Source organism: Artibeus jamaicensis, unplaced genomic scaffold (genome assembly GCF_021234435.1).
Source record: "Artibeus jamaicensis isolate MK-2021 breed Jamaican fruit bat unplaced genomic scaffold, CSHL_Jam_final scaffold_1019, whole genome shotgun sequence".
NCBI lineage: Eukaryota > Metazoa > Chordata > Mammalia > Chiroptera > Phyllostomidae > Artibeus > Artibeus jamaicensis.
In genome coordinates, this window is record NW_026522025.1 from 31,890,148 (window position 1) to 31,962,236 (window position 72,089).

Below are 72,089 nucleotides of genomic sequence, written 5' to 3' on the forward strand. Positions count from 1 at the left end.
GGCTAAAAACTTCCCTAACTTGGAGAAGGAAACACACATTCAGTCCCAAGAAGCCCAAAGTGTTCCAAAATGAAGACCCCAGAGAGTCCCACACCAAGACACATTGCAATCAAAATATCTAAAAGTAAAGACAAGGAGAAAATCCAAATAACAGCAAGAGAAATAGAACTTGTTATAAGAAAACCCCAGGAAATCCAGGAAGCTCAGAGAGTCCCAAAGAAGTTGGACCCAAGAAGCAACACACCAAGGCACATCATCATTACATTAGCCAAGATTAAAATGAAGGAGAGAATCCTAGAAGCAGCAAAAGCTAAGGGGACAGTCACCTACCAAGGAGTTCCTATCAGACTGTCAGCAGATTTCTCAAAAGAGACCTTACAGGCAAGAAGGGGCTGGAAAGAGGTATTCCAAGTCATGAAATCCAAAGACCTACAACCAAGATTGCTCTATCCAGCAAAGTTTTCATTTAGAATGGAAGTGCAGATAAAGTGCTTCTCAGATAAGATCAAATTCAAGAAGTTCATCATCACCAAGCCCTTATTATATGAAATGTTAAAAGGACTTATCTGCCCTGGCTGGTGTAGCTCAGTGGATTGAGCGTGGGCCCTCGAACCAGAGTATCATGGTTCGATTCCCAGTTAGGGCACATGCCTGGGTTGCAGGCCAGTTCCCAGCAGGGGACGCATGAGAAGCAACCATACATTGATATTTCTCACCCTCTCTCCTTCCCTTCCCCTCTAAAGATAAATAAATAAAAATCTTAAAAAAAATACAAACAGTGAAACGACAGCAAACTCACAGTTATTAACAACCACACCTAAAACAAAAGCAAACTAAGTGGACAGCTAGATCAGAAGCAGAACCATAGAAATGAAGATCATATGGATGGTTAGCAACAGGGGAGTCGGAGAAGGAGAAGCGGGGAGAAGGTACAGAAAATAAGTAGCATAGACGGTAGGCAGAAAATAGACGGGGGGAGGGTAAGAGTAGTGTGGGAAATAAAGAATCTAAAGAACTTGTGACATGTGGACATAAATGAAAGGGGGGATGGTGGGGGAGGGGTATGCAGGGTGGAGGGGAATGAAGGGGGGAATGGGACAACTGTAATGGCATAATCAATAAAATATATTTTTAAAAAAGAAAACCCCAATGAGCCTATTAACAAATTCTTAAGCAGAAAATTTGTAGGCCAGAAGGGATTGGCATTATATATTCAAACTTCTGGGAAATATAAACCTCCAACTAAGTATACTATACCTGTAAAAGCTGCCATTCAGAATTGAAAAAGAGATAAATCGCTTTCCACACAAACAATTAAAGGAGTTCATCAACACTAAACCAGCCTTATTTGAAATGTTAAAAAGACTTCTTTAAGGTAGAAAGAAAGGGTACTAATTAGTAACAGGAGAACATATGGAAGAAAAAATCTGATTGAAAAGCAAATGTACAATAAAGGTAGTGAACTACTCTCTTATATGGCTAATATAAAGGTTAAAAAAACAAAGGTAGTAAGAATAACTGTAACTACAACAATTAACAGCTAAAAGATACACAAGATAAATAGCTGTAAAATGTCACATCAAAAACATTAAAAGGGGCGAGGGTTGATGTAAAGCTTTAGAATGCAATCAAACTTAAGTTGTTATAAACTTTAAATAGACTGTTATAAACATTCATTATTGGATATAAACCTCATAATAACCATAAAGCAAAATCCTATAGCAGACACACAAAAGATAAAGTGGGAGGAATCCAAGCAGGCAACTAAAAGAAATCATCAAACCACAAAAAGAGCAAAAGAAGAAACACAGGGAAACTAAAAAACAGCCAGACAACAATTACTAAAATGTCAATAAACACATATCTATTAATAATTACTTTAAATGTAAATGCACTGAATTCTCCAATAAAAAGAGTAGCTGAATGGATCTTAAAAAACAAGACCCTTCAATCTGCTGCCTGCAAGAGACTCTGTATGTCAGCTGTAGAGACACACAAAACTGAAAATAAAGGGATGGAAAGTGATATTCCAAGCATACAAATGGAAACCAAAAATGTTGGAATAGCTATACTACCCCAACATTAGACTAAATAAACTTTAAAACAAACACTATAATGAGAGACAAAGAAGAGCATTACATAATGATAAAGGAATCATTCCAACAAGATATAATATCTGTAAATATTTATGCACCAATATAGTGGTACCTAAATATATAAAGCAAATATTAATATATGTAAATGGATAAATAGACAGCAATAAAGTAATAGTAGGGGACTTTAATACCCTACTTAAATAAATGGATAGATCATCCAGACAGATAATCAGTAAGAAAGCATCAACTCTAAATGATACATTAAACAATACAAACTTAATATATACATACAGAACATTCTTTCTTCTTATTATTTTTTAAATCCTTACCCAATTATATGTTTATCCATTTAAGAGAGAGAGAGAGAAACATCAATGTGAGAGTGAAACATAGATTGGTTGCCTCCTGTACACAGGCTGCCCAGCGATCAAACCCACAATCTAGGTGTGTGTCCTGACCAGGAATTAAACCTACCACCTTTTGGTGTACGGGACAATGCTGCAACCAACTAAGGCACTTGGCCAGGGCAATATATACAGAGCATTCTATCTAAAAGGAACAGAATATACTTTCTTCTCAAATGTAACTGGAATATTCTCAAGTACAGATAGTATATTAGGCTGCAAAATAAGTCTTCATAAATTTAAAAGGGCTGAAATCATATGAAGCATTTTTCCAACCACAATGGTATAACACTAGATACCAAGTACAAGAAGAAAACTAGAAAATTCACAAATGTTTGGAGATCAAACATGCTACTGAACAACCAATGGATCAAAGAAGAAATAAAAGGAGAAATTTTTTAAACACCTTGGGGCAAATAAAATGGAACTACAACACACCAAATTTATGGGATGCAGCAAAAGTTTTTATAAGAAGAAAGTTCATAGCAATAAATGCCTACCTCAAGAAGCAAAAAAGTTTGAGATAAACATTTAAGTTTACTCCTCCACAAACTAGGAGAAAAACCCACAAAGAAAGCCCAACTTAGTACAAGAAAAGAAATAACAAAGACCAAAGCAAAAATAAGTAAAAAAAGACCAAAAAGAAAACAGTAATGAAACTAAGTTCTGGGTCTTTGAAAAGATAAACAAAAAATGACAAACCAGTAGTTATTTATACTCACTAAGAAAAAAGAAAGGACTCAAAAAATAAAATCAGAAATGTAAAACAAATGTTAAACCTGATACCACAGAGATACAAAGGATCAAAACAGACTACTATGAATAATTACACAACAACAAATTGGACAACCTGGAAGAAATGAATAAATTCCTAGAGTCATACAAACTACCAAGGCTGAATCATAAGGAAGTAGAAAATCTGAACACATAGGTTACTAGTGAGGAGACTGAATCAGTAATCAAAAATTTCCCAACAAGGCAAACAAAGGAAAAAAATAAACAAATGGGATGATATCAAACTAAAAAGCTTTTGCACAGCAAAAAAAAACCATCAACCAAATGAAAAGGGAACCCACTGAAAGGGCAAACATATTTGCCAATGATACATCTGATAAGGGGTTAATTTCCAAAATACATAAAGAATGTATACAACTCAACATCAAGAAGACAAACAACCCAATTAAAAAATGGGCAAAGGTTAGCTGGTGTGGCTCAGTGGATTGAGTGCCAGCCTGTGAACCAAAGGGTTGCCAGTTCGATTCCTAATCAGGGCACATGCCTGGGTTGCAGGCCAGGTCCCCAGTAGGGGGCCCATGAGAGGCAACCATATACTGATGTTTTTCTCCCTCTCTTTCTCCCTTCTTTCCCCTCTCTATAAAAGTAAATAAATAAAATCTTTTTTTAATTTAAAAAGATTTTTTTAATGGACAAAGGACTTGAACTGACACTTCTCCATAGAGGACACACTGGTAGACAATAGACATATTAAAAAAATGCTCAACATCACTAATGATCAGAGAGATGCAAATTAAAACCGCAATGAGATATTACCATCTCATGCCTGTCAGAAATAACTCAAAATCTATCATCAATAAATCAAAAACAAGTGCTGGTGAGGATGTGAGAAAGGAGAACCCTCATGTGCTGTTGGTGGGAATGCAGATCAGTGCAGCCACCGTGGAAGGCAGTTTCTTCAAAAAATTAAAAATGGATCTGCCTTTTTACCCAGCAGTCCCACATCTGGGGATATATCTGAAGAAGTGCAAAATGTTAATTCAAAATAATATATGCACCCCTGTGTTTGTTGCAACATTATTCACAACAGCCAAAATCTGGAAACAGCCCAAGTACCCATCAGCCAATACGTGGATGAAAAGCTGTAGTACATTTACACAACGGAATGCTACTCAGCCATAAAAAAGAGGGAAATTTTACCTTTCCTGATAGCATGGATGGACCTGGAGCCTATTATGCTAAGTGAAATAAGAAATGCAGAGGAATATAAATACCACACGATCTCATATGGGAAATCTAATGAACAAAACAAACTGACAAGCAAAATAGAAACAGAGGCATGGTACATGGAACAGATGACATTGGTTAGAGGGGTGGGGTTGAAAGGATGGATGAAATAAAATGAAGGGATTAAGCAAAAAAGCACACATATATATAAACATGTAACACATATGCATATAAACTTATAGACACAGACAACAGTGTGGTGATAGCCAGAGGAAAAGGGGGGTGGGTAGGTGGAGGTGGGCAAAGGGGGGGTGAATTAGGATGGATAGAGACTTTGACTTGGGCCATGGAGACAGTGTGAAAATGATGTTCTGTTGACTTGTACACTTGAAACCTGTATGGTTTTATGAACCAATGTCATCCCAGTAAATTAAATTTAAAAAAAGTTTTCCAACAAACAAAGTTCAGGACCAGATAGCTTCATTGGTGAATTTCACTGAACACTTGAAAAATAATTAATACCAATCCTTCTCAAACTCCTCCACATATACACAAAAAAAATAGAAGAGGAAATACTTTCAAACTTATTTTATATGGCCAGCATTACCCTAATACCAAAATCAGGGAAGGATGTAATAAGAAAAGAAAATTACAGACCTATATCCCTAATTAACATAGATACAAAGATCCCCAACAGAATATTAGCAAACTCAATTCAACAACACATTAAAAGGATAATAGACCATGAGCAAGTGAGATTTATTGCAGAGATGAAAGAATGTTTCAACATCCACAGATCAATCAACAGGATATATTGTGTTAATAAAATAAAATATAAAAACCATATGATCCACTCAATATATGCAGGAAAAGCATTTGACAAAACTCAACACCCATTTATTGATAATAACTCTCACAGAGTGGGTATCACGGAAATGTACCTCAATATAATAAAAGCCATATACAACAAGCCCGGAAAGGACATCATATTCAACAGCAAAAATCTGTAAGATTTTCTTCTAAGATCAAGAACAAGGCAAGAATGTTCACTCTTGCCACTTTTATTTAATATGATATTGAAAGTCCTAGCCACATAAATTAAGCAAGAAAAATACATTTAAAAAATCCAAATTGGAAAGGAAAAAATAAAACTGTCACTTTTCGAATAATATAATATATATAAAATACTTTAAAGACACCACCAAAAAGAATGTTAGAACTAAGTTCAAAATTAAGTAGTTTCAAGATACAAAATTAATATAAGAAATCTATTGCATTTCTATACTCTGATAACAAACTATTTGAAAGAGGAATTAAGAAACCAATCCCATTTAAAATTACACCAAAATGAATAAAATACCTAGGAATAAATGTAACCAAGGAGGAGAAATATTGTATAATGAAAACTATAAAACACGAATGAAAGAAACTAAACTAGACACAAATAAATATAAAGACATTCCATGCTCATGGATTAAAAGAATCAGTATTGTTAAAATGCCCATACTATCTAAAGCAATACACAGATGCAATGTAATCCCTATTAAAATTCCAATGGCCTTTTTCATAGAAATAGAACAACTCTAAAATTTGTATGAAGCCCCACAAGACCCCAAATAACCAAAACAATCTTAAAAAGGAAGAACAAAGCCAGAGGCATCACATACTCTGATTTTTAAACTATATTGAAAAGCTATATTAATGTAGTATGGCTTAGGAATACAAACAGATACAAAAATCAATGGAACAGAATTGAGAGTCCAGAAAAAAATCCATGTATATATGGTCAATTGACTTATGACAAAGAAGCCAAGAATATACAATGGGTTAAGAACAGTTTCTCCAAAAAATGGTGTTGGGATCATTGGACAGCCACATGCTAATGAATGAATCTAGACCACTATTTTATACATAAACAACATTAACTCAAAATGAATTAAGGGCTTGAATGAAAGACCTCAAACCATAAAACTCTATGAAGTTTTACCACATAGGTGGCAAATGCTATATAAATCTTGGCAATGATTTTTTAAAATCTGACACCAAAAATAAAAGCAACAAAAGCAGAAATTAACAAGTGGAACTATATCAAACTAAAAAGTTTCTGCAGCACAAAGTAAACCATCAACAAAATGAAAAGTTAACCTACTAAATGTGAGAACATATTTACAAGTCATAATTCTGATAAGAGATAAATATATACCAGGAGGTACCCCAAAAAACGGAAACTTATAAAAAATGTGTATTTATTCTTACATGTTTAAACTTCAGTCACCTTCAAAGTACTCTCCAGTGATGCAATACACCTATTGAGATGTTTTCTTCACAGCTCAAACCAGTTTTTGAACTTGTCGGTTTTGATGTCTTCTAGTGCTTCTGCTATTTTTTGTTTCACCTCTGCCACCTCAGCAAAACATTTTCCTCTGAGGAATTTTGTCATCTGGGGAAACAAAAAAGGTCACTTGGGGTGAGATTGGGAAAATAGGGAGGGTAAGGTAGACAGGACCTGCCATTTTTTGTCAAAAACTGCTGATCACTCATTGCAGTATAGGCAGATGCACTTCTAAGTCACCCATCATGGAATGGGCAAATGTGTTGAGTCTTCAAAAAATATATATTGAACCCAAAATCAACCTCTCACAACAACACCAGCTAGTACACTGATACAGATGGGTTCCTAGAACACTTACCTAGAAGGGGAAGCCTGTACTACAAGGGGCATGTTCTCCAGAAGATAATTTTGGCTTTCTTTTTTGGGTCCCTCCTTATATCTATAACTCATACAACTCAACAGCAAAAATAAAAAATCCAACTTCTAAAAATGAGCAGAAATCTTAATACATATTTTTCCCCAGAACAGATAGATAGCCAACAAGGACCTTGAAAGCATTATCCTTAGTGAAATAAGTCATCAGAGAAAGACAAACACTGTATGATGTCATTTATATGTGTAATCTAAAAACAAAACGAAAAAGCAAACCATATAGATACAGAGAAGTGATGGGTGGTGCCAGAGGTGCAAGTGGGATGTAGGATACAAGGAATGGGTGAAGGGGGTCATAAGTACAAATGTCCATTTATTTTTAAAAAGTCAGGAGAATATAATATATAGCATTGTGACTACAGTAAATAACATTATATTGTATATTTGAAAGTTTCTAAGATAGTAAATCTTAAAAGTTCTCATCACAAGAAAAAGTAACTTTTGTAACTATATAAGGTGACAGATGTTAACTAGGTTTGCTATTATGGTGTTAATTTGATAATGTATACAAATAGCAACTCATTGTGTTGTACACTTGAAACTACTATAATGGCATATATCAATTATACCTCAGTTTAAAAGAAAAAAAAAAGAAGATAAAGAGTTCAGAGAAAAAAACTCCCAGGACTTGGGAAATAAGAGGAAATCATCAAAGAGAACTCAGATTTATAGCTTAGGTGGCTTGGTATATATAATTCAATTTACCAGTATAGAAAACTAAAAGAGAAAAGCAACTTTCAGTAAAATAAACCACAATAGGCTCCACACTGTTAATATTGAATCTATAACTGGAAACTTAGGTTGGGGAGGAGGGGTTACAAAGAACAGTATACATCTTGATTTGGAAGATATATCTTATTCATTTAAAAATATATATTTCAGAATCCTCTAAAGTTGCTAGGAATGTAGACCATTACGTTTATAAAAATGAACAATAAATGACCACTGCCCTTGAGGGACTACCGGTAATCCAGTAGAGAAACGGAATCTATCTGTAAGCAAAGATTAGAGATTGGTGGAGCAAATTCTCAGAGGAAGATGGGTTCATTCTCAAGCTTGGCCACACATTTAGCATCACGTGGGGGAACTTCTAACGCTCAGGCCACACTCTGGGGGTGGAGTCTAAGCATCAGTGGTTGCCTAAAATCTCCAGGTGCTGACAATGTGCAGCCAAAATTAAAAGAGCAGTATCCTGATTCAGAAGAGAACACCTGGGATACCTCTTCCTTTGAAAGATTTGGCAATAATGTGGAGAACAGTGTCGAGAAAGACAAGAGGTGGAAATAAAGGTGTATGGTTGAAGGAGCTCCTGCCTCATAGCTTGGTGATTTATCATTCCTCTACAAAGAAAAATACTAATGGCTAAGAATAATGTAGGCATGTTAAGGAAAGTGACAAAGTTTTGCAGAAGGCTCTGCAAAGAGTGTGAAAAGGAGTTGATTAGAAGAAGTAAAAGCATTTCCAGGGCGTTGTAGAGTTTCAGTGTGAACAAGCAATTGTGCATTAGTAGCTCCCATTCACAAGGTTGTGCAATTTTCCCTGACAACGGTGGGAGTTTGAGAGCAGACAAAGAAAATATTTGTTTGGGAATGTAGATTGATGACTCAGAAGGATGGAAGCAGTTGAGAGTGCTGATTGGAGAATTTTTTAAAAGGGGGAGAGTTAAAATGAGGCATGAAATTACAGGCCTTAACGATAATGAAAACAAACTAAAAGAGGAAAGAGAGATCCATTGAGGGAATTTTGGTCAAAATGAGAATTCCAATTTTAAGAGAGCAAAGTACAGAGTGAGTTATGGCAGCAGACTCCTATCAGTTTTCCTACCTGTCTTTGACCCCCTCCAGTCCACCACCCTGACCAAAGAGTGATCTTTCTACCCTCTGATCATATCTTCCCACCCTCAAACTTCAGTTTGACAGATGGATTCAATCAGAAGCCAGCTCAAAAAGTCTTAACTATCACCTCCTCTATCCTGAGAGTTAATACCCTACTCCTCTACATTCTTACTCTCATCCAGTTTTATAGAAGCTTTTACAGTTACAGTTCTCATGCTGAGTTTTACTTTACAAACTGTTTCCCATATGACAATCTAAGTTCCTTTAAATCTGGAACCAAGTTTCAATCATCTTTAAATCCACATTTCAACAGTCTTCCTGATAAATCTAACAAGTAGAAGTATCAGCTCTGGCATTTCTTGTCTTCTTATACTTGTATTATTGCCTTGAATAATGGTTTATTTGGTGAAAACTCCCTAAGCTGATTTTCTGTCAAGATGGCGGAATTGGTATGATCACTTCTTTGCACAATTACATCAAAATTACAACTAAAATATAGAACAACCATCACTCAGAATCATCAGAAATCGAGTTGAATGGATATCTGATAACTAAGGAATTAAAGAAACCACATTCATCCAGACTGGTAGAAAGGGCACAGATGTGAAATGGGCTAGTCCCACCCCCCTGTGTGGTGGATAAAAATTCAGAGGGATATCTCAGGAGCACAGAATCCAAGTCCCACACCAAGCTCCCCAGCCCAGGGTTTCAGTGCCAAGAAGATAAATCTCCACAACTTCTGGCTGCAAAAACCAGAAGGGATTGGGTTGACGGAAGAAAATTCTGGAGCCTCAAACAGTTCCTCTTAAAGAACCCACACACAATCTCACCTACTGAGACTCACTTCACTGGAGCTCCAGCACTGGGGTAGGAGCTTGAAAGGACTGGTGGTATACAGGGAACAAATGGTGTCTGGCATCAAGGAGAGCAGAGGCCATTGTCCCTTTGCTAAACTCACCACCCACAGAGTCGGTAGGCTGGTGCCATATCTGAGACTCCATCGACCTGGCTAACACTGCATGAGGCACTTTGGAGATTTACAAAGGTTCTGCCTCACCCAATTTACAGGACCAACCAAGCTGCTTTTCCATAAAGAATGGCTGATCTTGGCTCCTAAATCCAATCAAACAAGCAACAGCTGGCTTCCCTGAGCCCTGGTGGCAGCCAGATTAGAGTCACAGCTTGGCTTCATCTGGGAATCTCTAAGCCCAGCACAAGCAGCAACCATCTCATATTGCTTTACAGCTCAGGCAGGGTGCCCTGGGCAACCCAGACGTAGGGGCTGACCTTGGCCTGCACCATCCAGGAAAACCCAGGGCCAGCACACCCAGTGGACAGCTACAGACCACGTCAGAGCACCACCTTGCTGCCCCTGCACAGCTGATCCTCCATGGAGGATGGAGATTGGTACTCAGTGGTCACAGCCAATGGTTGCAGCTGCCTGGCCTGGGTAAATTCCTCCCATTGATTTTCCAACAGCAATCAATGCTCAGCTATAAGAGGAGGCTGTACTCAGCCTACACAATGGATGTACCTAAAGTACTCAGCTGGGTAATAGGGGAGTCTGTGCCACTGGACCCTACAGGACACTTACTGCATTAGGCCACACTACCAAGACATGGAGGCAAAGCAGCCCTACCTAATACATAGAAACAATTGCAGGGAAGCTGCCAAAAACAAGAAGACAAAGAAACATGGTCCAAATAAAAGAATAGATCAAAACTCCAGAAAAAAAAGCTAAATGAAATGGAGATAAGCAATCTAATAGATGCAGAGTTCAAACCATTGGTTATAAGGATGCTCAAGTGTAGGGGAAATGGAGTCAGTCAGTCTCCCTCACCCAGCCAATAAACAGTATTCGCATAACCTTGAGAATGGACCTGATAAGTAGTATTCCCATAGGTTTAAGAATGGGCCCACATACACAGAATCCTGCTTTGTTATATAATGTCTTGGCATTCCGTCTGCTTTGTGTGCATTTAGCATATAAGGGAGTTGGGACTTCCCACAGCATGATAACAGCTTGTGGCGTACGTGCATCGCCCCACCCATGAATAAAGGCATGGCAGGTATTCCCACAGCTCAGTGAGTTTTCTTCCATCTGCCTGAATCCCGAGTGAACCTGACCAGCCTTGAAAGGCTGCAACATAATTGGCGCTCTTGGCAGGATTCATCACAGAACGGTATGGAACAGCCATTGATACATACTACAGCAACACTCTAGCCAAGGTGTGATGGCTGGAAACAGTTACTCCCGGCCTTTTAGGAACAGAAATCTCCCAGTGGCTACACCGTCACCTCTTTCATGCTGGACAGAAGATGATGTGGTCTACTGTAAGAACTTGGGGGTACCTGTCACCTTAGCAGAGGCACAGAAAGCTTGTGAGACCTGTGCTTTTCTGCTGGCGAGAGCATCCCCAGAGGCCTGTTGGAACTACTGGGCAGGTGGTGTGGGGACAGGTACCACTGACTTGGTGTCAAATTGATGTAATTGGACCCCTGCCTAGTTCAGAGGGGTATAAGTATACCATCACATGTGTGAACATGGCTTCTGGGCTTTTAGCTGCTTACCCCACATGGCACCTAGATCAGAAAGTGGTAGTCACTGCACTGGAGACTTTATGTGCTGCCTGTGGGCAACTCTTGACATTAAAAGTGATCAGGGGATGCATTATACTGGGGCCTTGGTGCAGCAGTGGGCCCTACAGATTGACCTACAGGTTGACTGGAAGTTCCATGTGGCCTATCACCCCCAAGCTGCCAGAATCATTGAACAGTACGACAGTCTCTTAAAGCATGGACTGTGAGCCATAGCTGCCACCACTATGGTGGGGAGCTGAACAAAGCACTTGTGGACTGTCCTCCAGACTTTAAATGAGAGGGGTCGGAGGGGGAGGCCCAGCTCTGGTGAAAGCATTGCTCCACCGGACTGCTGCTCCAATTCAGCTGCAGGTACAGACTAAGGATGCTCTGCTGAAACCATGCATGAGAAAACAAGGAAATGTTCTCTGGCCCATACCTGAGGGCCTGGAATGAGGGTAAACAGCCACTTGGATGTGTGGCCTTGGGAAATAAAAGCCCCCACATGCACTGGATGGCTCTTATTGCCTCTTGGGGACTAGGGGTGGAGAGAAACTTGCGAATAGTGCCCTGGGTAATTGGGACATGTCTCCAGTCTTAAAGATAACATACCCGGGGCCAGCAGACCACAAATGCTTCTTTGTGGCATCTTTGTGATATCCTTATGTCACATTATGAGTTCTTCACTGTGGTTGCAAGTAGATGCTGAACCCCCAGTTGAGGCGTGAAAGGCATGGTATTCGCATCCAGGTAGGGCCCCTCTGCCAGCCACTGTCTTATCACCTGACCAGAAACCTGCTTGCATATTGTCTGAGGGTTGTGGTTTGCCATTGTTAGTGCCGATAACTGTCTTTTCACCCCTAGAGTGAGAAATAACACCTTAGTGGACTGGGTTCATACCTATGCCTCAGTGGCTAACCAATCAACATGCTGGGTCTGTACCAAAATCCCCAAGCACATCTGCCGACCTCCCATGGCGTATTTCTCCAACTTCTGTCTCAAATTGGACTTGGTACAGTACCAGTGGAACAGTGCACATCCCTTATGGAATGTGACCTGGACTGATACCTACAGTGAGGCAACACAGCGGTATGACTGGCCCAAGCTGTTAGTTAGCTACTCCACATGTGGTGGCTCGGGGTGGCTACAGCTGAGGCCATGGAGCTGGCTGGACCAGCGTCCTTTTGCATTGAGAACTTCAAAGGACAAGCCCAGGTGGGCTGGACTCCAACAGAACTGTGTCAGACTCAGTCTCTCAAGCATTCCTGGAAAACATGTAATGAGGCATGGGCTGCAGTTTCCACTGGGGCCCTCTGGGTGTGTGGCTTATATGGGTGGCTGTACCTGCCCAGAAACCGGATTGGCCATTGTACCTGGGGATGGCCCTATTTGCCTGCTTGAGTTCAGGAAACTGGCAATGAAGCCAACCAATTTGGGAGTGTTTAAAGTGTGTCACCAAGTAAAGCGCACTCCCTGGTGGTATTACCCATTAGCTATTTTTTCTCCTCAAGCTGCTTCTATAGTCACTGAGACTAAGATAACTGTTTTGGCTTTGCATACTGCTTGTGCATTAAATGCAACATATGATTCCTCAAGTCTATTAAATGAGGAAGGGTATCAATTAAGAAAAGTAGCCTCACAAAATCGTGTGGCCTTAAATATGTTTAATGCATCCCAAGGCGGGACGTGTGCCCTAGTAGGGGCTGACTGCTCTGTATATGTTCCTAATGTCCATCACAGTGTTAGCCAAGCTCTATGGGCATTTGCTTCTGAGACCCATGCCATTGAACGCCTGACAGGTGATCCCCTGCATGAATGGTGGACATCCCTAACCAATGAATGGCAGTGGGTCCTTGCTGTCTTGGGTGACGGCACTTGTGTTTGGGTTGCTTGTCGCTGTAGTCTATACTGCTGTTGTAGTATATGGGTGCAGGGCTCTGCCCTCCTCGCCAAGGGACCCTCGCAGAAGACATCCTCACTTAGACTGTATAGTGAGGAACCCTGAAGGGGTGGATTGTAGGGGAAATTGAGTCAGGTAGGCTCCCTCACTGAGCCCTATAAGCAGTATTCCCACAGCCTTAAGAATGGGCCTGCATGCGCAAAATCGTGCCTTGTTATATAGTATCTTGGCACTCTGATGTCTTTGTGTGCATTTAGTATATAAAGGATTTGGGACTTCCCATAGTGTGACACGTGGCTTGCAGCATGCATGCATTGCCCACCTGTGAATAAAGGGCTGTCAGCTGTTCCCACGGCTCCACCAATTTTCTCCTGTCTGCCCAAATCTCAAGTGAACCTGCCCGGCCTTGAAAGGCTGCAAGACATCAAGGAACACTGGTTATACGGATGCTCAGCAGCACAAAAACAGTCCGTTCAGAAACAAAAGATACTCTAACTGAAATAAAGAATAATTTACAAGACATTGAATGTGAGAGGTGAGGGAAGGGTAGGGCAGGGGAGAATAATAGGGGAAAAATGGGAGAACTATAATTAAAGAGCAATAAAAAATATTTAAAAGAAAAAGAACAATTTACAGGGAAACACCAGTAGGGTGAATGGAGCTGAGAATGGAATCAATGATTTGGCACGAAGGGAAGGAAAAAACAACCTAGCAGAATGAGAAGAAAAAAGAATTTAAAAAATGAGGATACTATAAGCAGCCCCCGGGACAACTTCAAGAGGCCCAAATTCACATCATAAGGGTGCCAGAAGGAGAAGAGAAAGAAAAATTTGGATGCTTATTTGGAAAAATAATGAAAAAAATTTTCTCTAACTTGGTGAAGGAAATAGATATGGAAGTCCAGGAAGCACAGAGAGTCCCAATTATGATGGATGCAAAGAGGCCCACTCCAAGACACATCATAATTAGAATGCCAAAGGTTAAAGATAAGAAGAGAATCTTAAAAGCAGCAAGAGAAAAGCAGTTAGTTACTTACAGGGGAGTTCCAATAAAACTGTTAGCTGATTTCTCAAAAGAAACTTTGCAAGCTAGAGGGGATAGGCAAGAAACACTCAAAGTCATAAAGTCATGAAAAGCAGGGACCTATAGCCAAGATTGCTCTTCCCAGCAAAGCTATCATTTAGAATCAAATGGCAGATAAAGAGAAAAAACTTAAAAAGCTTCCCAGACAAGAAAAAAACTAAAGGAGTTCATCATCATCACCAAGCCATTATTATATGATATAATAAAGGGACTTATTTAAGAAAAAGAAGCTCAAAACTATTAATAATAAAATGGCAAAAATACATATCTATCAATAATTTAAAAAGCAAACTAAGCAAACAAAAAGAACAGATAAGATCATGAATATAGGCAGCGTTTTGATGGTTGCCCAATGAGAGGGGGTAATGAAGAGACGAGGGAAATAAGAAGTACAAATAGGTAGCTACAGAATAGCCATGGGGGTGGGGACAGCTTAGGAAATGGAATGACCAAAGAACTTATACACATGACTCACGGACATGAATAACGGTGGGCGTAATTGCCTGAGGGAGTGGGGATACTGAGTGGAGAGCAGCAAAGGGAAAAAATCAGGACAACTGTAATAGCACTATCAATAAAATATACTTAAAAAATAAAAATAAAAAACCTCTCTAAACTATTCATCCATATTTGTGAATCTTTATTTATTTAAAACTAGATAGATAATATAATATGCAAACTTAATCAGCCATACCGCATTATATGATCATATGCTGAAGCAAATAAGAGAAAGTACCTTCAAGTCTTCCAGGTTGTGGAATTCCCACTCTTTTTTTAGGGTACCTCACTAACTGTCTTTGATACGGCTACCTAATAAATGCAATGTGAGGGCACCAGTGTAAATCTGTAACCGGGCAGCCAGGGGTCCAGCTGCTTACTGTCATATGCATGTATAACACAAAGATCTATGGGGGAAAAAGGAGGTTTTTATCAACAGGGTACCAAATTTGAGGGGACTGGAAGCATTCCTGTTCCTAGACAACCTCTTTCACAAAATACAGAGATTCCCATGTTCCCAGAAAAACTGAAATCTAAAATCATGCCCAGAAGTTCCCCATCATTCCTTATCTGTCCTTTTGGAGCTGGACATTTCTACACAAACGGGTCTCCATCCTCAAGTTCCCTTTCTCTGGTGTGCACTTGTGGTTTTCAGCATCACCATTGTCTCATGCAGCTCACTCTCTCTCCCTCCCCCTCTCTCCCTCCCAGTGGCTGGGGTGTGTGCCCAGTCAATCCAGGTGGTCATGCAGGGGAAGCTCCACCCCTGGGGCCCAGGAGCTTGAGGCTGCCTGTGCCGCTGGGGCTGAGGCACCTTCCCAGCTCATGCCTCTATATGCTATTCTCAGCCTCCATGTACTGCTCTCAGGGTGAGAGAATGGAAGCAGTCAAGAACTCGCGTAGTATGTTGGACAGCATCCCTAGGGCTGGTGCCTGGTGAGGCCTGCATGGAACTCCCAGCATGAGACTCTGCCTCTGACAGCTGGCCTACAACCATGTGAGGCCTAAGTGCCAGGTGGGCCCAGCACCTGCTGCGACAAGTGCTCCAGAGAGCACTCCCCACCCAGGGTGCAAGGCAAGAAAGAGTGGGAGGCTTCTATGTGCCTTCTGTTTTAAAGTTTCCCCACCAAATTCCCTGTACTATGAGAGTGTCCAGCTTTTCAACCAATGTTGGCCAAGGTTGGCCATGTTTGTCACAGTTGTCTTTGCCCCTCTTCTGGCCACCATTTTGCAGAAGGGGTTAGAAGTTGTTCAGTGGCACACAGGTGCACAAGCATCTTAGCCTGAGGCAGGGCCTCCGACCCCACTGCAGCTTGCTGACCTCTACCATGCACGTGCATTTTGACCATTTCAGCCCCACTCAGCCTCAGTACAAGCTCCCTCCAGCTGGGTCATGAGCTGTTCATCTGCCAGGGCCACTCGTGCTATTTACTGTTGCCCCGGGCGGCAGCCTCCTCCTGCAGACCCTCTCCTTGCTAGGCAATGCATGCTGGTATGGCTAGTTTGTTTACGACCGCCTGCGATGGCCTCCTCCTGTGGCTGTTTCAGTCTGCCACCTCAGGGTTTCTCCTGCCTTTCTGTAGGAGATGTATCAGCTCTGGTGGCTCAGTGTCTCTCCTGGATGGAGGTCTCCCCGATGTTCCCCAGCAATTTGGCCTGTCTCACCCTGTTACAAACCCGTATGTTGTTTTGATTGATGAAAGAAAAAATTTTATATTTAGTAGATAAAAAATAATTACAAACCAAACTTCTAATATTTCTTTCTGAATGTCAGTGTATTATCTTGCATAGCCCATGAAGTATATAACACCCTCACTTTAGATGTCATTGGTCTACATATGAGGTAATAAACTCCTTATCGGCCACTACCAAAAAAATTAAAATACATATCATGCTACCTAAGATGCCATTTTAAGAAAAGTTTCTTTTTCTTAAGATACAAACTTAAGAGAATTTTAGATACTCAGCACTTTGTATGAACTTAAAAAGATTGCTTTCCTAACACCTTGCACTATTGTAATAAGAAGGTAGTACAGGGGAAAGAAAAAGAAAATATTAAAAGCTGATTTGGAACCCTTACAGAAAGACCAAACCTACGAATTAGAGTTTAGGTTACTAGGTATAGGCTGGAAGTGAACATTTAAGAATACACTGGATTCCTCCTTGGCATTTTATCAGAGTTGTAAGTACTTATTCAATTTCTGTCTTACCCTATTAGTTATAATTTCTGATGACAGCAAGAACTGTCTTTTTGCCTGCAATATTCCTAGCCACAAAAACAATGCATGTGGCACAGATGTTCAAAAAATTTACTAAATAAATGAATGAAAGAAGTGGTATAAATGAAGCCACAAGTAAGAAACTAATCAAAGAGAATAGAATCAAAAAAGTGCTAACACTGAACTTTGTGAAACCCCTACAGTAAAGCCATCAGAAGTGACAGAAGTGTGGAATCATGCCCACACACTTCTGTGGAATGGGAAAGGCCAAGGGGTAGCAGGAAAACCAGGGGTGTGTTGATGGGAACGGGGTGAATAGATTAAATACAGAAGTCTGAGAAAAGTTCGTTTGGTTTGTCAAGAAAATAATTGGCAACCTCAAAACTACTGTTCAGGAATAATTACAGAAGTAGAAATCAACTGCATGAAATTAGGCAGGAGATAGATAATAAGAATATAAAATCATATCATAAATAAATCAACAAACAAGAAGTACTGACAAGGTTGTAGAGAAAAGAGACCCCTAGTACACTGTTAGTGGGAATGCAGACTGGTGTAGCCACTGTGGAAAACAATGTGGAATTTCCTCAGAAAACTAAAAATGGAATTGCCTTTTGATCCTGCAATTCCGATGCTGGGACTATACCCTAAGAATCCTGAAACACCAATTCAAAAGAACCTATGCACCCTGATGTTCCTCGCAGCACAATTTACAATAGCCAAGTGTTGGAAGCAACCTAAGTGCCCATCAGTAAATGAGTGGATCCAAAAACTATGGCACATTTACACAATGGAATAGTATGCAGCAGAAAGAAAGAACTCCTACCCTTTCACAACAGGATGGATGGATCTGGAGAGCATTATGCTAAGTGAAATAAGCCAGTTGGTGAAAGACAAATACCATATGGTCTCACCTATAAGTGGAATGTAATCAACAAAACAAATAAGCAAGCAAAATATGCAGACATTGAAATAAAGAACAAACTGACAATAACTAGAGGGGAGGGAAGAGGAGGATAACGGGGAGGGGCGGGGGCAGGGGAAGGGCCATCAAGGAACATATATAAAGGACACACGGACAAAGCCAAAGGGTGTTAGAATCCAGGGTGAGAGGTGGGGAAGGGGGGCATTAGTGGGGGGGAAATGGAGACAACTGTACCTGAACAACAACAACAACATAAATAAATAAATAAATAAATAAATATTAAAAAGTAAAGAAAATCAGTACACTAGTCTTATGAATTAGTCAGTGAAGCAAGAGAAACAGTATTATCACTGTATAGGGCTCAATAGGAATAAGACTTTTTTCAAGTCAGGTAGATCTCCACCTTGGAGGAAGAGGATCCAGAGGTTTTTCCCTCTAGCAGTGGATGTGGTGCTGTGACCCTTTCGCAGACATGGACAGACCATGGCAAACATTGTAAAGATAGACATCTGTAAAGACAGCAAATTGCTTAAAAATCTAAATATGGACAATAAATGAAAAACATGCCTAAGTATATATTTCTTTTCACATATTTCTGAAAAAAGAGGCTAAGATGAAAAATACATGTGTATTTTGATCTAGGAGATTATTCTATTCGAGTTGTCTTAGAAGTGGTTGTTTCTGTCACTACAACAAAGGAAAAACGAGCACAAACAAATGTTTATGTTATCGGCTGCTCCATGCGACGCACTTCGGACCTAATCTTTCACCCTTTAACAACAGTCACTGCTTCTGTTACTGCTGTTTCAGTAAAACACGGAAGCATGAATGTGAGCTCATTTCACTGCCTGTGGGCCCCACACTTTTCCAGCCCTAATGTAACAAAAGGGCACAGCTCCCACACGCAAAAAGTAAATAAACAAAAAGTGTTTTCTTGAAGTATGACTCTCTCCTCGCTTGCACGTATTTTAATTTAGTTCAAAGACAAGCTGTAATTACTAAGACTTCTTAAGAAGTTACTCGGAATTACGTTTTTAAAAAAAAACATTTCACATCATAACCTCACTTATTAAAATTCACCGTGCTGAATCTTTAAGGGTTATTCTCTCTCACTCACCATTTTATTGTGTGTGTGTGCGTGTGCGTTTGTCCTCCACTATAGCACTTTGTGTCCCGGGAATCACACTTTGCACACAATGGGCACCAGGGGTAGCCTGTAATCCAGAGTGTGCATCTGTCTTAAAGGAGTCACAAAATCCTTGCGGCCGCAAATAGTTACAGAGCTTCCATTGCAGGTGAAGTCTCTTAAGGTTGTCAAGTAAAGAATCAAGAGCTTCTTGAAGGCAAGGACAGCGTTTTTCAGCATGATACCCCCAGCACCTGATTCAGTTCTGGTACACAGTAGATACTAAGTAATGCTAAATGAATGAAAACCGACTCGGTAGGGACTTTAAATTAAGTCCTGTTCAACAACGTTCGCCACCGAGTACCATCAAGGCGTCAGAGATCAGCGGGCGTGGTTTCTACTAATGACAGGGAGCTAATCATTATAATTTCACAAATATTGCGATTCTATGCTCCAACGTCCGTATTTTTTAAATCCAAATAAAAAGGTGGGTTTCTGTTGCCTCTGCTCTTAATTCTTAGGGACTTAAGTACAAATGTGCAGGGTCGCTGAGCGCCCCTCGCAGCGAACCCGACCTTCTCTCGGGCGGAGCGGACGAAGCTCCCGGCGCGCCCCGCGGCTGTGCCTCGGCGATCCGGCAGGGGCCGCTGTTCCCACGATAACCTCCTTAAAGGCTCCGCCCCGCGGCGGCGCTCACCCGTGCGTGCAGGACCCTGACCTAAGGCCGGAACGCCAGTCCGCGGGTCCTGCTCGCCCTCCGCGGCCAACGCCAACGTTAGCGGTCGCACTCCGACCGGGCTAGGCCCTGCGTCTCGACGGTGGCCGATCGGTCGCGCGGCCCGCTGCGAGGCGCTGGTTCTCTTCCCTCGCCCCACCCTCCCTCTCTCTCTCTCTCTCCCCTTTGACGGAAACAACAGCTGCGGCAGCGGGGCTGGCGCCGCCTCCCTCCACCTACCACGTCTGCCCCCGCCAGTCCCGCCCGGCGCCTCAGCCCGGCCCTGGCGCCTCCGCCTCCCCGCTAGGTCAGCCGGCAGCTCCGCCCGGCTGCCGCAGAATGAACATTATGGACTTCAACGTGAAGAAGTTGGCGGCCGACGCGGGCACTTTCCTCAGTCGTGCCGTGCAGGTACTGCGGTGGAGGACGGGGTGACGGTGCCCCAGAGGGCCAAGGAGGGAATGCTGGAGCGCGCAGCCCGGGGCGGCGGCGCCCTCCGCTCCCGGCCTCGCCGACGGCACGGCGGGCCTGCTGTGGCCGAAGGCCCGGGTGATGGGCGCGGCCTGGGGCCCCTCTGGGCCCGGCAGCCGTTTTCTGTACTCCTCCTACCCAACCTCTGTCACCCGGGAAGTGTGGCGGGGAGGAGACCGGGCCTGGAACTCCCTCCCGACCCTGGAGGACACCTTGATTTCGGCTTGGAGCCGAGGCACACACCACCGCCCGCCTTTCTGACCCCACGACCCGGGTGCTCGTGTGACCTCCCTCCCGGGGCGGGCGGAGGCCTTGAGATCCCGCTGGGTAACTGAGCGACACACTATTCTGGCACCACCCCCACCCTTTCCTCTCTCACCCTCCCCGCCGAGTCTTCGAAGGAAGTTTTCTTTTCCTGCCCCTCAGTCCAAAGAGCTGCTTGCACAGTTCCTTCCAGCCTCTCTCTCTCCCGGAAAGGACGGTCCTTGGGCTTGGCCGTCCCCGGGAGAAATGGAGATCGCCAGTTGGCATTCAGAGTTTGCTAAGGCCGGGGGCAACCTGGAGGTCGGGGGTTCCCACACATTCTCAAAATGGGAAGTACCGCCTGTAGGGCAAGGAGAGAGAGGGGGAGATTCATGTAGTGCCTATAGTCACAGTGGGATGTTTCAAATACACTTGTCAAGGAAAAAAGTTAACTATCTCGTGGTACTCCGCAATCAAGGAAGTGTCAGAGCTAGGGACTTGGACGGTTTTCTACAGTCATCATCCACATTATTGCCATCTCGGTTAAATCTATGAACAGATGTAAATTTCACCACAACATGGGTTATAAACAATCTGGTGTTTAAGTTAATGACATAGGCACAGTAACAACAACATGATTCTTTTGTAAAGAGAAAACTTTTTCTAATATGCATACGAAATTGATACTGAAATGTAAAGCAGTTGTATTGCTTTACTGCTTTACTCCGATTTTATTGGCATAGTCTATCTTACATTACAGTATTCTTGGCAAAAGAGTGGTGGAACTAGAACAAGGTAATAGCTAGCTATATTGTGAAAAACTATGTCAAAACATTTTGCTAGAAATTTGACAGATTGTCTCCAGTCCTTTCTGTAATATTGCCAGATAGATGTTATTAACCTCCTTTATATATGAGGAAGCAGCTTCAGAGCGATGAGTAACTTGCTTAACTTGCATGGCTAGTAAACAGCAAGTGCTGTCTGACCTGCTACTTATTACAAGCTGCGTCTCTCTTCCTGGATAAGCATTGCAGGTTTAGGATATATAGAATAAAAGAATATTAATTACAGTCTAGAGATGGCTTAAAGATCATCTAATACAACCTGAGCATTTCAGTAATACTTAGGTAAGTAATGTGTAAGAGATGGGAAATTCCTTCTAGGTCTTTATTTCCAAGTTCCAAAATCTGCATGGTGAATAATAAGCTATCTTAACCCTCTTCTCCCCTCCACTGAAATATAAGGTATAATTCAACTTATACCTTATACTTAAAGACATTGAACCTTGTAGTTAAATTTATTTTAAATTTAAATTAGCCGACTTCTAATAGTTTAAAGACAAGGTGCCAGAAGAATGAGTGAGGGTCTGAAATGAATTTTGATTTGTGAGACTTAATGTTGACTGAAAAGAGACAGAGACTTTGGTTATGGTTTCAGTGCTGATTCCCTGTGATTCTAGATGCTAAATGCAGTCTTGACACTATATAATGGCAGTCATTTAAATACAGTTAGTTATATTTTTAGGTAAATAATCCACACTGCTTAAATAGGACACATACTAGAATTTGATTTAAATTGTCAGACTCAATTTAAAAAAAAATTGTCAAAACTCTCAGAAGATGTGCTATTTTCCAAATGAATTTTAATCCTATTTCAAATTCTTTATGAGTTTTAAAATTCTGATCTAATCTGTTAGCTATCAAATAATTTTCTGTCTTAAATACTTAAAAGTGTCTACTCCATGACTGCCTGTTAACTTATTTGGAACACTGGTGATACAGCAATGAATAAAATCCAGAAAACATCTCCTGGAGCTTACAGTCTAGTAGAAGAGGACAGACTAGTAAATACATCAGTGATGGAGAAAAAGGCCAGCATGGGTAGGTTAATGGCAAAAGTGGTGGTTGTTGACATGTTGTGTAGGAGTGATGGGGCAGAGCAAGCCTTTCTAATAGGATCGAATTCAAAGGGCTCAAGGAAGTGACAGTTTCCAGGGTTGGTTTTGTTCTTTTTTTTTTTTTTTGAAGGAAAAGCATTTTAGTCATAGGGAACAAGTGCAAAAACTGAGGTTGCATAAGGTACTAGGGAGACCAGTTAAGGAGCTGTGGACATAGGACAGGCAAAAGGTCAAGGTGATATGACTTAATGAGAGCAATAGCAGGCGAAGTGCAGAATGAATCCAACATTGCTTGTTAGATTGGCTTTGAGTTATGAGAGAAAAATGAGTCAAGGATGACTCTAGTGTTTTGACTTGAGCCATTTATTTCAGGAGGAGCAGGCTCATTTAATGTGTCTTTAAGTTCATATCTGTTAGAGATGCCTTCTGAAGTATATATGTATAAACTATATCATGTCTGAAAATTGCCTTAAAATATTTCAGAAGAAAAAAGGGAGGTAGTTAAAACAGCGTTGACAGAATGTTGATAGTTTGAAGCTGGGTTATGGGTTCATGAGGTTTCAGTATACTTATTATGCTTTTGTGTATGTTTGACATCTTCTACAGTACTTTTTAAAAAAATAAAAATATATAAGAAAAAAAGATGGTCCCAAATTTGTAACATGTGAAATTTGGAGTACTGTGTATTTTTTTTTTCAGTATTTAGTCAGTGACTGAATTCCTGCTCTAAATTGAGTTGACATCAGTATGGTGCCAAAGTGCCAAGTTTCATGCTAAGAATAGAGTAAAAGGTATCTATTGCCAGTTACCCATTATAAGTAATAAGAACAGTAGGAATGGAATTCAGCATTCACATTTATACCTTAAGGAATAACCCATATCTGGGTGACCAGCTGCCATACTTTTTTAAAAATTTTACTTTAAAACTTTTTAAATCAAAACTTAAACATGTTTTTTAAAAAGTAAAATCAAACTATTAAAGCATATAAATGGGTTTCATCAGTCTATTCGAATCTGTAGAATTTATGTGCCTTGGTACTTTAAAAAAGTATGTTATGGTAAAATGTATAAACGAATAGGCATATCCATTCCTTAACAGTATATTTGGGTGGTTTTGTTCTTAACTTTCTCAACACAGAATACAAGAGCATCAAGTTATTTATCTTTGATCAAGTGTTACTTTATCAGTAGTGTCTTAAAAGCCACTTATTAGTTCATGGAATCTGTCTTTTCAGTCCTTATTTGAGCATTAAATACTCCCTTCTAGCCTTTTTTTCCTCTCACTCATATATAATCCTATCAGGCTATTACTTAATTAATAAAAATATCTTGTACTTTTCTAACTCTAGTCTTTTGTTCATAAGGTAACCTCGTCTTGAATGCCCTCTACTGCCTTTCTGTGTTGTCTTTCTTGCTCTTAAAGTACAACTTCAAGTTCACCTCAGACCGCATGCACTTGGAATGAAATCCTGTGTCATTTATCAGTTCCATATGTGGCATTTTTCTCCTAACGAACTGTTACGTGAGGTTCCTTGGAGATCTAAAATTCTGTTACTCTATGGCTTTCACATCTTTGATGAGATTGTATGTCTAAAGAATCAACTATGCTTCTTTCTTATTCCCTTCTTAAAACATCCAACATGGTTCTTTTTAGTTTTTATATCATTTTCACCAAGCAAGGTAGTAACTGTAAGTTAAATCTGCTAACCTTGAAGTTGATTAATGCCAGTGTAAAATATTCAGCTGTTTAATTCAACTAATATTTATTGAGTACATCCTCAGGTGCTTGGCACTGACAAATTCAAAGATAAATGAGACCTAGTTGTTGCCCTCAAAAACTTAATAATCTAGTCCTAATTTGTCATAATTAAGTACTTTACTCTTTATAGTAAATACCCATTTTGTGAATTACTCTTCTTTTACTTGGTTTAGTATTTCAAGTGGGCACATTTCAATGCTTCAGAACTGAAGCAAAACTTATTCACCGTCTTTAAAATAAGAGTGTATACTTAAAAAACTCTCAAACTGAATTACTTAGAGAGGAGGTTTGATTTAATTTTCTCACTTTTCCCTTGGACTGACTACTGAAGTTACACTATAAACTTAATGACTGCTGGCTATTTTCTGAGGCAGGGGGAGTCTATAAAATTTAGTCAAACTTTGATCTCCCACTTAATTTAGCAAGTATTAATTGTGCATCTAAGCTGTAGATATAAAGATGAATATGATGCTACCCTTAACTAGCTCCTGTCAGGTGCTATTTGGATGGAATTTCAACTTGCCCAAATACTTTCTCTCGAGCCCTTCTGAAATTCCATTTTCTTTATAGAATTTAAACTACAAATAACTTCATCATGTCTCTCAAATCCTGATAAGTAATAAATGCCACATTCAGAGTCCATACATTTACTCATTATGTATAGCTAAAGGATTAAACTTTCAGTTCTCATGTCATTTTATTGTATTAATGAAATATTACAAAAAAGTTTCTAACTAAATAGTACAGCTATACATTCATTAAAATGCATGCTTAAAATCAACTGTAGTTTCTAATTAACAACTATCATCAAAAAGTCAGTAACAATTTTGGACTGAAAGATGTTGGAAACTAAAATTTTTAAGGTTAAAATTCAAAATGTTTGGATTTTATCCAAAAAGGAAGAATAGGGTTTTTTTTCCTAAAGAAGAAATAGATTTTTTTTGTCCTCCGAAAAGGGTGCCATTATTATAATTTTATGTTTGTCTTTAGAACCATGTCATATGTTGATTATATCTCTCATGTACAGTAGAACATACATACTATATTCTCCATAAATATTTGTATTAATAATCTAAACCTCTTTAATATATTTGATATAGCTCATCATTTTATACAGTAGGTGCACTCTTAGAAATGTTTTAGAGAAAGATGTATCTATTAAATATTGTACTATTTTGTTATCTTAATATGTCCTACTTCTGATTAACAATGGGAAAAATCTGTAAGTCCCACAATGATAAAATCATGGCAATTAGTAAGCCTTTTATAAAACACATTTAAGTAATAAAAATTTATAATTTCAATTTAAATATATAATATTAACAATGTGCTTATGTCTCCCTCCACCCTTTTTTCCTTGTTTATCCTACATAGGATTAAGGTTACCCATAATTTGATGATTATTGATAATCATTAGGAAGCAGAAGTAGATTGCTTCCTACACAGGGGCAAGGAAACATAAAATATGTTTGGATAATGGTGATAGAAAGTAATAATTTTTTGACAGCAAGTATTTACTGTACAGATAGTATCATATAAGACTATGTTTCAAACAGATGTGAGATCAAATCTCAACACTGACAACTTGGGCAAAATGTTAAACAGTTTTGATCCTCAGCTTCTTTATGACTGAAATTATGATTCTTACCTAAATAGTGATTTTTTTGAGTGTTTGATCTAAAATGCAAGTATATGGCATATTCTAATAACGTAATAAGCTCTGACACTGGTAAGAATAGATATGTATAAAAAAGGTCTTGTAAATGATCTTACTGAGAAAAAGAACTTTAAAACAAATTAGAGGATAAAATGACCATATATAATGTACTGAAATATGAAACAGATGTAGTTTGTTAAACAATGCAAATAAACATCAGATAGAATTTATTACTGGTAGTCAAATACATTGTTCATATGGACTTCTCTGCAGAACTGCTATTTTGCAGACAGTTTTTGTAATCAAGTTCTGTTTCACTCATCGCTTAAGCATTCCTTATATTGTTTTTGTTTTTTTCTCTTGTGAATTAAAATAGTAAAAAACCTACTCACTATGTTTATAAAATCTTACTTTGTAAATCAGTTTACATATTTTCATTGTTTCTTGCTCAAATGACTTGTTGCAAATACTCATCTTTGCTCTATTACACTTCCACACTAAAAAAAAATGTGTATTTAATGAGACAAACTTGTAAGGTAGTGTCATGACAATCACAAAGAAATATTAAATAATTAAGCAAACAGGTCTTTTACCTGAAGATTGAAAGGTTTTGTTTTCCAGCCCTAGCCAATATGGCCCAGTTGGTTGAAGTGTCATCCCCTAGACTGAGAGGTTGAGGGATCAGTTCCCTGTCAGGGACATACCCAGGTTGCAGGTTCCATCCCTGGTCCCTGGTCTGGGAGCACACAAGACAACCAATCAGTATTTCTCTGCAGATCAGTGTTTCTCTCTCTCTCTCTTCTTTTGTCTCTTTGTAAAAAGGCAATGAAAAAAATGTCCTTGGGTGAGGATAAATTTTTTTTAATGTTTTGCTTTCCACATAATCAACTTTCTAATTGTCGGTTCTCTGGAATATTATTGGGAAGAAACTTAGAAACTTGCTGTGAAACCTAGCCTATATTACATACACTTATGACTATTTCCTATGTCATTATTAATAAACATTTTTTAGTAATTTCTAGCCCATTTGCTTAATTCCAGTGTGTTTCTAGAGACATCTATTAAAGTTTTAACATGATTTTATGAACTGAAAAAAATGAGTCTGCAGGTTTATACTGTTTGGATAATCTTTTCCATTTAGCTCTTCTGTAACAGAGACCACGTCTTCTAGTTCTTAGCAGAGTACCTTGCACAAAGACTGACCTCATAAATATGATTTTTAAATTATGGATCTGCTGATTGTTGTATTAATCTGTTTTTGGTTATTTAATATAAATTAAGAACTTCTACCAAGAAAGTATTTTGTATGTATAATGGTGGTGCTAGTGATACTCTAGAAATGCAACTGGAAGACAAATCATCAGAGAGTACTTTTCCCTTGGATCTTTCCATAGCTCATATCTTATCATTCCATCTCAGGTTAGTTGTTACCTGCTCAGAGAGGCTGTTTTTCTTACCACTACATCTGGTAATGCTCAAACCCTGGCACCCTCTTCCAGGCCCAGTTTGCACATCCCCCAGCCTTTGAGGCCTTCTGATTCGCCTACTCGTCCCTTTCTCTGCAGAATGAATTCTTCCTTCCAGAACTACACTTGAATTCATTAATTCAAGCAGTTAATAATTCAGTAACTCACTCAAGAAACACCTATGTTGGTCCTCTTTCTATCTTCTTTTTACCTTTGTATCCTTATTATCAAAGTATTTATTTACCTGTTTATTTTCTGTCTTCCCCATTAAAATGTAAGCTTCCTAAGAGCAGAAGCCTTGTCTGTTTTTTTGGCTGCTGAAACCTATGTGCTTAGAATAATGCCTAGTACATATGTGAGTGCTTAATAAATATATTATTTGTTAAAGAAATGTACACAATGAACAAATACATACACTTGCTCATTAAGGTACTGAGTGAAGAATTTTGCTGTACTGGTAAGATCATCCTTTATAGGCAGCGTCCTGGGTGTATTGCCTTTCTTTTTCTGCCTCTTGGTTGATTTTTTTCAAGGAGATAATGTATTTAACCATTGGAGGTAGACTTTGAACATGGAAAATTATAATTTATACCTCTGTAAGCGATGTATTGCTTAGAATCTTGGGGATCTATAGCGAAGATTACAGTTCTTTTTTAAGAATGAGATCACATAGTTATCACATGTCCTTGGGGTTGGGGTTTTGATCTTTCTCCCAGTTCCTCTCCTCAGTTACAGTACACTGCAAGTTTATGGGCTTAGGGAATAGCTTTGGAACTGCTTTTCTCAGTCCCACCCATTGGATCAGGGCTTGGTTACAGGCCAGTCTCAAAAAGACCTAAGACTACAAGTAAAGCTGTTATCTCTAGCCCCTGAACAAGACCTTTGGTAGGGGGTTGTAAGCAGAAATTTAAAAGTAGCATTCCAGGGAACCTTTCAGCTAAAAGTGCTGTGATAATCAGTTGAAATTCTTAGACCAAATACAAGGATGCTGGGAATAACATAAAACTCAGAAAAGTGGAGAAGCAGAAGATAAGAAATGAGGAGACAAAAAACAAGGTGGATGCTATATATTGTTAGTCAGAAGTGAGTCATGACTAATGAGCATAGAATTACTGCTAGTCATTGTCCACCTGTATTATGTAGGGGAAAATCCACATATTCTAGGGAAAAAAATTACATGTAATAAGAAGCCTGATCCATCACTCCTGATATGAAAAGTACCCAGAAGTCTCTGTAAAAATCTACATGGAAATCGTTTTACTTCTTATGTTATGGGCACTGCAGCCTTTCCTCAAAAAGTAGTGCAAGATAATATACATTGAGTACTTTTAACTACATTTTATGATCTTCAAAAGTTGTCCCTGTAGTATGATAAGGATATATTCTAACAGTCTGTAAATCAATTGCTGGAACATATCCTGAGAAACAAGTTAAATGATAGTTTCCCAGAACATCCCATAAAAAGCCTATTTAACCACTTGTGATTAAAGTGTCAATAATACATGTTACTGACATTAAACATAAACAGCCCTTTTTAAATTCAACATAATAATTACCAGGCATTGAACAAAGTGATTTACATACACACTTCCAATTCATTCTCAAAGCACTATGAGATATACATATATTGTCCCTCTGTAATGATAGAGGATACCTAAGGAAAAAAATATTCAAAAGCTTGCTCAGGTCACAGCATTGCAACCAGGATATGAATTCAGATCTAACTGACTCAAAGCTCTTACTCCTTACCACTATGCTACCCTAACTTTATAAGTCAGAAATATTTGTATACTTTATATACCAGACAGTATGCTAGATTTTCAATAGAATTCATACCATATATTTTCGCAGAACTAAGGATATGTGTTCACTATAAGATAGGGTCATAATAAGTGCTACAAAATAGGTAGAGATAAGGGTAAAATTACTTGTGGGGGCAAAAAAAGTAGCATTCATATGCAGTGGTTTACAAACAGTTGTTTATATGGTTGGGATTATTTGGATTTGAGTTTCTTTTTAATTATTGATACAAGTTCCTAAAATATATTTAAGGTTAATATTTTTTTTAATAATCAATAACAGTTCACAGAAGAAAAGCTTGGCCAGGCAGAGAAGACAGAATTGGATGCTCACTTAGAGAACCTCCTTAGCAAAGCTGAATGTACCAAAATATGGACAGAAAAAATACTGAAACAAACTGAAGTGTTATTGCAGCCAAATCCAAGTAAGAAACATTTTATCTTTTATCTACCTTATTGACTAATCCTATTAAAAGATACTGTTAGGTTTTTTTATGTTGAAAAAAGTTTTCATTGCTATTAGAAAACAGACTTTTTTGGTGTGTGGCTTTGAGGTTTATGGTTATTTTTTGCATGCCTTGGTGAAGAAGAGGGTGAAACCCTTCTGTGTGTATTTGCAAACAAATGGACAAATACCATTTTTCAGGACTTTGTAGAATCTTCTGTCAAACTCAATTTCAGGCAGTGACTTTGAATTTTAAGACTTCTAAAAGGCTATGAAAATAAATTAATTAATCTTTTTCATCTAAGGTAGAATTATCCCTATATAATTAAGGGGAAAATTATAGAAAGTTAAATAGTTACCAGTTATGCTTTTTAAAAGATTTTATTTATTTTTAGGGAGAGGGGAACGGAGGGAGAAAAAGGGAGAGAAACATCACTGTGTGGTTGCCTCTCGTGAGACCACTACTGGGGACCCAGCCCAAACCGAGACATGTGCCCTGACTGGGAATCAAACCAGCAACCCTTTGGTTTACAGACCAGCACCCAACCCACTGAGCCACACCAGGGCATATTTATGTTAAGTTTTATGTTTTTACATAAACTATTCCAATTGATTTTCTGACAACTCTAAGGTTTTCCAGAACACCCAACTAAATAGCATTGCTAATAAGATGCACAATAATTGCTTGCTTATTAATTGAAACTCACAAGTTAGCATTTTGTCCAATGTAGTGTAGCTAATTAAAGAGGAACTTGAACTAGAACCAGGTGAATCTCCACCCAGTCTTTTCACTGTGGGCTCCACGTACCAGAACTGAAGGACAAAGTAAACAGTGCACGCTTCCCTTCCGCTTTTCCTCAGTGTTGTTGTGCCCGTGGTGTAAGTGCCATAAACTTACTTTTAGATACTAACTTAAAATTACAGTTTTGTTCTATTACATAAAACTCAAACACTACACAAACTGTAATTCTGTGCCATTTTATTTAAATTGCAGTGACTTCTTAAACTAAACCTTTTACACTTTGAGTGAGGCCTAGTCTTTGGTTACCATGTAGTATTTGTTACTCATTTAAGGCTACTTAAATTATATACCATAGTACCTAAAAAAATAATAACAGTTTCCTCTTATTCTTTGCTCTATCCACAGTTCCTCACATATGTAGTCTGTTCTAAAATATGCTTTCCAGATTGGCAAATAAAGTCATACACAACTGGTAAAAGGGAATGATGTCAGTATAAAGAAGTTACAATGGCTTATAAGTACCATTTTATATTAGTGTTTTAAGTTGGAAGTAGTAACAGAATTCTGTTTTTTGTTTGTGCTCTGGTTACAAAGTTACTTAGATTTTGTGTTTTCAAACCCAACTCTTTTCCTGTAAGCCCTGTCATCTTTAGTATATGATTTTTCAGAATGTTGGGTTTTTCAGAAATATATATTGAATTAGAGCAGAATTGCCTACATCTTTTTAAGACTTTACTGAAATGAAACATTTATTTAAAATATACCAAATGTCCTACTAACTGAATGAAATCAACATGAGATTTATACTTTTGACCAAATAAATAGAAAGCAGCAAAGCTGAGCCTTACTCTCAGTCAGAAAAGGAAATTCTGAAATTTAGACAATACCTTTTAAATGATTAGTTTTGAACCGACTTTGGTTTTAACTAAGTTAATGGTTTGTAAATTCCTGCTTGAAAATTCTTCTGATTCTGCACCATTGTCTACCAAAAAGCAAGTATTGTTCCAACAGCCTATATGTTTTTATAATTAAAACTTTTGCCAACTCCTGAGGTATTTCTTTATTGCTTCAGCTCATCTTTGAAATTTCATTGCACTGTGCAAAACTTATACGTATGGAGGAATTATTTAAGATGCTTAAAAGGAACATATTTAACTTCTTTTTGGATTATAATTTTAATTTATGAGGTCTGTCCAGAAGGTATCTAGCCATGTAATATGAAAAATAGAGACATTTATTGAAGAAGGCACAAGATACAAGAATTGTACACAGGACAATGACACCTCAGTCCCCTTCAAAGTAGGCACCTTGGGGCCTCACACAGTTCTCCCAATGCATCAGCTGCCCTATCATACTTCCTGAATCTCATCCATGGTTTGAAATCTCTTCCTTTTCAAAGGTGATTTTAGTTTTGAGAAAAGCCATAAGTCACAGGGCACCAAATCTGGCCTGTAGTGGGGCTGAGTCACCTGGGTGATACGATGTTTCACCAAAAAACTGCGCAAGACGTGATACATGTGCAGGCACATTGTCATGATGAAGCTGCCAATCACCAAGTGCCATAGCTGTGGCCTTGTGAATCATACAAGTAGTTTCTGCAGAGGAATGTTGAAGCTAATGCAAAATTTGGTGGAGATTCATTGCTCTACCCGCTCAGTCATTTTGAATGCGACAGCCACACACTACACATGCTCACTCAGTGGCATTTACGGCCCCCACTGACTAGTACAGTGAAGTCATCATTCACGCATGCACATTCCAGTCCACTCTCCTTGGCTGCCACGTTACATGGCAAACCATTCTTGTATGTTAATAATGGCTGGACTTTTTCTGGACAGACCTCATGTATTTATATTTAATCATTGTTTCTGAAAATACGGACTTTTTCTCATTTGTCTCTGAAATACCTCATTGTTAGGCAGCAATGTAAATGTGAATTTTTTTAATATTACACTAAAATGTTTATATTTTTCCTTTCCATTTATACTAATGTTCTATAATTGCTTTAGCCTTTGTCTTATATTTTAATCTTATTTTTAATGGTGAAATATTTTGAGTGAATATGTGCTCAGAGGTATTTATATAATGAAATAAAATTAAGCCAAGACATCATATTGCTGATCTCTGTAGATTATTTCAAGCCTAGATTACTTTATTCTTAAACCCACATGCCTATATTTAGACTGTAGGAGGGAGAGAGAGCTTTGAAAAAGCGAAAGCCCCCAAATGGTGTCAGAAATATGTGACTCTTGGTTCTTCTAGGTATCTTATATCCATATTTTCATAGTTGGAAATCCCTGCTTTTGAAATTATAAACATATCTTCATAATTAAGTATTAGATATATGAATGGGGCAAAGGCAACTTCATTAGCTATTAAGTGAATACTAACCCTTTTTTGGAATTTAAAAATCTCATAAATTATTCATATAATAGTTTTATTTTTAAATATTTTTGTTCTAAGATATTTTTTAATTTTTTAAAGATTTTATTTATTTATTTTAGAGAGAAGGAAAGGAAGGGAGAAAGAGAGGGAGAGAAGCATCCATGTGTAAGAGATACATAGATCAGTTGCCTCTCACACACCCCCAACTGAGGCCCTGGCCTGCAACCCAGGCACATGCCCTGACCAGGAATCAAACCAATGACCTCTGGGTTCGCAGGGCGGCACTCAGTCTACTGAGCCGCACCAGCCAGGGCTATATTTCTAAAGAAATAAGTTTCTTAGAGATCTATAACACTGTAACATATAAATAAAAAATTACATATTAAGGTAAGTACTTGAAAGCATGCTAATTTCATGTTAATTTTACAGGGTAATAAATGGGTAGCAGTAGAACAAAGCATTCTATTAAACAGTTTCGCTTTTTTGAAATTATTGGTAATTTTAAACCTTTCTTGTAGATGCCAGGATAGAAGAATTTGTTTATGAGAAACTGGATAGAAAAGCTCCAAGTCGTATAAACAACCCAGAACTTTTGGGACAATATATGATTGATGCAGGGACTGAGTTTGGCCCAGGAACAGCTTATGGTAAGCAAGAGACAAAAAGCCTATTAATAAATATCTCTACTTTTAGATTTTTACTATTTAGGGACATTATTAACATTTGCCTAATATTAGTGGAATCACTTTTAACTTCAGATTTTTTATGTCAGAGTTTTGGGTGAAGTGAGAATTATGAGTTAAAAATAAGTATGTACAGTTCAATTTAATATGTAATATACAAGGCCCAGCAGAAGTAATGCCTGCTTGAGTGTGGCTGGTAGGGTAATAATATGGGTGTAATAATTTATAGTTTTAATTTGAACATTTCACTTAAAATGTCATATGGTATGCTTGAGTGTGATATTGTTATGTTAAAGAATTACATGCTTATGATCTTGTAATAAAAGATTTTGTAATAAAAAAGGGCATCATTTGTACTGGACACTGTATTTAAGGATATATTATTCTGTGATTTCATATGGTCTTTCTAGGCCTAAAAAGTTAAATGAATCCTTACTCGTACTCCCACTAAATCTTTCAACACCTCTGTTGAGGTACTTAACACATATTGCAATTTTTGTTTACATGTCTCCTCTTTTTTTTTAAAGTTTTCTTGAGGGCTCATTTCTATAGAAAAGTACCTGACACACAGTAAGAGTTTGAACGACCAGTGGTTCTATTGGTTTGAGGTTCGAATACCCCGAACCAGGACCAGCATCTTGGTAAGGCTAAGCTGGGAACCCGAGCAGAGTAGGAGTATGTGCAGGTGGCATCCCTGAGGGTCCAGAGCCTCAGTGGGCCGTGAGTGTCCCACCGGCATAACTCACTGAACTGTCTTACACAGTATTGGCATTAATACAAAAGTGTTAACAGTGGTTATCTCTGGATGTTTGGACTACATTTCATTTCTATTTTCTTCATATCGTTTATTTTTTATAATTAGGTTTTACAGTTTCTCCAGCTTTGTTAGTTGTTATACTGACTTTTTTAACGTATAACTAAGCTCAAAGTTTTACACCATTATCTTTCAAATCAAATTTTCTCGATGTAAGACTATTTTAGATTTCTATAGCTTTTTCCCTATTGTTCATGTCTAATAATTCTCTTTATTAAGACTTCTGCAAGAAATTGGTTCTTAAATGAATATGAAATGTTAAGTAAATTAAATGATTTTCTATATAAAGTCCTGATTTATGAAATAACTCATACATTCTAGAACTAAATGAACTTAAACTCTAGTAGTTTCCTTTTGTCAAATAGAAATAACCTCAGTACTGTGTATTGAATGCCACTTAATTTATTGACTTTAATCTAGATGAACAGCTTTAAAATTTTTACATTGCGTTCTTCAAAATATAATTTTTTCAGAAGTTGAAAAATTATTATAATTTTTGTAGTTTAGTTTCTAAATTTTAGCTATGAAATTTAGAAAAACTTTATACATTAAAGAAAATTGTATTGCCTGCTCGTGCCACAGTTAGATGCTGGAGTCATAATGGTGTGAAAGGGAACCCAGCCCTTTCCTTCACCAGATTGAAGGCTTATTGGAGGATGGTCATTTGAAGGGCTTCTAAATATTTTTCCTTTTTCAATTCACTTAATCTGTGTGCATTTCTAATAATTCCATTGAATGTATCCTGATTGTTGGAATTGGGCTTTGTGAATCTGTATTATTAATTGATAATTAGCTAGCAATTGAGTATTCTGGACATTGTGCTAAGCATTATACAATGTAAGTGTTATTCCAGTAAATCCTCACTTTGTATTCTATTTATAAGGTAAATTTCGTTATCTGCATTTTAACAATAAGGAAACTGAGTCTTAGGTTACATAATCCATCCATGATCTTACAACTAGTAATTCAAATATAAATCTGTATCCAGAAATTGAGCTCTTAACTACTACTTTATATTATTACCTTTTTAATATTATTACCTTTCTTAGCAGTCAGCTCTGATCTCATCCTAACATGAAGGAATTCAGGTCCATAAAACTAAAGTGTATTAGGGAGAGAACCGGGAGTAGAATCTTGGTTTTATGTTTCCCTTTTCTTTCACTCTGTACTGTACTTCCACAGTACTGTTCTTTCAAAACATGATTTTTCTTTAATCTAAAATACAAACATATACTGTTACATATAGATACTTGAGATTAGTGCATAAATGTTGAAACAAGTCAAATTTTCACTTAATCTACTTACAAAATTTTAAGCATTATACTTCTATAAATGTATCATACTATCTGAGCTGTGACCATACATACTTTTTAGTATATCCATCCTCTTTTGTCCCACTAGTAGAATTAGTGCAGTTAACTATGATAAGGAATGTAGATTTATAATTTTTATGTCAATATTTGTAATCTTAAATTCACTTTTAAAATAAAACTGCCATAAGTACAGTTAATTGTATTTGACTTTTACTTAAGTAAACAAGTGACAACTATAAAGCAGATCAAATTGCTGATTTATCTTAACATGATTCTGTTTTCTGACATCACCAGACAATGGTAAAAAAACTTTTTTTCCTTTGTAGGTAATGCTCTTATTAAATGTGGAGAAACACAAAAACGAATTGGAACAGCAGACAGAGAGCTGATTCAAACATCAGCTTTAAATTTTCTCACTCCTTTAAGAAACTTTATAGAAGGAGATTACAAAACAATCGCTGTGAGTTGAAAAGTGTTTCCATTTTTAGTAAAAAATTTAGATATATACTTATAGTTTTTAATGAATAATTTGCCATCTTCATGACTGTGTAGATGACACAGATTAGAAAATTTAAATAAGCTAGCTAGTTATATATTAAGCAGAACATAAAACCAAAAGAATAAAGGACTATTGATGATATGGACTCCTTTTTTGTGTCCCCCTAGTGTTACTGAAATATCCTTACATCCATTCTTGTTTATTGCCAGCACTAAAATCTGCAGAGTGAGGTTTCTGGAATGATTGTAAAAGTATGGCACAAAATATCATTGTAGTATAACCACGTAACTATTCATTTAAACTGGGAGCCAGGAACCTAGTTATTAGAAGCTATATTTCTGGCTACTAGACTTTCTGTCTATTACTTTTCAGTTTAATTTGTTTTTTAAGTGATGGAGAATGGAGATTTAGGTGGGGCTTGTTTGGGTTTGTCTTTTGTTGTTGTTGTTGTTGAGATTATTGCAAGGCCATTTTAGTATATGTGCTGCCAAAGTGAGTACTATTGCAAGACTGTTTTAAATACTAGGTCAAACTTGGCAGATTTCTTATTACAAAATATTATAGAAATATGTTTGCAATGAATTTGTCTCTAGGTAAAAGTATTTGGACTGAGACAAAGGAAAAGTCACCAGATTGAAATATGATTTAAAAAAGATATTAGATTGTCAGTGGGATGATATTTGATATATGAAATCTAAGAATTAATAAAACAGTACATTCTTAGGATCTTATCTATTTTATAGAAGCTTGACATTCCCATGAGGAATTCTAAGACACCATACAAATATTTATTCATTATTTACCTATACACTTAAAATTTCATTTAGAAGTAACAGAGTTGCTTTTGTGATCATATAAGCACATATGATCATATAGGGTATCAAGAGTCTTTACCCTAGACCCACACTTTCTTCATCATAGGCACTTTCTAGATAAACTGTAGCAGTTTGAAGTTTTGCAGCCCATGCACTACTGATATTTGTAGCCAAATAATTCTTTGTTACGGTAACTGTACTGCACTGTGGGATGTTCAGCAGCATCCCTGGCTTCTACCCAGTGGATGCTAGTAATATCCCTCTGCCAGTTGTGATAACCAGTAAAATATTGCTAAATGTTCCCTGTGGAGCAAAATTCCAAAATGTTAAAGTTAATATTTCTTTGTTTCTATCATCACCTTTTCCAGATATCTATATGTCTCTATCAGTTTAAAATTGAAAACAGTAAGAAAAGGGAGTCAGATATTCAAAATGGTCAATTTAGGCCAGTTTTGTAATTATAGATCTTAATTTATCAGACGATTCATATCTTTAATGAAACATAATACTTTAAAGGTGTATGCTTTTAGTGGATTTCAACATCATTAGCTTTATCTTTTTCTTTCCTAAACTTACAGAAAGAAAGGAAACTATTACAAAATAAGAGACTGGATTTGGATGCTGCAAAAACCAGACTAAAAAAGGCAAAAGCTGCAGAAACCAGAGCTTCAGTAAGTAGTGTTTTTTAATTAAAAATAAAAAATTTAGGTTAATAACTTTCAAACTTGAAGAATATCTTACATACCATGCAAGCTATAATACGTCATTAAGACTAGAATATGACTTCAGAGTGTTGTTTTTGTGTTTTTAAACAGACCTACCTGAACTCAGTACATCCAAATTAGTGCAAAGTAGTCATCAGAAGGCAATATTCTTATTTCAGTGAGACCCCTGTGGCTAAACAAACAAAGTGTGAGCTCCTCAAGATGTGTCATGTTATAAATATCCTGAGTCACCACTGATGGCAAATAGTTTTTCTGGAGATAGATTTATTATGTTTAAAATAGAAAAACAAATAGTAATTAAGATGAGGATGAATCAAGTTTGAGAAGGCTAGTGTGTGCCTTAAAAAATATATTTGTGACTTCCTTTCCACATGTGACTCAAACCGATCTAAAGGAGTTGACACCAAGAATAGTTCAAACAACATTCAGACAGTGGCATCACGAACTTACAAGTGGCTATTTTGGAGAGGAGGAGACTTATTTGGGTGAATAAGTTCTGGTATATTTTTCATAAAAATAACCTCGGATAAAATTAAATGAGTATATATTAAAGATAGTAATTCAGTGATTATATATGTATAAAACTTTCTTCAAGGTTTTATTTATAAGCTTCTTATTTAACCTAACACTCAAACTATTTAAATCTTTATTCCAAAGTTTGAAGAGATTAGTCAGATATAAATTAGAACACTTTTAAGATAATGCAATATAAACAAGTCTGAATTTATTAGCTAGTAAGTTCATTCTTAATTTGAGCTAAGGGATATGTTAAGAGCCTGATATCCCCACTGCCCTCTCTTCCAAACTCATTACCATTTCCACCATTAAGGATCATTCATTGCCTTAAGGAGCGTATCAGCACAGTGCTGGTAAGTCTGCCGTGGCTCTCTTGTTTGGGGAAAGAAAAGGTTGAGACTTGGTTTTGAATAAAATTTAAAATGATAACTTGGTTTTGGACAGTGATGTCTTATGAGATTACCCCAGTCATTACCTTTTATATGAGCAAAATATTTCCTTATATGTGGTTCCCTTTTTGGAGATCCTGTAATAATTATTGCAGGAGAAGAGGTATCTTTGACAGGACATAAATTTCAAATGCACTTTCTTCTCATAGTTATCCTGACATCATCATCAAAAACAGTCTTAACTTCCATAAGCAGGCTTTTTGTAGAATCAGAAATTTAAAAATGAACACTGTGGTTAGCAAGAGACTCAGGATATTCATTTCTAATTTCTAATAATAAATTTATATAGTAAAATATAAAGTGGTTTTTAAGATACTGATTTTCTAATCAGAAAAAATGAAGGTCATTTGGAAATAAATGTTTGAACTAAAACAGAATCTCTTTATTCAAAATGCCTGCATGTCTCCAGTGATGATTGTAGAATAAGAATACTGCTATCAAGTATCAGTACAAAACTTTCTTTAACAAGTGCTATTGTAGGATAACGATTGTTTACTTTTTTACCTGGAAATGTGCCAGGAAGCTCATAGATTTAACAGTATGTAAGGTCCTTTGATTACTCTAAATTGTTTTACCACTGCTATTAAAATATATAAGAACTAAAAATAATAGTAGACAAATTTGAGAGATGTTACCTTTTGATATATCCAAAGAAGATCTTGTCAGTTTTTCTGTCCTGTGTATTGTTGAGGACAGTTTTTTCTATGAGAACTTACATTTAAAATAAAACTGAAAGATTATACAGATGATTTTATTCAACAATTGCATTTATACACAGCTTTTCTAGAATGTATGTATTGCAAAAAACAAAATTTAACTGTAACCAACTGTTTAAAATATTAGTCTAGACAAAAATGTATACTTCCTGATTGTAGTTGTGTTCTTTCCCCCTAGATAACCAACTTATTTTTTCAGACTTTATAGTAGCAAGTCTGACATACTTTGAAAAGGAAAATTTCTTTTAGTTCATTACTGCATAAAAACTTGAAGCATGTCTTTATTTTGTGGGGTGTTTTTCTCTTTTTGTTTGTTTCTTTTGGAGTTTTTTTTAAGAGAGTACAAAAAATAGAAACTGCTAGAAGTTTGGGGATTTAGGGGTTTTTTTTTTTCTTTGACACATTTCCTGGTTTCTAGTTGGCAGCTGAAGCAGTTACTCTAACCTTTTTTTAGCCCTGGCTAGTGTGGCTCAGTGGATTCAGTGCTGGCCTGTGAACCAAATCATTGCTGGTTCAATTCTCAGTCAGGGCACACGCCTGAGTTGTGGGCCAGGTCCCCAGTTGGGGGCCTGTGAAAGGCAACCACACATTGATGTTTCTTTCCCTCTCTTGCTCCCTCCCTTCACTTCTCTAAAAATAAATAACTAAAATCTTTTTAAAATTATTTTTAGAGTTTTGTTAATAGTAGAGAAAAATCTGATTTCAAAACTTAACATTTTAGAGGTTTAGACCTCTGTTACTTTTGTGTATGCAAACATGATGGGAAATATGTCTTCAGGTAACATAATATAGCTAATATGTCTCTCTGCTCACTTCAGCATTTCCATAGCACTTTAAATCTTTAATCTGTAAAATGAATAAATTTACAGTACCATCATATACTTTTAATCTTCCAGGCATAAATATTATAATTTGAAGTTTACTAAAAATATGAGAGGGTTGACATGCCTTTCGTATTTCTTCAGGGTATGCCAAGATCTGGCTGAGGCTGATTAAAAGAACTTAGTTGAAGGCATCATCCATTCATAAAATAGAAATGATCTTTGAATAGGAAAACTAGGTAGGCATAAGGGCTTTCATAGTTGAAAATTTAATAAAAATAATAGATAGTGGTAGCAATTTTTAAAGTGATCAGTATCCCTAAGTGATTCTAATTTAAAGTCAAGCTAGCAAACCATGTGTTTGATCTTTGTAATTTGAATCTTTTAGCAACATCGAATAGGAACCACTATATGAAATTCCATAGGACAATGTAGTTTTTTTACGTAGAAAATAATTTTATCAGCTCTTTTAATACCTGTTTGTGTGTTCTTGATTGTGCAGAAATAACTTGTTTCACTGTGTTCATTGCTATAATGTGTTCTTTGTCTCTTACCTATGTATTTAAGCAACTAAACTCAGCTCGCCTTGAAGGAGATAACATTATGGTAAATTTCTCTTACATGCTCAACTTCCTGCATGTAAAATGGCTAAAGGTTTGTTGGCCTACTGTGTTTTCTATGTCTTCAATAAAGTGCCTTCTCTTGCTATTTGCATGTAAAGGTTTAAAATATTCACAGCCATGCATTCATTAGTTTAACAAAACATATAGGATATACCAGCTGAAGTATATTGGAACTAAAAGAAAAGAAAGCATGTGTTTTCTGAAATTCGCATAACTGACAGATTCAGCTATGCCAAATTCAGATTTTAGAATCTGAGTTTTCACATAAATTTATCATACCTTTTATACACAATAAAAGATGTTAATTTAGCTGGCACTTTGTATGTTCACTTTGGCAAAGAAAATTAACAAAATTACGCTTCACTTTGAGAAAGGTATAAGATACACAGATTTATTTGTTTTTTTGTTGTCTTTGATGTTCCTTTAAGTTTTGCTCAGAGTCAACATGGAATTAATTTCTCTTTCAATTCTAGGCCAAGACAAACCCCAGTAGATTGGGTATTTCTGTAGTGGCCATCCCCATTCCCTATAGAGTGCCAGTTCATTTAAGGAAGTTGCAGAATAGTGATAACTTGGGGAAGAACTGAGAGTGAGAACTGTTATATGGTATCTAGTGTATAAATTAGGCTTGATTTGAGGAACTTTTAGAGTATTACAAACTTTTAATTTTTTTAACAAAATAGAAATGTGAAAAATTTGAACATTGCCCAAATCTTATAAATGTTGGTTAGCCAATAAAGATTTATGAGTATTTGGTATTATACTCCTAGATACAGTACATCCATAGAAGAGTCTTGGAAACTGCAGTGTAGTTCATAATAAATTGGCCGGTAACTGACTGCGTTTAAGCCTAATATTAGCATTAAACTAAAAGTGGTGGGGCTTGTGGGGGAGAATCTGTGAAGCCCTGGCTAAATGAGGGCCTTCCTTAGATAGCAAGAGAACGCATTCATTTATTTCCATCATCCTATCTGTAGGTTAAATCAAAAGTGTAGGGCTGTTTCTTCCAATCATTGGTAATTTATTATATAAATCATAGGTTTTCTTTTGTAAAAATATCCTAAACAATTAGCAAGACTGTTTCATTTCTTAGGCATCTGTTTTATTGCTGATATCATCAATTTATAGTCTGATAATTTTAAATTTATTATATCTCTAGTTTATTGTCCCCATCCCCTACCCCAGTGGCTTTGTCAGTGTTCAGTGTCCATTTAGCCTTGCTTTATTTTAATATTCTAAAGTTCTAAAATTTTAAACCTAAATAAGGAGTTACAAATCTTATGGTTTAAACTTCTCATTTTATAGACAAGAAAACTACAACTAGTAGGGATTAAGTATTCCCCATTTTAAAAAACTGATATTCTTACCAACTTAAGGAATTAGTACAAGATTCAAAAATTCATAATATTTATGTGTATACTTTCACAATATATTAAGTTGTGCTAATTTAGTTACTGTATTTAATCTGCTAATATTCTGGAAAAGGAGTATACCACTTGAATTAAAAAATTAACATTTCTCCATTCTAAGTTGTAGAAAATGTTAAATTCCAACTTTCTTTCATGCTGTATATTCTCTCTAATTTTCAATGCTGGCTAGATTTGGGCAGAGGAAGTGACAAAAGTAAGTAAATTATTAAACTACAGAATTATGAAACAAAAACTTAACTGTCATTTATTTAGAAAATATTGGTTGGTGACCATGGGGCCAGTCACAATCTTTGTTACTGTATCTTACAAAATCTGAAAATGATTATGGAACACTCAGGTCCACAGAGCAATAGAACAATGCTGCAGAGATACTGTTTGCACATACTACAGCTACCTGTTATATTAAGTGGTAAGCTTCACAGTGCCTTGGCAGAAGACAGTTTAAATATGTGGTTTATTTGTATGGCAATTATGTATACTATAGTTAACACCTTGTTGTCTGTCTTCAGAATTGAATGTCATATGTCACAGAAATGAGTTATCTAGGTAACTAAAGCTTGTTCTCCTAGCACCAAAGCTAATTTTTCTGGCATTTTACTTGAAAACATTTGTAAAAAAGTATTTTACTGTTTTATTAAATACAGCATAACATATTTAATTTTACTTAAAGTTAGGGTCTTCATTGTGAATATCCATTAAATGTAAAAATTGGATCTTTGGTTTTGAAGTATGTTATCTTCTCCTTTAGTGTCGTATTGTCACTTCAAGTTTTTTAAATTATACTTTATGGATTATGCTAATACAGAAGTCTTCATTTTTTTCTCTTTTGCCCCCCTCCACACAGCACACCCCACTCCCTCAGGCAATCCCCACACCATTACCCATGTCCACAGGTTAAACATATAAGTCCTTTGGCTACTCCATTTCCTATACTGTACTGAATATCTCCAAGGCTATTCTGTAACTTCCTATTAGTACTTCTTAATCCCCTCACCTCCCTGCTCCCATCTTGCAACCATCAAAATGCTCTCCGTATCCATGATTCCATCTCTATTCCTCATTTGCCTAGTTTGTTTTTTTCAATTCAGCTGTTGACAGATTGCCATTTTATTGTTCATAGTTTTGTTCCTTTTTTTGAATAAGTCCTTTTAACATGTCATATAATAATGGTTTGGTGATGATGAACTCCTATTAATTTTTTCTTGTCTAAGAAGCTCTTTATCTGCCCTTTGATTCTAAATGATAGCTTTGCTGGGTAGAGCAATCTTGTCTGTAGGTCCCTGCTTTTCATGACTTTTGAGAAACTAGCTGACAGTCTTATGGGAACTCCCTTGTAGGTAACTAACTGCTAGTTTCTTGATGCTTTTAAGATTCTCTTTTATGTTTAACCTTTGGTATTTTGATTATGATGTGTCTTGGAGTGGGCCTTTTTGCATCCATCTTCTTTGGGACTCTGTGCTTCCTAGATTTGCATGTCTATTTTCTTCATCAAATTGGGGGAGTTTTCTTTCATTATTTTTTCAAATAGGGTTCCAGTGTCTTGCTGTTTCTCCTTCTGATACACCTATGATGTAAATGTTCAAATGCTTGAAGTTGTCCCAGAGGCTACTTACACTATCTTTATTTTTTTTTTATTCTTTTTTTCTTCTTGCTGTTCTGATTGGTGTTTTTTGCTTCCCTGTTTCGAATAATTGATTTGGTTCTCAGCTCCATCCACTCTACTGTTGTTTCCATGTAAATTGTTCTTTATTTCAATTATGTATCCTTCATTTCTGACTGTATCTTTTTTATGCTGTTGAGGTCCTCACTAAGTTCCTTGAGCATCCTTATAACAAGTGTTTTGAACTCTGCATCTGATAGATTGCTTATCTCTACTTTGTTTAGCCCTTTCTCTGAAGTTTTGACCTGTTCTTTCACTTGGGCCATGTTTCTTTGTTTCCTCATTTTGGCAGCCTCCCTGTGTTTGTTTCTATGTATTAGGTAGAGCTGCTTTTACTCCATATCTTGGTAGTGTGGCCTAATGTAGTAGGTGTCCTACAGGGTCCAGTGGCACAGCTTCCCCTATCACCCAAGCTGGGTACTCAAGGTGTACCCTTTGTATGGGCTGAGTGTATCTTGCTCTTATAGTTGAGCCTTGATGGCTGTTGGCAGGTCAGTGGGAGGAATTTACTCAGGTCAGTCAGCTGCAAGGACTGGCTGTGACTGCTGACCACCAACCTTGTCCTCCATGGAGGATCAGCTGTGCAAGGTCAGGGTGGTGCTCCAATGTGGTCTGTAGCTACTAGGTGCTCCAGTGCGTTTGCAGGCCCTGGGATTTCCCAGCTGGTGCAGGCCAAGGTCAGTCCCTTACCTGTGTTTTGCCCAGGGCCACCTTGCCTGACCTATAAAGCAATCTGAGATGGCTGCTATTTGTGCTGGGCTTGGAGATTCCTAGGCAAAGATAAGCTGTGAATCTGGGCTGGTTGCTGCTAGTGCCAAGCCTGGAGCCACTTAGCAAGAGGTGCAGGGGCTGAGGGCTTACTAAGGCTGTCTGTTGCTTGTTTGATAGGTTTAGAAAGTTGTGAAGCATGAACAAAGACCAGCGATTCATATGGAAAAGTCACAGTTAACAGTTTGGGTGGGCCCATAAGTTGGGTGGGACAGAGTTTCAGGGGATCACCAGGGTTGGGCACACAGTGTTAGCCAGGTTGATGCATGGCACCTGCCTTCTGGCTCTGTGGCTGTCAGGGGATAGGGCTCAGGAGTGGGACAATGGCCTCTGCCCACCTTTCTATCTGGGAGAAAGCTGTCCCCCTAGCTCATACCTTGATGCCAGATATTTCGGTTCCTCCCTCTATGCCACTGGTGCCTTTCAAGCTGCTGCCCCAGGGCTGGAGCTCAGGGGGAGCAAGTCTGAGTGAGTCCATGTGTGGGTTGTTTAAAGGGAACTGCTTGGGACTCTAGAATTTTCTTGCACCAACTCAGTCTTCACTGGTGTTTGCAGCCAGAAGTTATGGGAGCCTCCCTTTTTGGCACTGGAATCCTGGGCTGGGGGGCCTGTGTGGGCTGGGATTCCTCGCTCCCAAGATGTCCCTCCCAAGTATTTATCCACCACAGGTGAATGTGGGACCGGCCTGTACCACATCTTCAACCCTCTTACCTGTCAGGATGAATGTGGTTTCTTTAATTCTGTACTTGTCAGACTTTCATTAACTCAATTTCTGATGGTTCTGAGTGATGGTGGTTCTATATTTTAGTTGTAATTTTGATGTGGTTGTGTGAAGAGGCAAGCTGTGTTTACCTCTGTCACCATCTTGACTGGAAGTACACTGCTCTCAAATGGTCACTTTCAGAAGCTGTCCATATGACTGCTGCTAGCCTGTGTTACCATTTCTAATCTTTTCGGGCTGGGAAATCAAGTAACTAAGCAAGAATTTAATAAATAAAGTATGACTTTAGTGTACATTTTTTTCAAATGCCATTGGAAGTCTTCTGAAGCATTTTTCATTTCTTTTTATGCTCAGGCCTACCAAAATCTGGCCTCAGATGAAGACATACTGGGGATTGAGGGCAGGTGGTAATTGTGGTTCCTGACTTTTAATAGTTTTATACACTTTAATTTTCTATTTTCTTCACTTTGTAGGATCACTGACTATACAGTCTGTTCTGTGCATACATAGGTTATGAAACTGTTGATTCTATGACTTGAAAATCCAATGTGAAATTCTTAACTTACACTCTCATCCCCCTTCATAGAATCCATTCATCAATTTAGTTATAGTTTCACCCTGGCCTCTGATTTCTTACTGAACATCTAGCATGAAAAGATGGCACAGTAGTAACATAGATAAGAAAGCAGGTTAACAGGAAAACCAGGGTCTCTTCCACTTTGGTTAGCATGCAGGTATTCCAAGAAATTCTGATCTGATTCTGCATTCTCCACAAGTTTGGGAAATATTTGATGTAATGGGAAGAAATTCATAAAGCACATACTTATATTACTTACATATGTAAGTATGAGAGGAACTTAAAAATATATCAAAATTAATTTGGGCAGTTTTCTCTTATAAATCTCAGTTTTGTTATAATTTTTAAATGTTTAATATTTAAAATGTATATTTCTGGAATATTTCAAGACTTAAAACCCATAGAAAAAAAGTAACACTGACCAAGTTTGTCGCTGCAAGTGTATGACCTAAATTTCTAGCTGATACCAGAGACCAACAAATTCTTGCCCTTTTTCCAATTTGCCTCTTAAAAGAACTCTTCTTGCTTTTTAAATCCAAGTTATAGTATCATATTCTCTACATCAGTAAGCCCTGTAGCAGTAATTCAAAGCATTACGTCTTTTCCCTAGAACTCTACATCTAAATTGTAGAATTTAAGATAGGGAATGAGATCTGGCGGACAGAATAAAAACCCTTTAAATTTATTGTCTTTCTTTTAACCCTTTTTACCTGTATAATGTGGATCATTCTCTTCCTAGGTAAATTGATTACACCAAACCCGATTTCAGTTAACCTCAGCCTCTCAGATTAAATTATTTATGACGAATTATGTGTCCAAGTAGAAATGATTTGGAACCTTCCTGTTTGCAGCTGCCAGAATCATACACTGAAACTTGTTTAAAAAAGAAATGGGAGTCTTTGCCTTGCTGTCATTTACCTTTTCTAAATATAAAGTCTAGATACTACTGAAGAGTGACTTGTTAGGTTTTGTAACATAGTGCCTTTCTTCACAATTAAATAATTAAATTTTGCTCAAACATGAAAGACTGATCTCTTGTCTTTTTATGTTCATTTTCTGTTTAGTGTTTTGGCTTTAAAACATTATTTCCACCTCAGACTCAAGCTCTCCTGGGTTACTTTTAACCTGCTACCCAGAATCCTTGCTTATACCTCACACAGAAATATTGCCATTTAGTAAGCTTTTTTGCCCTTACTATTAAAGGCTATTAAAATCAAGTTGTACTTGCACAATCAAAGATCTACATAGAATTTGCCTCATTTACTTCCTGTGGGTGGGTTTGTTATGGTTACTTCTGTTAAAACTTTTTTGCATCCAAGCAAGCAGAACAGTAAATACTACAAATGTAACACCAAGTGGTTGATTTTCCTTAACATTTCCTTAGGAAAAACATTGATTTTTTTCTTGTGGAACTTTTTTCCACTTCTGACTAGCTTCCAGATAGAAGCTTACTTTAGCCCAGTTATCAAAGCATCATGTATTCATTCTGGTTTCAGTCAAGTAAATTTAAGTTTAACACTTATTGAGTAATTTAAGTTTATAAATCCAATCTAGTAGTCAATTCTTAGTCCCCTCTGCCAGGTGTGTTGCCAATGAAATGAGTAATTATAGCAACTGATTATCTTATTTGCTGCTATTTTCTGTTGACTGGTTCACTAAATTAATTATTATCACCAAGGGTGAAGGAAAGGGAGATGGGGTGTGAAGGAAAAAGTTCAGTCCTTGTTTTTATACTTAAATATTATAATTATTTGGTTGGGAGTAGGACACTATTTTTTCTGGGGAAGTAGAAAATGACATTAGCAATGATGATTCCCAAGGAGAGAGAGCTAGCTATTTTGAGTGACCTCCTTACTTGTTACCAACCAACTTTTGGTAAAGGTCTGAGAAGATGGTTTTTGCCAAGTATTTACTGTCTTTACATCATGTTGATTTTTTAGTGAACTGTTTTGTCCCGGCACTAACCTTTACTAGTGGTTGAAGCTAGTAGTGGTGTACTGTGACACACACAGCTCTTTCCAGGTGTTCAGGGACTTCACCTAGTAGGAGTATTTTACCATGAAAACCAGCACAGTGGTGCCTCTTTTTCCTAGAAAGCCAGTTTACTTCAGCACACCACTGATTAAAGGTCACCTGCAATTTGGCGCCTAGGGTATCTTATGGAAAATATTTCTGCTTAAAACATATTTTATGCACAGTCTGGCAAAAAACTAAAAAAACCCACACATTTATGTAGAAAAGAGAATGCTTTGAAGGAACCTAAAAACTGTATTTCTAGAAACAAATGTGTGTTTGGCAACTAAACACAAAAAGTAATTTCAGTCTGAAGCAGTTCTTTGAGATTAAAGGCTATCATTAACTTCAGAGTAAAGTAACTATAGTAATAATTGAGAACTTTTGGAAATACGTTGAATGTCCCACAGTTTTTCCAGGCTTTTATGTGTATAGCTTTAAGCTTTGACATTAATAGAGTCTTTTGAGTCAAGTTCTGGTAAGGAATCAGTTCTCTCTAGGTTGAGTAATATAGAAAAACTTAGGTCTAGAAACCAGGGGCCAGTTTAGATACAAAGCACAGTCAGGGAATTACCAGAGTATCATTTGGGATTTGTTTGGGGGATTTTTTTAACAGTCTTCGCAAATATATGTAAAATGGACTAAATCCTCTAATTGGGGTTCTAAAACTGTGTTCCAATTTAAGTCTGAACAGGAGTTAAGAATCACTCAGAGTGAATTTGACCGTCAGGCAGAGATCACCAGGCTTCTGCTCGAGGGAATCAGCAGCACGCACGTGAGTGTTCCTTTGTTGGGAGTTCGTTTGGAGCAAAAGGCTTTGACAGTCCTAAGGCATCTGGGGGAAGAAAGCCTGAGTTTCCTTTTTAATCGTTTATCAGAGAAATTTAAACTGTGACACTTTTTATGATATATGAAGAAATATTTTTAATTTTTGCTTATACCTCATCACCTAGTTCTCTCACCTTATATAATCAACCAATTGTTGGTTTTTGTTTTCTAAACATTTTGTTATTACACTGTTGACCAAGGTTGATCTTAGTAAGTCTAGTAGTAAATTGCTAAATAATAGTGATTCTCCTTGAGTGTAGTGTTGCATTCTGTTTCCCCTTATGATTTACCACTTGAAATAGATTATAAAGCTGAAAAGTGACTATCTTCCCTCCACAGGCCCATCACCTCCGCTGTCTGAATGACTTTGTGGAAGCCCAGATGACTTACTATGCACAGTGTTACCAATATATGCTGGACCTCCAGAAACAACTGGGAAGGTGGTAATCTCCTTTCACACATGAAATTCTGATAAAAGAAATTCATATTTTTGCACATAAACTAATAATACAAGTGAAGATTAGGAAAATTAAAGGTTTTATTAGCTTGCTTAAAATCAGATTTTTAAAAAGAAAGAAAGTGTCAGACTTCTGAGGTTACAAAAACATTTTGAATTCTTCTGGCACAGAAGAATGTTAACAGGTATGAAAAGGTAATTTAAGTGAATGCCTTTTTAGTGTTACAGAAAGAAAGCTTTAAAAGTGTTTGAAGTTCACTTTTCTCTTGAATATCTTTGCATTTGGTTAAGGAAGATAAAGTAAATCAACACATAGCTGCCCCTAGAGATAGATTTGTTCTTATTCCTCACTTGTTCACTGTTTTTTAAAAAGGGGTTTAGAATATAATGTAAGACTTCAAGTCCATTGATGTTACTACTTTGAGCATCTTAATATACATTAACACAAGATGATAGAGTATAAAGCATACAGCTCATTCATTCATTCAAATATTTATTAAATACCTGCCAAATATTTACTCAGTATTTAAAGTTCAAATATCATTGAACTAATTTTAGATCAGCAAAACTTGGCAAAAAGAAATGTTAAAATTGCTTATTGCCCTCATGCTGCTCCTTATATTATAAGCTGACACTGGAAATACAATGATATATAAGACAAGTACAGTCTCTGCTCTCATAACACAGGACGTGGGTGGGCAGACCATGTGGTGAGTGGCAAGGTGAAAGTGCAGGTTCCTGTGAGGGGGGACAGCTAACTGACTCAGGTGGTTCTAGCAAAGTTTCACAGATGAAATTATTTTAGTAGGAGTAACCTAGATGAACACAGGGACAGAGGTGTACCAGAAGGGAACCCAAAAACCCTGGAATTTATTTATTAAAAATCGTATATTTACTCTTACATGTTTAAACTTCAGTCACTTTCAACGGACTGTCCATTTGATGCAATACACCTATGGAGACATTTTTTTCCACAGCTCCAAACAGTTTTTGAACTCATCAATTTTGTTACCTTTTAGTACTTCTATGGTTTTTCGTTTCACTTGTTCCACATCAGCAAAACATTTCTTTTTGAGGACTTCTTTTATCTAGAGAAACAAAAAAAAATCACTTGGGGTAAGATCAGGTGAATATGGGGAGTGAGGTATGGATGTCACACCATTTTTGGTCAAAAACTGCTGAATGCTCAGCAAGGTGTGAGCCGGTGCACTCGTGCATCAACCATCATGAAATATGCAAACGCACTGAGTCTTCAAACAGCTTCTCAGAACAGCACCAGGTGGTACACTGACAACAAATGGGTTCCTACAACACTCACCTAGCAGGGGAAGCGCACCTCAACGGACCAGCCCTCCAGAAGATAATTCCAGGGTTATTTGGGTCCCTCCTCATATATTCCAGGCAAAGGAAGAATACACAGTGGGGCAAAAGTAGGTTTACAGTTGTTCATATGGAAAAATAACACAATAATTAATAATACAAGAATAAGCTTCTGTGTGCTCAAAACTGTACATGTATAAAAGGGACAGAGGAAAGTGTGTGGCAAGTTCAGAGAACCAACAGTAGTTTATTCTAGTCGAAGCATAATATTCAAGTTAAGAATGGGATGAGGCTAAAAGAGGGAAGTAGGGCCATGTCATGAATGCCCTTTAAACTGAGTAATGTAATGAGTTTAAGATTTATATAGCGAGCAACTGTGAAAGCAGGGGAATGATGTATAACATCCGAAGGAGGAATATCAAGAGAAGATGTTTCGCCCTGGCTGGTGTAGCTCAGTGGATTGAGCACAGGCCTGCGAACCAGAGGATCACAGTTCGATTCCCAGTCAGGGCACACGCCTGGGTTGCAGGCCAGTTCCCTGCAGGCCAATTCCCAGCAGGGGACGCCCAAAAAAGGCAACCGTACATTGATGTTTCTCTCCCTCTCTCCTTCCCCTCTAAAGATAACTAACTAAATAAAATCTTTTAAAAAAAGAGAGAGAGAGAAGATATTTGGAGGAATTAGGCAAAAATGCCCTTATAACTTTGGTTTCCTTTCTGCATATTAATCTTTCAAAACTAGGCTTAGAACAAAATCAGGCACATTTACAAAATTCATTTTAGATCTTAATTATGAGTTGCAGCCTAATACCAGTAGTTATTCTAATAGTATTTAAAGAAGGATTTACACTTCTGTTGTATTTGAAGTTTTATTAGTGGTATTAATATCTGAAAGTAGATACCACTTTCTTCCCCACATCATTACAATTATTTTAAGCCCAAGACACTTTAGTAGTTCCTTTTTGCTTTGTCCTAATAGCCTGGGAGTGTGGCAGAGGTGTTGCTGTTACCATTCACACTCGCTTTCTGTGCTTAAAAACACACAGATGCTTGGAACTCAGCCATTCAAACAAAGTCTAGTTATTGCTGCACTTTAGGATAAGCTCAAACATTACAAAGTGAAATTAGTGCTATTCTAGGAAATAATGGCTAGCTTGTCTTTCTGCCCTTGGAGAATTATATTCCTGGTAATGACCAGTGATGGTGGGAGAAATTTTAGGTCTTTAATTTGTTGCAGGTTATGCTTTTTAAGACAGTATATAGAAACATTCAAATGCAGAACTTGAAAATCATCCAGATCCACACTTATTTCTGAAGAGTAGAACCAGGTTGTCATACCAATGACTCTTAGGGTTAGTAGTAAGTGAGTAACAGCAATCACTTACTAAGAGCTTTTCTTAGATATCTCATATGTAATAATGTAATAATCCTCACACCAGGGAGGTAGGTCTTGTTATTATCCACATTCTACAGAGGAGAAAACAAACACAAGTCAAAAGAATAGTAAATGTATATTATTTTTTAATAATTAGGAGTTTTAACATATCAAGTTACACTAGGAAATCTAGTTTTTTTAACTGTTTCAGTAAACATTCTTAGAAGGTTAAAATGGCCTTTCAGGTTTTTTGTGTGGTTAGTTGGTGTTGGTTTTTACCATTAATTAAAAACCCTTCTTGTGGGGAGAGAAGGCTCTTCTTTTTAACCTTCAGAAATGTGTATGTTTAATCACTGCTGAGGACTGAGTCCATTCAGGAAAGGATGCTGGGAAATATGTTTTTTAGAGTAGAACCTGAATTAGAATTTAATTCTTTTTATCACTAGAACTCTTTTATTCATCAGAGAAACATTTGCTTTTAATTTTCAAAAATGTATTGTTCTAAGCCCTGGCTGGTGTAGCTCAGTGGATTGAGCGTGGGCCTGGGAACCAAACAACCATGGTTTGATTCCCAGTCAGGGCACATGCCTGGGTTGTAGGCCAGTTCCCAGCAGGGGACACACAAAAGGCAACCACACATTGTATTTCTCTTCCTCTCTCTTTCCCTTCCCCTCTAAAGATAATTAAATAAAATCTTTTTAAAAATGTATTGTTCTAAGCATAAAGGATATAATGTAAACCAAACAGACCAAATCCCTGCCTTCATGGAACCTGTGTTTTATTTGTGGCTAGAGGGGAGTAGAAAATCAGTGTATATGTAAATTATATAGTAATATTATGAGGTGATAAATGCTGTGGAGTTTGTACAGCAGAGGAGTACCTTGGTTAGGGGTAGAGGTTTGCGGTAGTCAGACAAGACACGAAGAAGCTGTAAGGAAACAAAGTGTACAGACGCCTGAGAGAAGATGCTGCAAGAGGGGTACAGCAAGTGCACAAACCCTGAAGCAGGAATATAGCTGTTATGTCCCAGCAACAGCAAGGGGGGCTCAGCTAGAAATGAATCGGGGATACAGAGGGCTTTGGAATCCACTGTTTGGACTTGGCCTTTACTCAGAGATGAGGATCCTTTGGAGAGTTTTGAGCTCAGGAGTGATATGATTTGATTTTAGCCTCCTACAGGATCATTCTTGCTGCCATGTTGAGGATAGATCTTAGAGGGCAGGGTAGAAGCTGGCAGACCTGTTTGGAACCTATGGCATGCTTTAGTCACTCAGGAGGTGGTTGTGGCCCAAGTCAGTGATTGTGGTCACTGGTGGAAGTGGTCAAATTTGTGTATTTTAAAATAAGTAGAGTCAGCAGGACTTGCTCACAGTTCATGTGTGAGGCTTAGAGGAGTCACAAATTACTGCAAGAAGGGTAACCTGGACAGCACACTTTGTCATTAAAATATTAACATCCAAAAGTCTTTATCCACAGTGGAGGTTGGTAGAAAGTAAATACTGCCATCAAGTGGTGGTATTCAGGAGCTTTGGTCACTTAGAAATAAGTAATTAGCCATTTCCTTTTCAACAGTTTTCCATCCAATTATCATTGTAACAACAATCAGACTTCTGTGGCACCTGTACCATCTGCTTCATCAAATGTGATTGGGTCTTCTGCCTTGACTTCAACAAGTGGCCTAGTAATGACCTCTCCTTCCAACCTTATTGATCTTAAGGAGGGCAGTGGCAGCAGGAAGGCCAGGGTGCTGTATGATTATGATGCTGCAAACAGCAGTGAATTATCACTTCTGGCAGATGAGGTGAGTAATGTGGGTATAAGAAGAATATTGTGTTGTAGATCGACATACCTTCTAGTATTATAACAAAATGCATGGTACTTACTGGAAGTAGTTTATAATGAATGACTTCATAGACTTCAGATGTTTATGATAACATTTTATGAGATTTTAACTACTATTCTTTAATAAAATAGAACAACACAAATATTTTAAGCTTTTAACTGATAAATAACTGGAAGATTTCTAAACCTGCCTCCAAAATAATCCTTTAACTTTCAGCAAAATTAACAATGTTGAAACTCCTTTGATAGTGAATATTTGAATTAAATACAAATCTGATGAGTTTTCTATGTGTTTGTTTTTTTAACATAGTAACTGGAAATATTTTTATTTTGTAGGTGATCACTGTGTTCAGTGTCTCTGGGATGGATTCAGACTGGCTGATGGGGGAAAGGGGAAATCAAAAGGGCAGGGTGCCAATTACCTACTTAGAGCTGCTCAATTAAGTAGGTGGACTGTGGAAAAGTTATCCATCATGACACCCTATTTATATACAATTAACTCTAAATAAAACAGGTCTAGTATCTTCCATGTTAATGTCTTAAGAGACTGCAAAGAGAATACCAGCCATCAGAAACCGGCTTTCTGCCAATAAACTTGCATGGTAACTATTTGATTACAGAATTTATGTTAGAGCTTTCATGCCAAGAATGTTTTCTTACAAAGTTCTCTTTCTACTGAGGTTTCACTAATAAGCAGCTTCTACTTTTGAGCCCCAACTTAAAGCAGAACTGTTTTCTACTGAATTTTTCATTAATGGCAAGCTTTTTCTTCTATGTAAAATAAATTTATTGTGAATTGATATCAATGACTCATTTTTTAGGTGTAGCCAAAGAATAAAATTAAAACTTGTTTTTAACTGTTGGTGTGAACAGACATCTAAGATATAAGCCTCTTTTATGAAGAATATGTTTCTGAATGTGTCCATGAACAGAAATGCAATTATGCCATGTTTACCTTGTTTTCCAACAGAAATTGAATGATTTCAGTACCATGTTTTGATGGGCTATTTGGGGGAGTTTTTGTTTATTTTATTAAACACTACTGAATGATTTCTTTTAAATTTAAGAACAACTAGTCTTTGAAAAGCATTACCATACTTCTGTGGTGTATTTGCAGGTAAAGATTCTAAAACATCTGGGACACGTTTAGTTCACTAAGCAATGTTTTAAGGTTATTCAGTTGACACAATTCAGTACATGACCAGAATTGGACTCATTAAGAACATACTGCAATAAAGAGAAATTGTTCTTATTGAACAACAGATCTTTATAAAAATACAGAATAGTGCAACTCCATTCATCGTAGAGTAAATTGTATACAAACAACCCACTTTGGTTATTCTGAGCCTCCTAATAAATTTTTGAAAATTTGTTAATGAACTTAGGTTATCTTGATCAGGATCTGTAGTTATGAAACACACAACTAAAATGATCAGTGACACACTTTGAATCAGAAGACTGCTGTTTGAACCACTGCTATGAATCAGCAGATCGTTTCCATGTTAGGGCTTCTGCAGTCATTCATTCATTCATAAATACATGTTGAGGTCCAGGTACGATAGTGACTGATTGGGCATACTACCCTGAAGAAGATGCAGAATCGGTGCTGATATGATATGATAGAGGAAATATAGGGGACTGTGCTGGGGACTGTGGGGAGTCACCTAATTTGGGTTTGATGAGTGGGAGGGGATTTGGAGAGGAAGTGTTTCAGAGGGAAAAAGATGTGCCAGGCCAGAGCCAAAAGAATGTAGCACATTCTTACTGCTAGAAGTAGTTCACTCAGTCAGGCTTAGTGCATGTGAAGTACAAATATGTGTGTAGCTCATGTCTTCAGGGAATGTTGATGTAGCAAAATGATAAATATTTAACACAAAAGGATATTTGAAAATGGTGTTTAACAGTTTCTAATAAGAGCTTGGTAAACATGTTGATAATTTAGTTCACAGTCCAAACTTTAACAGTAGTTATTATCCTTTTATTTTGGTGCTATGAGACAAATTCCTCTGCCATTTTATAGTTGTACAAGACACTTTGATTTATACGGTGAATGGCCATATTCTTAACCCCAAAAGCTGCTCAAGATGGTTAGTACATTAACTATTGAACCAAGCGCGCAAAGCTTTTTTCCCCCAGAAAGGAAGTTCTACAGACAGCCTAGCTATCTATTACACTATATAAGTCCAGATATAGGCTTTAAAAAGATCATTCCAAAAAATTCAGGCCAACTTAAACAGGAGCTCTCGGTTAGTTTCATAGGAAGTGGAGTAACGGAGGGGAAAGAGTATGGACACTGGAATGGAATGGTCCTGGGTTCAGACCCCATCTTCACATACTGTGCTCATTGAACTTTGGTTCAAATCATGTATAAACTGTGGTTTCCTTTTTTTGTAAAATGCAGATAATTGTGCCACCTTAAAGTTATTATTATCTTGTATGCTGGGCAATTTTTAGGGAACGTTTCGGCACATTGTAGAAACATTCTCTAAATATTATGTTCCCTTTATTTGCCCTTGCAGCTTCCTGGCCTTCCAAGACTAGGCCTCGTTTATGACTGTGCCAGAGACGCCTCCTTCATACGCACAGTCTGATCTCTTCCATCCGCCACCCTCTGTAAATCAGACTCAGGTCTAGTTTAACCTCACCACAGTCAGTGTACGTTTTTACCAGAAGCTTCTGCTTCCCAGTAAGTGAATATGGATTATAGTGACCCAGTAATGTACATTAGCCTTCAATAATATTAAGGTTCAAAGGCTTCCTGTGCCTTTGTCTATCACAAATCTACCACATGTGTGTGAACTTGTTCTTCTATTTTTCTATTTTAATGGGGTTGTGTGTGATTGTTTGTTTGTGGGGGGTTGGTTTGTTTTATTTTGGTTTTGGCTTATTATATAAAGTCATAGGTTTAATTTTTACTCAGGAAAAGGCCCAAAACTGTTGTTAGGCGTGGAAGAAAAGCTTGGGAAGCCTATTAATTTGTGGTGCAATTTAGAAATATTTAAATAAACTTTGTGCCCCTGAGCTTGGGTATAGTATATGCATTTGAAAATTATACATGTGAATAAGATAAACTTGGAAATAGTTGTAGGCTCTTTTACAAACAAAAATAAGTGATTGGATCATCTCTACATTTGTTCTCAAAGTAGTCTAACCTAAAAGGCCATGGTGTTAAATAGTTTTTTATGGTGCTAATTAGAATTCATATTGTAGATTAGGTCCCCAAAATGGGCATGTGCCTCACTCTGGGTACCATGTGAAATAAGAAACCTGAATCCAAGGTTAGAATCCATCATCATCGTCTGCTATTACTTTTCACCAGAACAAACAAGTGGAGTGTGAGTATAGGAGCTGGTGTTGGGAGGGCATCTCGGGGGTAAACTGGGGAAGGTGCAGGAGCTGAGTGCAGGGTAGGAAGCAACAGCTTTGTTTGCTTAGGCTCAGCGCCACTCCACGCTTTGTGGGCAGGGCTCTTCAAAAGTCTCTACCGTGCCTCCCAACTGCCTGAAATTTTTAAACATGTTGCCTGGGTGAGGAGCCATAATAGATGGTTGGCTTTGCAACTTGACCTACAGCCAGCTTTGTCTCAATCCCTCCTCCAGATGAGTAAGTAGCTCTTACCTCATGAGACTCGAAAGGGGAGGAGGTATTTTCAAGAGCACACCTAATGCTTTCCCCCACATTGTCCTGATTAGAAAGTTTACTCAGCACAGTGGTTCTCAGTGGGGGACCCCAAGACAGGCAGTGTCAGCATCAGCTAGGAACTTGTTAACAGTGCTAATTCTTATTTCCAAGTACTTTTTCTGCCTTTATTTTACTGATATTTTTGTCTTCAAGGGGCTATAGAACTAGGCTTAGTTCTTTGTGCAACATTTTTTAACCTCACCCAAGGACGATGTTTTCATTGCTTTTTTGCAAAGAGAGGAAGGGAGGGGGAGAGAGAAACGTCAATGTGTTGCCTCTCACAAGCTCCCCAACTGGAGAATCAAACCTCCGACCTTTTGGTGTGTGGGGCAACAGTCCAACCAACTTACCATACCGGCCAGGACACATTTTTTAAATTCTAAGACAAAAACTGTCTTGACTGTGTTCTAGCACTAGTCAAAAGTTATAATTATATAGTTAGTTTTATAATTTATTTGTTTAGTATATATTGATCACTTAAGAATGTAGGCTCCCTGAAATTCTGACCTTAAATCTTTTGGTCAGTTTTAGCACAAGACCTAGCATATAGTTATATACTCAATAAATGCTGAACAAAAGAAAGAAATGGAATTGCTGACTTATCCAAGATCTACTGAATCAAACCCAGGGAGTAGGACCTAGCAATTTGTTTTTACAAGGGTGGGGGAGGGGTGGGATTGTTCCACTGTAAAGAACAAAGAAAACTTACCTCTCACCTCCAGACCTATTATCTGACATCACTTGAGAAATCAGTGCCTTCTGCACCTGTACCAAAAACAGTGCTGTCCTAAGTTTAGAGAAACCTTGCTAAGCTATATTATAAGTGGGTACGAAGGTGGAGGTGTGCTTAGCTAAGTAATGGAAATACTGCTTGGAATACCAGTGGTGGCTGTGGGGAGGTGCTAGGAATGGATTTCTCAGTCTGAAGAATGGTAAGCACTACTGCCACCCATGATTCCAGTGAGGACAGTGACAGTTCGACATCCAAGCACCCTGACAGCCACTAAGTGACATCAGACTAACGTGCCTCACTGTGACTCAGGTTGCCAAGCTCTGCTCTCATTCTCACTTCAAAGGAGACTGTTTAGGAATTGTTAGTGCTTTCTTAATAATTCAAGTCAGATGTGTTGATACAAAGGAAAGAAGTGAAAATACAGTTTAAAAGATAAAAATCACCTATAATACCACCATCCAGGGAGAACTGCTATTTAGGTCTATAGACTCCCAGACTCATGCTCCTATAGATTTTTTAAAAGTGGGATCAACTTGTGCATACTGTTTTGTAACTTTTTCACTTGATAATACCATGACTGTCCTTTCGTGTCAAATGTGTTGCTACATCTTTTTAGTGGCTGCATGGTATTGCATTATATGTGCCACATTTTATTAAACTACTGTTGATTTTTAGGTTGTTTGTAATTTTCACTAATAAACTGCTTTAAAGAACATTGCGTTACTAATCTTTTATGTGTTCTTAATATTTCCTTAAGAACAAACACTTGGAAGTAGAATTGCTAGTGGAGAGAGCATGCCAGTTTAAAAAAACCTTTGTTACTGCCACTTTGACCCCTAGGAAACTTAACCAATTCACACTTTATCAGCATATATGGAATTGCTTCTTTTTGGAGGGTTTCCAACTGAATGTTTTTAGAACCTTCAGCTTAAAAATAAAAGGTAAGAGGAAGATAAAAAGACCCTGCAAAATTAAAACCAAGATCAGTCAGATCAGTGTTAAATTGCTCTGGCATTGCATCGTTTAGTGTTCTATTATGTATCTTGTCATACTTTGGGAATGCTGGTGCTATTAGCCTGCTTTTATTCAGTCTTCTGCTAAAATAGTAAGAGCACAATCCTAAGCAGACTGGAGTCTTGTGATTTTGATGCAGGCTTACCGTTGGTTTTAGGGAGCATAATAGGGAAAGCAGAAATTTCAGAAGGCAGGCAGAACACTGGCTCTCCGACATGGTCGCCTGGCTTTGTGCCAGTCAACCTCTTTGAGCTTGTTGGCTTCTCTCTAGAAATAATATTATAAGCCTGTGTGGTAGGGTTGAAAGAATTAGTCATTTTATGGACAAAGTGCCTGGTACCTAGGAGATAATAACTTGCTAGGATTTCCAGCTGAGTGTGTTGAAGCGGTTGCTGTGAACCTCTGAGGAGTAAATAGCACTGCCCTGGCCAAATGCGCTCTGTCTTGATAGCCGTCACAATAAATGGGCATTGCCTCGTGCATCCTGCTGTACCTACAAAATCTAGTTCTTAAAAGATTTCCACACTCCACCAGTTCTCATCTTTCCACGCTCCAGTATTCAGGGAACCAAACAAGATAAAAGTCTCTGACAGACGTCTAAGGTCAAAGTCTGTCAAAGTGGTAATCGTTACTCTACAATAGTGAGGGGGATGTGTCCGTTGTGATCGGGGACACTCAGGGCTCGGCTCAATAAAGGTGATGGTTATTAGCTAAGTCCCAATAGCATCTCCAGGACTAAACAACAGAATCGATTAGTCCATATGAAAGAAGTTTATTTAGAAAAGTAATCCTGAATTCTGAATTCTAAAATTGTCTCAGCAATACATCCAAAAGAGACATGTTCAGTGTTAACAGCTGAGTAATCATAGCAGACAAAGCCCTAGATACCAACCCATTTTCACAGTTGGATGAATGCTGATAAGTTTATATCAGCATCAGGATTGTTGATTATTGCTTGGAACTAATTGGCCAGTAAAAAGTGAGTAGTAAAAAAAGTTAAAAGGGGTTGAAAATAAGGAAGGCTATACAGGAAGGCTTCAGGTTTATGAGAGTAAAACAAATGACTGATTATGAGGTAAAGGAACTTTTCTGGAAGCCTGATGCACTGTGGTTTAGGGCACGGGTTTCTGCCTAGTCCCATGTTCTAGTGAAACGTGAGCTGTAGTAGGTACTCCCTGAAATCCACCTGCTTTGATAACTGCTTGCCTTTTGTGTATAGTTTGCTATCTTCAGCTCTACCCCAGGACCTTCATTTAAGAGTGAGCTCTATGAAGATATTCTGTATGCCCTCAGGCAGAATTTATTACTCATGCATGTAACTCAGCTATGGCATTTTTAGCCTTGAACCATAATCCCTGACCTAGCAGAGCTCAAGAACAGGAACTTGGTGTCCCCTAACCCCTAGCATACCGAAAGTGGAGTTTCAAAGTTTTCCATAGCTGCTTGCTGCATTCTAATTTCTACCAATGTCCTATTAATGATTGAGATTTGGTGTTTGCCTAGAGAAGCATTGCCCCTTTTGAACATCAATATAGAAACACATGTTTACTTCTCTCCAGAGTAAATCCCAGAATCTTTCATTATTATTACTTCCCATTCACTGGTTCATTTTACACAATGCTCAACACTCATTTTTTTAGAACAGTAATTTATTGGGGAATGGAGTTTTTATGGGTTATATCTATATTTTGAGTTAATTTAGTACCACTCACCTCTATTAAGTAGGATCAGCTGTTTACATTAAGCTTTTCCATATAGATGTCCTTTGTACAATGTCTTCACTTTCCTTCCTCTAACCTCCACCTCTTTTCCAAGCTCCCTTTTTTACATTCGTATATGTATTCCCTCTCCCTTTCAAAAAAGATGCTTGGAAAAATGTATAGCACATAACGAGGAGAGGAAAAATGATAAAATAGTCAAAATTCACAATAGATCTTGCTCAGTTGTTATGTGTGAGTGACTAACTTATTTTCTAGCAGCCAAAACAAAGAAAGAAGCAGAGCATGAGCAAACTTCAAACTCACTGGTCACTAAAAGAACCATGCTGGTGGTTCAGGTGAAGGCCCGTCACCAGGGAGGACTCTGACAACATCCAGCACCAAAGCACAGATAAGAGCCCCGAGCTCTGGCCCTGACTAAGATGAAATGTTACATGACTGCGGTATTGCAGTTGTCAGCCTGGGAGTACAAATGAGCACGAAGGGCCTCCCTTCAACATCCCGAAATACAGTGACACCGTGACTCCACCCGTCAGGTCTTGAGGAAGGGGAGGGGATTCCCTTTCGTACAGATTTCTAACAATCTCCAGGGATCTGTATGTCCACACATTAATCCTCCTTTCTACCTGCCGATGGACCAGGGGACTCACGGGCCACCCACCTGCCAGATTCCAGGACATCTCACACTCCCATCCCAGTTGCCTGCCTCACAACCTTTCTGTGGCCTCTGTCAGTGTAGTTAGGTTTAGCAAGCTCCAAGTTAGCTAAAATCGGCAGGTCAGCACTGGCCTCTGAAGCAGCATTCTGCAGACACTAGCATAGAATGCTATTTTAATTAGTATAGTTTAACTTTAGGCACCAGAGTTGCTCATGATGACTCAAAGTCTTACAGCGGTTACATGACAGAGCTCTTTTCCTCTCCTACATGACTCATGGAGACCTGCTTACCCTCAGGCAAACCACGGGAGCAATCTCATGGTGACAGAGATCATCACCAAACATCTGTGCTTCTTGCTAACCCCTAACCCACTCCCTCCCTCAATGCCATCTACAGCCTCCAGCGCCTGGGTCACTGCTCCCTCAGACAGGGGCAGGAGTCAGAGCACTGGAGCTCTGACGAGCTGATTTCTTCCCTCTCTATGATGTTCCATCAAGGGCCTCCCAAAGCACACCCCCCCCCTCACTGCAAGAGCTCTTGACGCACACACGCCAGTTCTTCCAGGAACAAGTTCCAACAAGGATAGCAGTGGGAGGCAAATTCCACTCCTGGACACTTTTTGGACCTGGAACCAAGACTCCACTTCATCCCATAGCCTCCCGTGCAGGCACCAGTGTATCTATTTGCACCTTCACGTAAGTTCCCTCCTGGGGGCCGTATGAACCTGTCCAACAGTCCAGCTTTGATTGGAACCATCTCACAGCATCCACACTGTTTATCGTATTTGAGCCTGAGTGTTGAGAGCAATGAGTCCTATACTATTGTTAGGCTACAAAACGTTACTATTACTCTCCTGCCCAGACAGAATCTAATTGCAAAATCACCTAGCACAGAAACATTTTGTAATAAAGCAAATTTTTAAAGCCCGACTCGGCCAATTTATTAGCCATGGGTCAGGCAGTTTACATAGCCTCAATTCCCAGTAAAATACAAATTGAAATACCTACATCCCAGGTTTGTGGCAAGCAACAGTTCTCAAAACAGTGCCCCCCCCTCAATCAGCAGGATCAGCATCACTTGGAATTTATGACAAATGCCAACTCTCAGACCCACAGTGAATCAGAACAATTTGTTTTGACATGCCCTCAGGTCATCTGATGCTAAACTTGGGGAACCACTGGTTTAAATGAAACAATGAATGAAAGGGCTTGGCTCAGTAACCAGCACATCCTAAACACCTAACAATTTCTATTATTATTGTTCCTACCAGAAGTTCTAAATGGATGAACTATACACCCTCAAGCAAAATTCCATATACGTTTGCCATCACCAGTCTTTTCGTAAGAGTCTGGCAGCTGAAGGTTTGAAATTCTCTCATGAGAATAGGAAGTACAAATACCAGTATTTTAACCAATCATGTACAAAATGAGTTGAAATAATTTTTACCCAAAATTATAACCAACTTAAATCTGTACACTTCTATCTCTGCAAAAAGGAGCACTTGGAGAAAGGGTCAAGATTTTTCTCAAAAAAAAAAAAAAACCCCATCCAGATTATGCTTGTACACATGGAATAATGAGACAGTGAAGCTTCGATGGTATCCGCCAAGAATACAACATGACCGTTTTGATTTGAAATTTTTTACAGCATATGTTACCAATCACGTGGTTATAAAATAATTTCAATCATGAAATTAGAAATGACTAAATGCATTTCATACAACTTCCTGATGAATGCCTCTAGATAAATTTGTTTCATAATGCAGTCCTAGGACACTAAATGAATTTACCTTCACATAGGGTACTTGGACATAAAACAATTACATGTCGCAGGAGACTAAAGTAATTGCGGTTTTGGGATAGTTCTTCATAAGCCATTCTTTCTCAGGGCATTTATAGAGCAAGCCCAGTAGAAATTAAATTTATGGTTATGTACCCTCTGGCAAATCACTCACTTAACCTCAAAGGCCCACAGATTCTCATCTGTAAAGTGAAAGGATTAAACCAGATGATCTTGAAGGCCTAACTCTTGCTTCCAAAGATGCTCCAAACAAGGCAAAGTTGATCGTGTTTTGATGGTAGCAAATGCTAAACCTTAAATTATTAATTAACTTAAAGAACATGATGGGACCATTTTCTTTACATTGAATTTCAGGTAACAAAACTTCAGTCTAAATTTTCTAGAAGAGACTGAATGATAACTTGTGAGAAATTTTTTTGGAAATCCTTCCCAACCTGGACTGATGGAGCCTGCCTGCCCTGGACCTCAGAGCTCTGTGCTCAGATTTTCTAAAAGGTTCTAATGAGCAATTAGGAACAGTGGCACTCACGATCTTAGACGTAACTGAGTTTTTACATCTCCTTGAAAAAAAGTGCTAACGTTAATTAAGCAGTTTATATGCATTACCTTACAACCTGACAAGAAGGTGAGTATCCTTGACCTCTTTACAGAAGAAGAAATAGTTTAGGGAGCCAGAGTTAGGTCTCATTCCTTGTCTTCCCAATTTCAAAGCCCAAGCTCTTAATCTGTGTCCAAAACATACAGCATTTTTTTCAATCCTCCCCTGAAGATACATTCATTGATTTCAGAGGCAGAGGAAAGGAGAGAGAGAAACCTGGGTCAGTTGCCTCCAACCAGGGACCAAGCTCACAGCTCCGGCAAGTGTTTTGACCAGGAATCGAGTCCACAACCTTCCAGGGTATGGGACAATGCTCCAACCACTGAGCCACACTAATCAGGGTGACACCAATTTTTTATACATGCCCCTGAAATATGGTCGATGGCCCATTATTTCCTGTACCCATTCTGGGCTAGTAACTGTTCTTGGGGGCATAAAAAGGTTCTTAACATAAAGTGACTATAAACTATGGCTTAACCGACTTTAAAAAATCTGCAAAATTTATTAAGCCAAGTAGGGATCTTTCAGCCCCATTCATTACCACCACAGCTGAAAGGGCAGAGAAGTCAGCCTTGGGTTAAAGCAGTGGTTCTCAAGTGCACTCCCCAGAATCTCAGGGCTGGGATCCAGCCGTCTTGTCTCTCAACAAGCCCCCCAGCTGATTCTGATGCACATGTTTGAGAACCACCTGTTAAAAAAGAACAAACACAGACTACCTTTTTTTGGTTTTCAGTTTAAAACTGACTTAGCTACAGAGCCAATAAAAGAAAATGACAGGCCCCAAAATATTGCTGCAAACTATTAAATTAAGTAAATTGTAACAGCATTTGGCAGGATACTATTAATTAAATAGGTCATTGCTAATAAGTAATATGGTGAGCAAGTGAAAATGCTTAGAATATAATTTTGCCAGGAACGAGGAAAAGAGCCCATGGTTTGGAAGAGTTTATTCCAAAATTCAGCCATAGGGAAATACATACTCTATACATTTGTCTTCTTAAAAGGTAACAAATTTATATAATCTTTATTGTTCTTTCTAGCCAGAGTCTTCGTTTCCAAGGGGCTTATATGCCCTGTTTGGTGGGACAAGAGAACAACACTAAAAAAATAGGTGCCGCTCATTGGCGTTTATGACACGCCAGTCGCTGTGTGGAGCCCTTCACACGCATTTTCTAGCTCCATCCTTACAACAGCACTATGACGTGGAGATCGCTGTCCTCGCTCTGCAGATGGGACGACTGGCGCTTAGGTAAAAATTTAAGTGGTGAACCCGCTACACTCATTTCAAGGTCTCAGAGTGTCTAGAGATGCTAAGTCCTCTAAGCTTGCCTCTCCCTTCTCTACACTAGTCCCCCCCTTACCTTCGTTCCCAGGACCGCCAGGCACTGGTGGCCTGTGCTCTGGACCTTCCCTCACAGCCCAGTCCCACTGTTACTCTACCTCACCCACAATATACCCATTGTGGCTAATTTTAAGCTCAGTTGTTGTGAACTTTAGCCTTCCAACTCCCAGACAGCTGATCTGGAAGGGCTGCTGGGACTCAAGGACCCAGGAAGGCCAGGGGACAAGGAACGCCTCCTGCGAGGAGAAAGAAAGAAAAGCGACAATAGCAGCAGGAGGTATGACTCAATGGAATGTGGGAAAAAGTGTGCCGGTGACACTGAACGGAGAGATACTAAACAACCAGCCAAGAGAACTACTGACAATACCACTGGTGGATAGGGAAATCCTGGGAAGTGTGGTCATCTTCATAAACAGCTTTCCATATCTACCTCTCTACCACATGGCAAAACAGCTGGTGTGCAAATTATCAAATGGGTTGGAATAGGGACTTCTGTACCTCTGTGACAGCAGCACACTTGAGTTTGCTGAGCACATAGTGCAATGGTCTGCTCACTGCTTCGAAGGATCAAGAACCACCAGTCACACGTGTATTTCCCTAAATTAGAGAACACGTTTCTACCAACCAACAGTGCATACATTCTAATGCAAAAAGGTAAAAACTAAATCCCCTTAGTTTGGCAACAAACATTGTTACCAATCCAGAAACGTGTGCTCTTAGCAGCCCTGTGTCTACCTCAGAAACCCACTTGGCTGCAGGAAAGAGATCCCCTTCCATTTGTGGTTGCTTGCTTCATTTGCAATAGCTTTGAAACCAAGAATCCTTATGACTTTGATTAAACTTGGTTTTAAATCCCAGCTGTAGAAATTATGTGTCTCTCTTTGTCCATCCCTCAGAGACCTAGCTTTTCCCCCTGTCTATACAGCAACCCGCAGGCAGCAGAAGACAGTAGCCTGGGCCTGACTAGTGGTCACAGGCTCTGGACCTCTGGCGGACTAAAGATAACATCTTGACCTAAGTTATGTTTCAGGTCCTGAGCCCTAAGGTGAAACCCCCACCCCCACCCCGGCTCCTGTCCCGTGAGACTGAACAGAGGGACACCAGAAAGGACTGCAGAGCTGTCCTCAAAACCTGAAGACATGACTCATTACCCTTACCTCGCCTCCGACCAATCAGCTCCCAGCACCACCATGAACCCCCAACCCATGGTGGCTTGTGATTTTGCCCTATGTAATCTGTAACCAGCACACCATCGGGAGTTTGGGCTTTTGAGACACCATTCATAATAAATCAGCCAATACTTCCCTGCTGCAGTTCTCAGTATTTGGCTCTGTTAGCTCTGGTGGACACTCCTTCTGTTCTGTAACAGCTTCACATGGCTGATCCCAGGGAGGTGCTGGGCAGGGATCCCTTCGCCAGCGTGCCCCCCCCCCAGCTCCCTTTCTCTCAAAAGTCCTATCAACAGGGACCTTGACACTTCAGGAAAAAAATGAAATAATAATAGCGACAATTATTTAAGCGCTGTCTGCGTGTCAGGCACTGTGCTAGAAGTGATTTACATCATTATCTCATTCGAACAACCTATGAGGTGAGTACGGTCTTATCTCCGTTTCACAAAAGGGAAAAGGAAGGCTCTTAAATCACACAGCTGACAGAGCCTGGGCTCTGACCCAGGACTCCCCAGTTCCAAAAGCCTTGCCTCGCTCTTGATTTCTGCACCGAGGGCTCCCCCAGTGAACTATTATACCATTAGGTCTAACCAATGTTTAAAGTGAATAGGAGCAGAGACATACCCTTCTATAATCGAGAGAGAGTGCGGCTTTTCAAGTGCAGCTAAACACCAACACCACCAGCAGAACTCATGATGAACTGGCTTGAGTCTCTCCTCTTCGTTTCTGCTTTGAGCTCCTGGAGGTTCGGGCTAAGAAGCTGTGAGATGGAGGAACGCAGGTTGGCAGGGGGGTGAAGGCAGTCAAGCCAAGCAAACCAAGAATAATCAGGCTGGAGAACGGGCCTTAATTGACTCCGAAATGGTCTCTAATGGCAAAGGCGGGGGGTGAGGGAAGAACAGAGAAAGGAGAACAGATGCCCCTCGACGTTTCCCATCAAAAATCTAATGAACCGTACTTCATGAACGCAATGGTGTTTTATGATCTGCTCTGCAATTCTTCCAGTGTCTAGATCCAGAGCCAGCTCTCCGTTTGCTTCCATCCTGCTGCTGAAAGAAGCATTGCTGCTTGCCACTGAGGTTATTCTTTGGGGGGAAAAACAGAGCCATGATAGATGGCTCCTAAACTAACATTTGTTGTTGCCTCCCCGTTATACATTAGCCGAAGAGGCTTTTGGAAGACAGGATGGAGACATTATATGTAAATCAATAACAATTTTTCTTCTGTATTCAACCCATGAATACTGACTAGCTAATTTTCATGACTTCTCTATGAGATAAGTGAGTTTTATTATCCTGTTCCCATTCAATTCTTCTTGAGCATTTTAATCAGCCTAGGCAATTTTATTTTAATTCATCTCCATGAAACGATTTTTACTGGCACCCTACATTTTCATCAGAGTTTCTTGTCATAACCAGCTCCAGCTGGCACACACAGTTGAGTGCTGCAGACTGGGGCAGACTGATGAGGGCGGTGCTCCAACAAGGCGTCCACACGGCCACTGTGGGTGGTTGGAGGGGCAGGCTGAGCGGACGCCACCCAGCTGGCAATGTCGGGAAGAAGAGTCTCGTTGGTGTCAGTACAATCTACAGAGATGTTAGCACAGATGAAAAGGCAACAGTTGAGGGTACAGAGCATTGACAGATGGACAGGACTGTCTCCCAAAATGGGCATACCCCTTTCCCTCACCTCCATGGACTACCTCACCCCATCACCCCATTAAGGTCAAGCTTGGCCTTGTGACCTGCTTTGTCTGACGGGTGCTAGCAGGCACATGAGCAGAGGCTTGTAATATGTTCACACATTGAGCTTTCCTTCCTGGGCTTGTACTAGCACCCGGAGGAGAACCTGCGCCAGTAGCACTAGTCCAACGGAGATGAGAGACAGTCGAGTGGACCCGGACCACCCCTCCAGCTCCAAGCAAGCCTGGGCAGATACGCACGATGGCGTACCTATATGTAGCAAGTTCTCTGGAGCTTCGGGACCTTGACAAGGGCTACCTCCTATGCCTATATTACGCTCGCCTGTATTCTTCCAACAGAAAGTTCATGCCTTCTCATCTATCCAGACTCAATTTCAATGTCACTTTCTCAGAAACCCCTGCCCTGACTCTCCTTCAACCTCACTTAAGTCCCTCTGTTAATTCTTTTTAAACACACCTGGTTCTTTTCCTTCACTGACCTTACCACATTTATTTGTTTAGTGCTCATCATTTCCATTAGATCTGCGTGCCTTGAGAGCAAGGAGTATTCCTTTAATATCATTTAGTTTGAGCACAATCCTAGTGTATAGTAGATACTTAGGAAATATTTGCAGAATTAAATATACCAAGCACTCTGGTGGGGGGTGTAGCAAGAAATACTACACTGAGCCCTTCTCTTAGGGAGATTTGAATCTACAGGGCAGGACCAGCAGCCTCTGCACTGCGGTAGACTTCATCCCCTTCTGCTTATTGTGAGAACTGACCTGAGAGACGAGGTGATTGAGTGGCCGCTGCTGCATAACAAATCATGCCCAAATTTAGTGGCTTAAAAAAAAATGCAGACCCTCCAGGGGCTAGATAGATCATTGTACCCACGTCATTGCCAACCCCCTTGCCTCCACTTCCTGTGGCTCTGAGGGGTCCCCCTTCGAGGTTCTCAGTGCCTTCTCCTTTCCATCCTGGAAGGCAGCCTTCCCCCTCGCAGGTCTGCCTGTCCCCACAGTCCTTCGAAACCCGACCTTTTCCTCCTTTTGCCTCCATCCCATCTTAACCACCCTTTGTCCTATTTCTTTAGGCTTAGAGCAACTCTACAACAAACCAGATAAATGTGCCTGGCTTTCAGAGAGATAAGGACCAGTTGTATCTTAATAGGGACTTTCTATTCGTTAAGCCTACAATGATAAACACATGCCAAACTTTCACAGGGGTACTGTGGGGCATTTTCTGTTTCAGAGGGAAACACACAGACATGTGTCAGACTCTGCACCAAGTTCTGCAAATTCGTTATTTGGACTTGACTACTTAATAAACAAACTGTTAGATGTTTATTTTGTCCTAGAAGAGCCCTGAAAAGAAATAAATGTGCCCCGGACAGAGAAAGTTTGGGAAATTCTGCCTTAGTCAAAGAAGTTGGGAAGGGCGACATTTAGCAAGAATGTTAGCAAGCTCTGGGGAGAAGTATTTGTGGGGAGAAGGACTGTTTCAGGAGCCTAAGTCACACCATGTAGGTGAGTGTCCCCTACTCCAGTGGCTCAAGATGTCCAGCTTTGTCAACAAATGTCTGGTCTCATCTCAGTAACACCTGACCCCAGGACCATATGCCGCCTGAAAGGACAGGTTGGTCATAGCCCTGTGGACACGGAGGCACGCACATAGGGATTACGAGGCTCACTGGGCAGAGATGGGGAGAGCCTGCCGTTTAAGCCCTTCTTGTTGGGGGAATGAGCAGAAACCAGCTAGATCCTGGATCCATTTCCGTGTAGCCTGACCCTCCCAGACATGCTAAATTGCCTCCCTCCCCTTCCTGTGTCCAGACCCCATCTCTTTCTTTAAGACCCAGGTGTCGTACACCCAAAACTAACATAATATTTATGTTAACTACAATTAAACAAATAAATGGAAAAAAGACCCAGGCCTACAGCCTACGTATTGTTTATGCGGTGGACACTTGAACAACATGGGTGTGAACTGTGTAGGTCCACTCACATGGCTATTCCTCCATCGACCTGCGCAGCTCAGACCTGCATGCTGTTTCGGGGTCGGCTGGAGGTTGGAATCTGCGTAGGCCAAGGGCAGACTTAAGTTACATACAGATTTTCAACTGCGAGGACAGTCAGCACCCTAAACTCCAGTATGTTTCAAGGATCTAATCTATCTATATATGGACACATACACACACACACATATATATACATACATATATATGCACACATACATATATATACACATGTGCATATATATGCATATATATATATACACAGGGTGGGGCAAAAGTTGGTTTACCATTATAAGTACACAAAACATAAAATGTATTCTTCTTATTATTAAGTATATAATACTTTCCATACAAACAATTGTAAACCTACTTTTGCTTTAACCCATATATATACATATGTATATATACCTCCAACCTGAATCTGAATTCTCCACTGGAGTATAAACGCCATAAGGAAAGGGACCTGTTTGGTTCACTGCTGTATAACCAGTACCTGTAAAAATGTCTGGCACTCAGTAAGCCTTTAATAAATATATTGAATAAACACACTGCAGTTACATGAGAGAATGAAGTCCTAATGCCCATCACCCACTGAATGAATTAACTTTTCTTCCATGCATCAAGAATGGCACTACATGTCCCCTTCTTGAAAGGAGAAAATATTTAAGAAAACAGCCCGTCAAGTCCCCTTCTGTATGCTGTGGTATAAGGAGGAACTCTGAGATCACGAGTGAATGAATGGATGACAGCTCCATTTCTCCCAACCTGCCTTCTCCTCTGACCATCCACTTCAGGATCGGTTAATGTGTTAATGTGACTAACAAAACTTTTTATTCCTGCACAGATTTAGTAACTTTCCCTGCATCTATTCAGTATGTATTGGGTTGGAAATGGTTAAGAGTACAAGGCTTCTGCCTAATGATTGGTGAGCACTTAGGAGGGGGCGCTCAACCATCCCTGTAAGGTGACTTTTGGGACTACAAGTTAATGGCTCTGTAAGCAGATCCAGCCTTTTAAAGATTTCACAAAGGGCACACACAATCCAGGCTGCCGTTCTAAGTACTGTCTGGTCCTGATAAGGCCGGCTGGGAATGCCCTGTTCTATCCTTTCCCCAAATCAAATGCTCTTTGAGAGCGGGCCAAGCATTTGAGACCAACCAAGCAGTACTAAGTGCATTATCCTGTCTAAGCAAAGCATGAGAAATAAATTAAGATTCTTGCTGACCTCACCAGCTTAAAAAAATATCTCTGCTCTTACCTAATGTCTGGTCCATGTCCTAAAGAGAGTCTTCTTCCTCCCCTTAAAACTGTATTTAGGCTAAAGAGATTAGGCAGTAAGTTCCATTCCATAAGCATGCTTCTGTTCAATGTTCTCTGGCCATTTTTAAACCAAGCACTTGCACAGGAACAGAATTTTCATAATTAGCTTATACCGTATTATCCTAGGTGCTGGGGAGGCAGTTCCCTACGTCACTCAGGGCAATGACCGATAACTGAAAAAAAAATCAGGGTTCTCTTAGCAAGGAAGCAGGGAACCAGTAGTGTCCATTATGAAAGATTTCATAGAAATAACAGATTTTAAGGTAACAATAATTTTTAAGTACTAAATAAAAGAAGGAAACAAGTTATTTTTCTAGAGTTGCACTTGCAGAATGTTCTGTGTCAACTGCAGTGACCCAACAATTATTATAGGAAAAATAACTTTTTAAACCTGGTCATTTCCTGAAAATAGAGCTTTTTAAC

The 72,089-nt window shown here is 38.7% G+C and overlaps 1 protein-coding gene across 1 annotated transcript; it reads left to right on the top strand.

Annotated features, from left to right (window-relative positions):
- Window positions 1–20,276: 20,276 nt before the first annotated feature.
- SH3GLB1 (SH3 domain containing GRB2 like, endophilin B1) lies at window positions 20,277–54,735 on the top strand. Its single transcript, XM_037136529.2, has 9 exons — window positions 20,277–20,518; window positions 29,683–29,824; window positions 33,490–33,618; window positions 36,108–36,241; window positions 37,674–37,766; window positions 48,800–48,889; window positions 49,282–49,382; window positions 53,666–53,894; window positions 54,272–54,735. Exons 1-9 carry the CDS (start codon window positions 20,447–20,449, stop codon window positions 54,377–54,379), a joined length of 1,098 nt encoding a protein of 365 aa, XP_036992424.1. The 5' UTR covers window positions 20,277–20,446; the 3' UTR covers window positions 54,380–54,735.
- Window positions 54,736–72,089: the final 17,354 nt, after the last annotated feature.

Coding starts and splice junctions, on each gene's coding strand:
- SH3GLB1 (XM_037136529.2), top strand. CDS start 20,447: ATGAACATTATGGACTTCAACGTGAAGAAGTTGGCGGCCGACGCGGGC. Junction 20,519..29,682: donor TCCTCAGTCGTGCCGTGCAG/GTACTGCGGTGG, acceptor AATCAATAACAG/TTCACAGAAGAAAAGCTTGG. Junction 33,619..36,107: donor TGGCCCAGGAACAGCTTATG/GTAAGCAAGAGA, acceptor TTTCCTTTGTAG/GTAATGCTCTTATTAAATGT.